This window comes from Ceratotherium simum, chromosome 2 (genome assembly GCF_057802395.1).
Source record: "Ceratotherium simum simum isolate JZ-2026a chromosome 2, ASM5780239v1, whole genome shotgun sequence".
NCBI classification, from domain to species: domain Eukaryota; kingdom Metazoa; phylum Chordata; class Mammalia; order Perissodactyla; family Rhinocerotidae; genus Ceratotherium; species Ceratotherium simum.
In genome coordinates this window covers 6,334,992-6,406,113 of record NC_141901.1, presented here as the reverse complement: position 1 = coordinate 6,406,113, position 71,122 = coordinate 6,334,992, and the positions used below count along the sequence as shown (strand labels likewise).

General features: G+C 40.6%; 2 protein-coding genes across 2 annotated transcripts; both read left to right on the top strand.

The window, feature by feature from the left end:
• The first annotated feature begins 11,588 nt into the window (after window positions 1-11,588).
• Window positions 11,589-20,417, top strand: SELE (selectin E). Its single transcript, XM_004425058.3, has 14 exons — window positions 11,589-11,647; window positions 11,988-12,071; window positions 12,659-13,042; window positions 13,697-13,804; window positions 14,181-14,366; window positions 15,166-15,351; window positions 15,450-15,638; window positions 16,597-16,785; window positions 16,912-17,100; window positions 17,311-17,487; window positions 18,027-18,134; window positions 18,904-18,925; window positions 19,031-19,103; window positions 20,016-20,417. The coding sequence occupies exons 2-13, from the start codon at window positions 12,014-12,016 to the stop codon at window positions 19,086-19,088; spliced, it is 1,854 nt and encodes a 617-aa protein (XP_004425115.1). The 5' UTR covers window positions 11,589-11,647; window positions 11,988-12,013; the 3' UTR covers window positions 19,089-19,103; window positions 20,016-20,417.
• Window positions 20,418-29,195: 8,778 nt separating this feature from the next.
• SELL (selectin L) lies at window positions 29,196-60,140 on the top strand. Its single transcript, XM_087437811.1, has 9 exons — window positions 29,196-29,372; window positions 30,253-30,334; window positions 31,725-32,111; window positions 33,100-33,207; window positions 36,431-36,616; window positions 41,587-41,772; window positions 43,341-43,469; window positions 48,246-48,264; window positions 59,821-60,140. The coding sequence occupies exons 1-9, from the start codon at window positions 29,370-29,372 to the stop codon at window positions 59,837-59,839; spliced, it is 1,119 nt and encodes a 372-aa protein (XP_087293937.1). The 5' UTR covers window positions 29,196-29,369; the 3' UTR covers window positions 59,840-60,140.
• The last annotated feature ends 10,982 nt before the right edge of the window (window positions 60,141-71,122 follow it).

Genomic DNA, 71,122 nt, shown 5'->3' with positions numbered 1-71,122 from the left:
AAGGAGAATGAGGGTCCAAGCCAGCACCAAAGGTTGTAAGATAGATGGAAAAAATAACAGAAAAACATCTTACATTCCTGCATATGTAGGTAGGAGGCTGAGAGAATCTTACTCTTGTACAAAATGTTTTCCGTACTTTTATCAACAGGACCATTTTGTTAGAGCAGAACCAATGCTTATAGAAACACTTGTCTATACAGTGGGCTCTTGGCTTGCAAATATGATATTTGCAGGCTTGCGTATTGAATGGACACGACATTTGGTAACTTGTCATTTTGCTGGGACTAGAATTTGAATGGTGTACACAGTCCACAGAAAGGCAAGTGTATGTTGGTTAGAATGTCCCCCAGCTGGTAAATGAGTCATTTTCTCTAAGGCTCTGTAAGTCTTGGTTACATATGCATAATTTATGGAGAAAAGGTAAATGCTGTGCATTTAAATTTAGATTGTTCCCAATATTTTGCTATTAAAAATTATGCCATAATGAATAACCTTGTGCATATCTTTTTTTCATACTGTTAGAAGTATATCAGAGAATGGTGTTGTAGGAAAAAAGTATCCACATCAAGCAGATTGCGAAAATATCGGGTCAGACAGATGTGAAACACATTTCTACTTTGAAGGATTTCTCAGAGCCTTCAACCTGCTAATGTGCATTAAAACTCTTCAGGAAGGGAGCTATATTGTGCAGTGTTTCCGAACTTACTTGGCTATCATATTCTTTTCACACCTCTGGAAAGTAGGGTTTCATGGAACATATTTTGTAAACCATTGCTGTGGTGGCATTTATACAACTGGGGACTCTGAAAGGTCTTGGTACCCATTTCACAAGAAGGTCAACTGTCTTCTCTACTTTACCTTCCCAAATTCAATCCATCCTCTCAAGAGCCTCTAGAGGGCCTTATTGCCTTCCCATAGTAGCATTTCCTATTTCTTTTCCTTCACTCAATCCAGTATCTGATTCTCAAGGAATGGGCTTCACAGCAGTAGCCTGGAAATTTCCCACCTGCTCAGCTGATAGGATTGAGGCATTGCTAAAAATTGTTTATTCCTATTCTAAAGGCCAGGCAAATTCTCAGCTGCTATCTGGCATAGCCAGCTTTGGCTGATCATCTCTGAACAGCTAAGTCTAAAATTAGCATTTCTAATAGTATTTTACATGGTACAATTTATTGAAAGGCTATATATACCAACTGCTGTATTCATATTATCTCATCACTTCTTACCCTTTTTCTAAAACCACAGCATTACAATGTAGACAGAATTCTCATTTTACAGATACTATACTATTTCACAGATGATGAACCTGAAGTTCGGAGAGATTTAATACCTTCCTCAGGGTCACACAGCCAGTGTGTGGCACTACCCAGAACTTTTTGTTTGTTTTGCTGATTTGCATAACTACAATGACCAGGTTTTTCTTCTATTCCATGCTGCTTCCCGGTAATTTAACAAAGTGGAGACCTTAGTCAATTATCTATTAGACAAAGAAACCCCCCCAAAGTGTACTTTTGCTTCAATTTTCTGAATATTTCAAGGAGGGAAAGTGACTCATTTCTGACCACTCCAGAGGATCATCTTATTTCTCCCAAGTGTTTTGTGAGTGAGGACCATGCCCTGCTCACAACGGAGAAAGGGTTTTGTTTCTCTGAGTCAGACAAGGCTCTCTTGATTAAGGGGAACATTCCTCTTGTTAGAATCATAGATAAAGACGCTCCCATGCTGATTACCTTTAGCCAGACTGACTGGAGGCATCTTTTTAAGAGATAACGCGATAAAGCTGAGCTTCTTATAAAGGCATTGTTCATCTCTTCCTCTCTTCCTATCTCCTGAAAGCAGAGATGAAACCTTACTGGCTTCGTGAAACTGTCCTCTGTATTCCGGTAACATTCTCCAGAGAATGACCCGTGGGTTTTTGAACTCTGTTTTCTCTCCAAAATCAACATTGTTGAACAAGGAAAGGAACCCCTAACCATCAAAGGCCAAGGAAGGCAACACCCAGAGAGCAAGGAAATTCCGTTTTGACAGTCAGCCCAAAATCTTCCACAGTCCTCTTTCTGGACAATGCATGCATGCTCCTCATTGTCAGATTTATCATTTCATTATTCTGGATGCTCTGCTCCACATAAAAATCAACTTGTCAACCTGTAACATGGGCAAACAAGGTGAAAGGGATGTGGCTGACCACCCTGACTCCTACAGCATAGATAGATGGCCATTGTTTGTGGACAAGACACACTGATGCACACACACACAGGCAGTGCCAGTGTGGCTGGCTCGGGTGTGGTTTCCAGACCAGGAGTCTTCTTTCTAGACATCCTCATCATAAAAGAGATTGGTTTCCTACTTTTGTGCTAGCACTGTCCAGTTTTGATATGAAAGTTATAACTTCATAGAATTAGTTGGGAAGATTCAATATATTCTAGTAGAATTTTAAGATATTTTAAGAAGGGTTTGCAAATGTTATAAGTTGGAGTGATTCCTTAGTGAGAAAAATCTTCTACTGCCTTTAAATATAAAAACATTTTAGGGGTTGGCCTGGTGGCATAGTGGTTAAGTTCACATGCTCCACTTTGGCGTCCCAGCGTTCACAGGTTTGGATCCTGGGTGCCGACCTACACAACGCTCATCAAGCCATGCTGTGGCAGTGTCCCACATACAAAATAGAGGAAGATGGGCACAGATGTTAGCTCAGGACAATCTTCCTCACACACACAAATAAACCCACCATTTTAGCTATGTATATAATATTTGAGCCTCACTATTTTCATGGTGGGAATGTGCCCATAGAGGGGTGCTCCCTGCTCTCCTGTGATCTGACTACCCACAGGGCTCTCAGCATGGTGAAGGATGTGGGTAAGGCTCATCAACACTCTCCCTCAGCTTCTCACGGTTGGCACTCAGTTTGGTATTAGGAGATACTGAGGCTGGTAGCTTTTCCCAGATGCTTTTCTGTCTTTATATTGTGAAAAATTAAAATAGAAAGAACAGTGTGCACACTTTATCTTTAGGATGCCAACTGTTCTGAAATCCATGATTAGGACACATGAACAAATATTTTACATCTCAAGTGACTTCATTCACTTATGCACTCAACAAATATTTGTGATCATTTACTAAAAGCCAGGCTGAGTCAGGGGCTGGGGATGCATCAATAAATAAAATACTCTATGAGAAGTCATCATTATAATTTCCAAAATTATCCTCATTTTTCAGTAAAAATTTGGACACCAGCAACTAATGGACAGTAAGTAAAACTGGACTACAGCAAACATGTGTATTAGAAATTGACTCCATATAGTGAATTGGCCCTTCCGTATCTCTTTTTTTAAGAACAACTCAGCAAAATGATATTCCAATTTATTGTTGGACAACATTGTTTCACACACACATCACACAGGCCAAAAACTAAACAGCAACTTCATAGACTAAAAAAAGGAACAAAAAGAAAGCCTTTATCTTTGGCCTATTTAACCATCTTATACAAACCAACTACTTATAGTACAGCTAAGTATAAACATACAAAAAAGTAAATGGAATGCTCAGAATAAGATATGCTGTTTTTGCTGTTTTTTACAAGTTTTTTTTCTCCTTCAAGATTATAATGAATGTGATCATACCATAAGCAAAGTCAGAAGTAGAAGAGGAAACACTCTGAAGGCTGATTTGGTCATCAGAGATCATTAAAAAAATGGCTGACCCTTAACAATATGTGCAAAAATATAAAATGTAAATAGAAATTACAAATTTTCCTTTTTAAAGTACTTTTAAGAAAAAACGCAGGGCCTTGGCAATTTTGGTTCTTTCTCCTCCTCTGTTTCAAATTCATGTTGTGGTTTTGGTTGGGTGGTAGAGAATGCGTGTCATCTGTGGGTGGACAAGCTGGGCTGGCCGGCAGAACTCTCCACTCGGAGTTGACCGTGTTTAGATTCTGAGACGGGTAGTGGATGGTAAATACGTCATGGTGGCCTTTATTTTATTTTATTTCACTTTATCTATTTTATTTTATTTATTATATTTTTAGTTTACTTTTTCCTTTTCTGCTCCTCATCAGTCTTTTGCTTCTTGGTGTCAGCATCGTCATCCTCATCATCTTCAGTTGCCTGTTTGCCCATAGCTGCCTCAGCCTCCTTGTCTTCCTCTCCATCCTCTTCCTCACCATTGCCTTCTTCCTGCTCCTCTTCCTTGTCGCTTTCTTCCTCTTCTTCATCTGCGTTCTCTTCTCCATTTTCCTCATTAGTGTTCCCACTAGCAGGTGTGTCTCCTCCATTCTTTGCCTCCTCCACAACTTCCTTCTTCTCCTTTAAATCCTGGGTAGTGATCACAGAGCTGGCATCCACAGCTGCATGTGACACAATGGGGCAAATCGGTGATCTCATGCAGCGGATTAGAAAGAAAGTGATTGTTCTGTTATTTATAACAGAGGCACTGGGGTAGCCACAGACTTTGAAGTCAGATAGACCTGAGTTTGGGTCCTAGTTCTACCACTTACAGGCTATGAGATCTTAGGCAACTTATTTAAACTCTCTGAGCCTCAGTGTCCTCATCTGTAAAATGGCTATAGTAATACCTATTTCCTAATGATGTTATGATAATCAAATGACATGACATATTTAAAGTTCTTAGTATTGCCTCTGGTATGAAGTGGCCAATCAACGGTAGCTGCTAGATTAGTAATCACAATTATTATTCAAGTAGTAAGACTGACAAAGTGAAGTGTTCATGTATAGGATATCAGTTCAAAGAGTGAAGGAACAAGTGTGATGTAAAAACTAATGGAGTTGGGTTATTCAGGAAAGATGAGTGCCGGGGGGTTCTGGGTGGGAAACTACAACGTCTGCTATACTTTGTATGTTGATTCCCACTTAAAGGCCCGCACCATCCCTGGATTCAGGGAATTAGTCCCACTTCTAAGTAGAGGAAACATAATAAATACCAAGTCAGAAAACACATCACCACAGAATTGGCCTTAGCACACCAGCACTAATTTAGGCTAGCTATTCACCTAGTATGTGGGTTGAATCTCTATGACTAAGTCCCTACTTCCTAGATAACCTTCTCCCACCCCACTAAGATCCCCATCCCCTGGTTTTCCAATCAAACACTAATCTAGGTACTGCAGGGAAGGGATTTTGCAGATGGAATTCAGGTTACTAATCATCTGACCTTAAGATAGGAAGATTATCCTGGATTATCTGGGTGAGCCCAATGTAATCACACGAGCCTTTAATAGTAGAAGAGGAGGTAGCAGTCAGGCAGACAGATGAGGCAGAAGGGGAAGTTGGAGAGATTTGAGGAGAGGGACTCCACCTGCCACTGCTGGTTTGGAAGCTGAAGGGGGCCATCAGCCAGGGAACGCAGGTGGCCCCTAGCAGCTGAGAATGACTCCTGACCAACAGCTAGCAAGAAAACAGGGACCTCATTCCCACAACCACAAGGAACTGGATTCTGCCAACAATCTGAATGACCTTGGAAGAGGATTCTTTCCAAAGTCTCCCAAGAAGAGCCCAACTGGCTGACATCTTGATTTTGGCAATGTGAAACCCAGAGCAGAGAAACCAGTTGACCCAACGTGTACTTCTGACCTGCAGAAGCAATGAAATAATAAATTTGGGTTGTTTTCAGCCATCAAATTTGTAGCGATTTGTTATGGCAGTGATAGAAAACTAACACATCTATCTTGTCCCAACACAGCATACAGATCATCCTTTAAAACCTAAGTTGGGTCATGTCATTTCCAACTGCAAGAATCTGCAACTCTTTGTGGAGGGCTTTCACCGGCCTCAGGAAACCACTTGGAAGTGCAGGGGAATTAACCACACCCTCCCAGGATCAGCCCTCAGCCAATGATTGACTGGAGTTGGTGATGTCAACTTAAAAAGCAAGTATGCCTGTTATTTTGTCTCAAAATGAGTTTATTCAGGAATAGCCAATAGAATTGCAATTCAAGATGTGCATGCTATGGCAAACCATAGGCAAATCTGGAAAAGAAAAGAGAGGCTTCTTTGATAGAGAAAAAGGCAGAGTAGGAAGGGGCTATTCTAAATGGAAGTCCATTGGAGGAAAGTGACAGTTTAGGGTGGCAATGGCTTCTCATTGGCTAACCTATTGCCAGGTGGGGAGAGAAATCTTCCCTCAGTAGTAAAGTAGTTTTACTTCCTGTCAGAGATGCAAGGTCCATCTCTTCCTGGTTGGTGTAATTGACAATGTGTGATAGAGCATGAGAACTCCCTCTACAGGCCTTCCGGACTCCAATTTAGTTAAGGTTTCTTTTATTAAGTGCCACAGTGGATACACCCCCAACTCCCTTGCCCCTCTTTGGGGATGCTTCATGGTGTATCCCAGAGTTCTCTAGTGGGGATGAGTCCTAGTTCCCACAGTGGTAACCTGCTTATTAGCATACCCTTTACTAGATTCCTTCCTTTCCCTGTCTCACTTCCTCACTCCCCTACTAGTGGTTCCTGGGATCACCTCCCAAATAAACGACTTGCGTGCATGTGCTTGTCTCAGGGTCTGCTTCAGAAGAAACTCAACCTAAGACGCTGAGCTTACAGGGCCAGGTGGGGGCACAGAAAATCCGGGAGGACTATAACATTTGCTAAAACATTTTCATGCAAAAACTAAGGTATATTTTAATCTGAGCAGGCCTGGAGTCAACACAAAACACATGAGCTTTAGAATAACACAGACATGGGTTTGAATCCCTGCTCGACCATTTATTAACTGAAAAAACACAGGCAAGTTACTTAACCCCTCTAGGTCTGTATTTCATCCTCTGTAAAATGGAATTAATAACGTCTACCTTTCATTTTGTGAAATTTGTATGAAGTAATGTATGTAAAGTGCTTGGCACACAGTAGGCACTCTATACATGGAATCATTATTAATTATTATCTAAAGACTTCACAGCAAGAAAAAGTAATGAACACTTGGATTTAAATTAACGTCTTTTCCTATATTTATACATATGTCATAATATATTACAGCTAGTAGGGACTGTAGTCAAGCACCTTGGGTTCTTAGATGGGAAATCTGGGACTTAAAGAAGCAAAGAAGCTCTTCCAAGTCTCAGATCTAACTAACGTAAAACAGCAATCTCACCTTATTCAAAAAGTGACCAGGCCAGAATTTTTCTGGTGTGAGGCACTGAGAGCAAAGCTAATAATAGTCCTTTAGGAAACCTCTGACTTACAAAACAAGCAGCATGGTGGCCAAGGAAAACAGGCAGGGGGCTTTTCTAAAATCCAGGGGCATTTTCGCCCTCTGTTAACAACTGTCGGCAAACAGTCTGGCTACAGTCAGGAAAAGCTCTGTCAATTCCCAAGCCCACCCGCACTTGTTTCTTCCGCTGTGGGAATTCACCAGAGTTGGCTCATTTTGGAGATATTCCCATTAGCTAGTTCTTAGAGCCCAAAACAGAAAAACGGAAGCTTCAAGATAAGGAGCTGCCAAAAAGGAAGCAAGGAAACACATTAAAATTATAAATCTTAGAATCATCTAGGAAGTTTAAAAAGGGGAATTGGTGGAATTATAGAGTCCTTTTGAATCAGAGGAAAAAAGAGATTAACTTAAAATACATAGTTATGTTACTTCTTTAGAACTATTCTCTTTCTTTGCTTAAAAACCATTTACTTTCCATGTATGAGAATTCAAAACACCGAAGCATCCTGAATATTCCTTGTATTTGCCCAGCACTCTTACATATGGGGCCTCTAGTCTTCCAGTAGAGAGGGTATCAGGATTAACTGCAGTGACATTTTGGTCAAAATTCTACCCATAGCTGAGCACCAGCCATGGGGCCTCTTGATATTATCTCCCATATCAGGTGGCCCTGGGTCAGTATATCTCAAAATGTGGTAGGATTTGGGCATCTGTATCAGAATCACCTGAGATATTCATTTAAAGTACAGATTCCTGGGCCCCACCCCAGATCTATCAAGTCAGAGTCTCTGAATGTTGGATCTGAAGATATGCATTTTAAACGAGCTGCCCTGTCTTCGTATGACAGAAGTCTGAGAACCCCATTCTTCCCCCCGGGTGTGGGAGTGCAGACTGAGAGAAAGCCCAGGGCTCCCACCAGATCTTCTAAGATGTCTACAAATCCCAAATGAGTCAACATGCCTTCCTGGGGAATGTATTTAGAGGTAACCAGACCCATTTTCCATCAAATATGCTTATGTCTTGATCAAACAAGAAATGCCATTCTATACCGTGGTGGTACATTTGTATTAATTTTATTTCACAATTTTGGGTGTGCAAGAAATATTCATTTGTGTTCTGCAAATAGGACTGAATGTTTATTGGGATTTCCTCTCCCTACCTTAGACTCTGCAGAAGTCCTTTAGATGTTAGCAGAGTAGAGTTTGGGGGGAAGTTACCAAGGCTTTAGAAAGTAATCACACAGCAATGCCGCCCAGAGATAAGGGAACTGAGAACCTGGGGAAGGCCACTGCCCGTGCTTTGCAGCTCCCTTCAGCAGTGAAGAATCAAAGCTAAATTCATACCTTGACAGATGGTCTTGCCACATGTGGTTATGGCCAGTGCTACTTTCCATTAAACCTAATAATCTCCTGTCTGTAGCTTTTATTTGTCCCTAGCTATTGACCGTGTAGAGGATGGCCTTGGATAAAATTCTAACATTTGTCTTGGGAACCCCCAAATTGCTTTTCTGGCTTTCTCTCACTCCCGCAGGGATGCCCCTTCACCATAGAAGTGAGAATGAGTTGGCCTGGGCACAGAAATGAAAGTGTTTAAAGCCCTCGATGCCTCATTAACGGCTGTGGAGGAGAGGGCAAGGAACTTCCAGGAAAAGGGATGATGAAGCCAGGAAGTGTGGCGCCTCAGGGATGAAATAGCCCTCGTGCTGGAGCCTGGGGTGTGCCCATGTTTGCACCAGCTTCTTTCCTTTTCTCTTTGCCTCCCCTAGGATGGAGATTGTAAAGGGGGTTCACAGGAAGCTAGAGCTGAAAACTGAGTGGTCCAGGGCCAGCAGTGGTGTAGAGCGGGGTCAGCAGCTCTACATGTTCGGAGCTTGGGAGAGTTAATGGGGCCTTGAGGCACCTCTAGTCAGCCTGCTACTTGGGGAAATTAGGTTTATTTGGGGAGTTAGAGATAATATTCAACATCCCCTGCTATTCAAGTCTCACTTAATTTCCTCTTCAACTTATTCCTCCATCTCCAACAAGTGGGTGTCCCTTGTCAGATCCTGACAGGAAAGAGCAGGAGAAGAAGAGACAATCCAGCTGTTACCCCACTCCTGCCCCTCACTGTGCTGGGGTCTCTCCATGAGACGCAAACTGGGCCTGTCTATTGCTTCTTCATCAAGCTTGGAGCATGAAGAAAGCCCCTCAGCTCCCAGTACCCTGGTACCTAATTTGCAGTCCCAACCTGAGGGGTGGGGACATAGAGAATATTCTGGGAGAATGCAGGATAACTGTAAGAGTGAGTGGGTTTGGAATATCATACCTCTGGTAATAACGATAATAAATTACCTTTACTCACAAATCTCTTCCACTCCTTATCCCGCCTCCTGGTATTGGGTTCTCTCTCTGAAGTTCTGTCAATGTAAATTTAAAATAATCATTTTGCTCTTTTTTTAGAAAGAATTTGCTTTTGAATCAGGATCTCCTGGAATTGTGGTGTAGGGGTCAACAACTTGTCCTAGGTATAGCTCAGCCTGCCTTGCTTGTTTCTTTGTCCACTTTCTCCCCAGATGCTGAAGACCCAGGGTCCATTCGCACTGCATCCTCTGTCTACTGTTCACTGCCCCAGGGCTCCCTTCCTGCTTTCACATCTTAGAATCCTGCAGAGAGCTGGGATGATCAAGTTGCTCTTGGGAAGAAGAGGGCAAGGGGAGGGCTGGAGACTTGGGTGGAACAGAGAGGCTCATGGTGGGCATAACAACAAGAGAAACCATGGCTCAGGGTGGCAGCTAAGAGAGTCAGCTTTGGAGACTGGCTGCCTGGGTTTCAACCCCTCAGCTCTGTGCTCTTAGATGAGTCAGATAAAATCCTGGATTCTTAATTTCCTCATCTGTAAAAGGGGGATAATAAGAGTGTCCATTTCATAGGCTGTTATGAGGATTAAATAATCGTATAGATGAACATGCAAAATACCCAATGGGTATTTAATGGGGCATGGAGGACTTGAACCACTTTCGCTGGCTTAGGTCTTGACTACTTTTGTGTACGTAGAAAGAGCCAGGGCTAATAAGTAATGACAACAAGAAGCCTGTTACTCACCCCACTATCCCTTCACATCAGCTGAGAGACATTTTCAGACCTCCCACTTTACAAAACTGTAATTACGGGATATTGGCTTCACTTGATCTCTGAAATCCTACAGAATATGGACATTAAAATGACTGCCATTTACTGTCTCTATTATTTAAAGTAGACAAGATGCAGAGATGGGGGAATAGACACATGATTGCCCAAAAGAAAGTCAACGTGAAGAGCCAGAATAAATGATATTTTATATATGTATAATAGGATAAAATATATATAATATACTAATTATATATATTCATATATATTATATATTATATATATATTATAAAATATATGTAATAGGATATATAAAAGGATATATATATATATATATATATATCCTTCAGTTGCATTTGGACACAGGATTCTTTAAATTGTGTTATTTTTACGATAAAAGTCATAGAGGGCCATTGCAAAATTGGAAAATGCTGAAAATAATCTTGAAGGATATAAAAATTACCCCAAATCCTGTCTTCCAGAGATAGCCACTGTTAACATTTTGGTACAGTTTTTATTCTTTGCACATTCATATTTTAAAACTTTTAAACAAAATTTGGGTCAATTAAATACGAGTACATATAGCTTTCATCTTTATTTTTTCACTGAACAAATCATGAATGTTTTCCAGACATAAACACCTAAATCTGTCTCCCATTTTTCTTATTTTTAAGAAACGAGGCATTATTTCAAACATTTAACTGAGAGATATTATTTCTAGTAATTTAGCCATAACTATGCACAGAATCTGAGAATTAACCTTGTGATTCATTCCTCTGTGAGACAGTGTCCTTAAAATGGGTTGAACTGGTAGGTGAGAGAGAGAGAAAAAAAGTAAGCGGTAACCCATTATTGACAGCTACGGATAAGAAAATTGAGGAGAGTAACTCACAGATGACAAAACTATTCTTAGTTCACTTATGTGTATGAAATTCTGATTACTGTCACAATTACAGGAGAGATACTGCTAATAAGCAATTTTTAAAAACTTTTTAAAGACATAGATTTTATGTTATTCGAATTAAAAACCATGCGTTTGTGTCATAGTAATAGAATTCATGTAAAATAAAAAGGCATGAACAAAGGAGATTTAGTTCTAAGGTTTAGAGTTTCTGACATCATCGTAATTATTTAGTGTTATGGATATTCCCGGGAAACTTTTTGGATGCAGCTGGGGAATTCCTCTTTACTGGATTTGGACATATCCTCCTATTATTCACAGGAGGCGAGTCTTCCTATAAAAGGGCTCCAGCAGGGGCAGTGCTCTGCTGTTCTTGGCTGACTTCACATCAGAACCGTTAGAGCAGAACGAGACAGAAGCAGCAGCGACACACACGAGGAATCCGAGGAATCCGACTCCAAAACAACCGCTTCACAAAACAGTAAGTGCAAGAAGTCTTTCCAAGAACATCCCTGGGCCATGAAACATAGACTATCACTATGAATAGATATGCAAAAAGCCTTCTGATAAAAGACCTGGGCAAGCTCTTATCATATTCAGACTAGTTAAAACCTGGCTTTTCTCTGTGACCTAAGTGATGAAAATCTTAAATTTTGTATTTATTTACTCAAGTCAACTTGTTTGAAATAACAAAGACTGTGGCACTGGAATCCTTTACCTAGAATCTTATGACACTAACGTAAACATCACTGTAGAATGATGTGAGTAACTGGCTACCTAGGATTTCTTTCTATAATTAATTTTGTACTTTTTCCCCCCAGAAAAGCATTTCAAGTCTAATCTTTTGATGAGAAGAACTCTTGAAGTAATGATTGCTTCACAGTTTCTCTCTGCTCTCACTCTTGGTAAGTCAATGTCATTGGTTACCTCAGGGTCCTCAGCACTATTGACATTTCGGACTGGATAATTCTTCCTCTTGGGGGGCCTTTGTGTTTTGGATGTGTAGCAGCATCCCTGGCCTCTCCCCACAATGTGTTATGCCTTGAGCTGGGGGCAATTTACTTTACCTGTTTGCGTCTCAGCTTCCTTACGTGTAAAGTGTTGCTCAGAAATGATCTATTTCCCAGAGGCGTTGTGAGGATTCAGTATCATGGTTCATGTAAAGTGCTCATATAGTGCTTGGTGGTGTATATTCAGTGCTCAACAAAGCTTAGTTATCCTGATTATTATTCTACTGTAAAGTGGGTATTCTGGTAGGTTATGGTGGGTGAATACAGGTAAAGCATCAAGTGGAGGGTTAATCACAAAAGAGACACATGATAAATGGTAGTCTCTCCATCCATACCCCTTCTTACTTTGGAAAAGGTGAAAAAAGGTTGAGTCATCCCAAAGGCCACTGTATGCCAGAAATAAGACAGTAAAAACCCTAGTTAACAGAGTCAAACCATAGCAGGAGTAAACTTTCCCATTCCTCCCACGTTTTCTCCCTTAGCTCTTCTGTTTAAAGAGAGCGGAGCCTGGTCTTACAGTGCCTCCACGAGAAACATGACTTTTGACGAGGCCAGTGCTTATTGTCAGCAAAGGTACACACATCTGGTTGCAATTCAAAACCAGGAAGAGATTAAATACCTCAACTCCATATTCAGCCATTCACCAAGTTACTACTGGATTGGAATCAGAAAGGTCAACAATAAGTGGGTCTGGATAGGGACCCAGAAGCCTCTGACTGAAGAAGCCAAGAACTGGGCTCCAGGTGAACCGAACAATAAGCAAAACAATGAGGACTGTGTGGAGATCTACATCAAAAGAGACAAGGATGCGGGCAAGTGGAATGACGAGAAATGCAGTAAAAAGAAGCTTGCCTTGTGCTACACAGGTAGGGAGCGTGACACAGCAGTGGGAGGTCGCTTCAGTGTGTGGGCATTGTGACAGATTGTTGACAGTATGCAAAAATTGGTCTCTCTTGTGGTAATTTTATGTCCTAAAAGATGTGGTTTTAAAACGTTCTGTTTGATGGAGTGTCTCTTTTTGCTTCTTTGTGTGAATGTAGGCAAGAATGTATTTATATGTGTATATACATACATGCATACATATAGGTTTGTACAAAGTGTGTATACACACATATAATACATATTTTAGTTACTTGTTGTTTATTTGTGGTAGGGAGATATCTTTAGAGTTTGTGATAAAGTGAATTTTCTATTCTTGGTGCCAGTTACAGCTATACCTCTGACATCTGTACATCAGACCTATATGTATGTGTGTGTGTATATATATATATATACGTATATATATACATGCATTCTTGCCTACATTCACCCAAAGAAGCAAAAAGAGATACTTTAACAGTCAAAGTTTAAAATAGTTGAGCCTAAAACTCAGCTTTTGCCTTTGTAAATCACTTCAGTTAAAATCTCTGGCACTCGTATCATTGGTGACATCTCCGTTGCACACAGTTGATCCTAAATTCAAACGAACTCATTATAAGCACAATAACAATCTTCCTCATCATGGATTGTGTTTTCCGCAGCTGCCTGTACCCGTACATCCTGCAGCGGCCACGGTGAATGTGTGGAGACCATCAACAACTACACTTGCCAGTGCCACCCCGGCTTCAGTGGACTCGAGTGTGAGCAAGGTAAGTCTTGGTCTCACCTTTTCCTTCACTTGAGATGGTGGCACCATATGCCATATGGTTGGGAGTTAAGAGCTGAGGCTATGAAGTCAGACCCTCCTGGGTTCAAATCCCAGATTTACCACTTATTAGTTATGGCACCTGGACAAGGTGGTTATTAAACTCTCCGAGTCCCAGGTTTCTCATTGCAAAATGAGGATAATCATAGCACCAACTTCACAGGCTTCTGGTTAAGATGATGCGAACAAATGCAGACGTAAAGTTTTCAGAGTGCTTGGCACATAGAAAGCATTCAGTAGACAGTAGTTACAGTTCTCAGTATTCTTCCCACCTATATAAGGTGAGAGAGGAGCAGAACTGATTTGGTTTCCCTTTTCAGTTGTGACCTGTCAAGCACAAGAAGCCCCCGAGCACGGACACCTGGTTTGCACCCACCCTTTTGGGAACTTCAGTTACAATTCTTCCTGCTCCGTCAGCTGTGAAAAGGGCTACCTCCCGAGCAGTACGGAAGTCATGCAGTGTACTTCCTCCGGAGAGTGGAGTGCTCCTCTTCCAGCCTGCAAGGGTAAATCTCTCTCAGAATGCACAGAACATTCTCTAACTCATCCCTCACTGTCTTAGTTTTTTTTTTTTTATCCCACTTAACATTTTCAAAACCCCAGGGAAAGTTCTTTTTGTTGTTGTTTTTAATTAAACTTGTTCTCTCAGCCAATATATATAGCCAATGTGGTGCCTGCTTGGTTTGAGAGAAGTTTTTATGCTATGTTTGGAATCAGTGTTTCTGAGGCTCTGGTGATTTGTAAGGGAACGCATAAAACAGTGGCACCACACTCTAGAAATCTTATTGACTTTCTCATCTTCTTTCCTTCTTTAACTTCTCTCATACAATGGACTAATTTAAGACCACGATAAGCAAGCAGTCTCAATATCTCGTTTTCTCTCCCAGTCTTCTTTCTAGGCCAGAGACAAAAAAGTTCTTTCCTCCAGGTCCTCCTGGGCTAAAATAAATGAATGTCCTGCATATGTCACTATTGTTTTATCACAATTAGTTATAAATCCTGGTCTAGAATGTTGCTTTGTTTTGCTTTATGTAAAATAGGTCAGAGACCCAATGAAAGATATGATAAAATAGTTGAGAGATCACTCAGGATAGTCAAAGTAAAAATCAATCAGAGAAGGTGAAAACATCAATTAAAAAAAGCATACAAGCTTTATTGTAGGTGTATATGTCCCCAAGAATTAACAAAGGACTTTGGGATCCACCCTTTGAAGGCAGCTTCCTCACTCTGTCATAAACTCCAGTTCAATAGGAAGTGAACATATCATTCTTCTGTGAGTCTCAAGATGCTCTTTCAAATCCCCAGTGGTTGAGTGTGATGCTTTGACAAATCCTGCCAATGGAGTCATGGAATGTTCCCAAGGCCCTGGAGGATTCCCATGGAACACAACCTGTGCCTTTGACTGTGAGGAAGGATTTGAGCTAGTGGGACCCCAGCACCTCCAGTGTACCTCATCTGGGAATTGGGACAACGAGAAGCCGACGTGTAAAGGTAGAGTTGCTCCATGTCAAGATTTACTGCAAACATTCTTTTTCTCAACCTATACTTGAAACGAGCAAGCCTAACGTAAATGGGTACATATGTTACAGCTGTGACATGTGGCGCCATCGGCCATCCTCAGAATGGCTCTGTGAGCTGTAGCCACTCCCCTGCTGGAGAATTCACCTTCAACTCATCCTGTAGCTTCACCTGTGAGGAAGGCTTCATGCTGCAGGGGCCAGCCCAGGTTGAGTGCACTGCACAGGGGCAATGGACACAGCAAATCCCAGTTTGTGAAGGTAAGCCTGGGAGTCTCTCCTTCACACCCTCCCTTTCTTAAAGAGCAGCAATCCTCATTTTTGGGCAGTTAAAATGAAACCAGATACCTACGTTAACTATAGCAATCAGATTTGATGGGCAACGTTTACCTTGTATCTTTGAGTTCATATAAAGGAACCAATGCTTGTCCAGGGAAAGGATTTTTTGTAATAAGAGTGGATGCTTTGCTGGTTTCTCAACTGTGGTGTGCTAATATAACTTTATAGACATTGGCATGGAGTAGGCAGAAATCTTAATCTAAGGGGAAATCACTTGAGAAAATTTAAAAAATAGGATTACGACAACCTAGCAATTCTAAAGCCCTTACCATACCTTTCTTCTGAAATTGCTCATAACTAGCAGTGTTGAGAGTGTTTCAAGTGTGGTGTCAGATATAGAGACACCTTTACGATATAAATAAGCACTAAAATTTAATTCACTTTAAAGCAAGAGCAAGGATATTGAAAACAAGCAGTTTTCACTCTCAGGTACTGGCATTCTAGTAGCTAAATATAGCACAGAACGATTTCCAGTGGCAAAAGCCACACTGCTAAAACAAAATTGCAAAGCAGACAAATTTTATGTGGCTACCTTCTTACCTTCCTTTCTTTTTGGCATCATCCATAAGCATCCAGGACCCATAAGCTGCTCTCTGACTACCTAAAATATTTCTCTTGACTCTAACTTCTTTCACACATCAGAACAGTGCTCAGGAACCACTGGTCCTGTTAAAAGCTGTCCTTTAATTAGTGCCATTGTCAAGGAAGGGATTGAAATTCAAAGAAAACACAGCCATCTTCCCAGTGGTCCAGGGAGTAATGAAGAGTCTTGAGCTCTCTGAGCATCACTCAGTCCAAAATGAACTGGGTTCACTCATCCAATGTCAAGTTCTCTTCAGTTCCACTGCAATATTTTCTGACCGTCATTTTGGTGTCTCAGCTTTACAGTGCAAAGCCCTGTCCAGCCCAGAGAGAGGCTACATGAATTGTCTTCCTAGTGCTTCTGAAAGTTTCCAAAGTGGGTCCAGCTGTGAGTTCTCCTGTGAGCAGGGATTTGTGTTGAAGGGATCCAAAAAGCTCCAATGTGGCCCCACAGGAGAGTGGGACAGTGAGAAGCCCGCATGTGAAGGTACAGTTTTTGTTTTTATCTTAAAATAAGATAAAGAGATTGAAGAGCTAGGGACGTGGTTACCTTGAGAAACCGGTTGCTGCCTGACACCAACATACTTCTAATGTGCTCGCTCTTGTCTTCCAGCTGTGAAGTGCGATGCTGTCCGCCGGCCCCAGGACGGCTTGGTGAGGTGTACCCATTCTCCCACTGGAGAGTTCACCTACAAGTCCTCCTGTGTCTTCAGCTGTGAGAAGGGCTTTGAGTTACGTGGGTCAGCTCAACTGGAGTGCACATCTCAGGGACAGTGGACACAGGAGGTGCCCTCCTGCCAAGGTAGGACTGAATTCAGACTTGAAGGAGTATAGATGAAGTTCCTCAAATGTTGTCGAACCTAGATTGCCCCAAAGGGCTTGATCCTAATTTCCTACGTGGTGAAAACTAAGTAGTGCTTATGAATTACGTTTATGGGTGACTTTTCAGCCAGTTTTAGAAGTTTACCAGCAGATTTTTCTTAACCTCTGCCTGTGTGCCTATCATTTGCAGTGGTACAATGTTCAAGTCTGGCAGTTCCCGGAAAGGTCAACGTGAGCTGCAGTGGGGAGCCTGTGTTTGGCGCCATGTGTACGTTTGTGTGTCCTGAAGGATGGATGCTCAATGGCTCTGCAGCTCTGACGTGTGGTGCCACAGGACACTGGTCTGGGATGCCACCTACCTGTGAAGGTGAAGCATTGACTGATGGTGGTTGTCTCGGGGATTAGAGAGAAGGGGAATTATTTGGCTACAATAACGAACTGTGCATTATGTCCAAACCAGAAAGGTTGCCCAGGTTTAACAAGCTAGTGAATGTTTAATTTTTGGGGAATAGAGAGAAACCAGAATAGATGACATGTTGATGGAATGGGTAGAATTTTGACAATTGGGAAAAGGAGAGCTAGAAGGAAAAGTAGAAGGAAAAGGAAAATGAGTGAGGGAAACTGAGAGAGAGAGCGTGCGGTATTAACCAAGGTGTAGTGTGGTCTGCGAAAGAGCTTGGCGTGTTAGAGTTCTGCCTGGTAGTGGTGGGAGATAAGCTTGCAAAGGTGGTTTGGGGCAGATCACAAAGGCCTGTAATCCCATGTCTCTTCCTCACATATTGAACTGGATGGTTCTTCTGTTTTGTACATTGTAATCAATGTACAGAGAAAAGGGCAAATGGACAGAACAGAAAGACCTTAAGTTCACTTCCTTCTCGTGACCGTCCTTCCCCTCTGTTTCCTTAGCTCCCGCCGAATCCAACGTTCCCTTGGCAGTTGGACTCTCTGCTGCTGGAACCTCCCTCCTGACATTAGCATCATTTCTCTTCTGGCTTCTGAAACGCCTTAGGAAAGGTGAGGGAGTTTATGAATGTACTCCAAAAATGTTTTTGAAAACTACTTTTTTCTCATTGATGAGTCATCTTCTCTCTTGCAGATTTAAATAGTAATTAGAATCTAGTTACTAGATAAACACTAATAAACTGTAATATAATTAAGCAGAAGTCTTAGGGAAAGAGTTTATAGTACAACTCAAAGTGAAAAGAGTTTCAGGAAATAGAGATGTTATTTGTGTGAACACTGACCAACTCCAGGGGATGCCACTCACATTGAATTCTATGGTGCCCCTCGGAGTTGTGGAATGAGGCTGCCGTGATTAGTGCTCCCAGGAAAATGGATAAAATGTTTCCAAAAAATTTATTTGGAATACAGGCTTAAATTTGGGAGGATCTCATAGGGAATATGCAAACACATCTAGCCACACTCATGGTTTGTTTGGCCTACAGAACATTTAAAAATTTTTGAATGAAGTTCTGACGTTTATAAAGTAGGAAATTTCACATAAAATCCAGATTTTGGACTTCTCATGAAAAATTGGAAGATGAATCTGGCAAGCTGAGCCTGTAACTATTTGCTGGCATCAGAAGCTTTTGTGCCTTTGGGATAGGGGTGCACCTTGCCTTTCACCCCAGTTGCTTCTGAGCCCTGTCTGTGCTCTCATTACTACAGGGGCCCTAAAGGCGTTGAGTGTGCAACTCCTATAGAATACAGTCATGTTGTCTCTGAATTTGATATGTCCTTAAAAGTCATTTACTCCAAATTAACGGTTTTCTTTCTCTTGCAGCAAGGAAATTTGTTCCTGCCAGGTAAGTTGCATTCTTGTACAAAGCATGCCATTGAACATTCTATACATTTTTCTCTCTTCATGTTGGAAAATAGTGCTTGACTTAGTGCTCTCATGTATTCCACAGTAGCTGCCAAAGCCTTCAATCAGACGGATCCTACCAAATGCCTTCTGAGTCAATTTAAGCCCAGAGGAATCAGGTAAGACTTGACAATCACATCTGGTTTTGAGAGAAGATAACCTCTCTACATGTACGGTTGCTCCTGAACCCTCCAAGCCTGCCAGTTTCTGGGGGCGGGGAGAATCACTACCTTCTTGGTATTTTATGGAAAATTGTTTTATTTCTTTGTAGGAGAGAAAAGAAACAAAGATCTGGCCTTTACTGAGCCATTTCACATATGAAAGTTAATAATGATAATAGCTAACCCTTATATGGCACTTGCTATGTTCTAGGAACTGTTCTAAGCTAGGAATTCTATGAGATAGAGGCTATTACCATATTTCTTATTATACAGATGAAGAAAATGAGGCACAGAGCAGTTAAGTAACTTGCCTAAAATCTCAAAGCTAGTAAGTGGTACAGCTGGGTTTCACACCCAAGAAGTCTGGTTCTAGAATCTGTGATCTTAACCACTCTGCACTGCTTTGTGAGAATTTGGAAGGGTCAGGTCCCCTCTGAATAGACTTTTTTGAATTAATAGACTTTATTTTTGTTCAGTTTTAAATTTACAGAAAAAGTGAGGAGAAAGTACAGAGTTCCAACATACCCCCACCTCCAATTTCCTCTATTATTAACATCTTGCATTAGTATAGTGTTTTGTTACAATTGATGGGCTAATATTGATACATTAATATTAACTAAAGCCCACCGTTTACATTAGGGTTCACGCTTGGTTTTGTATATTCGGTGGGTTTTGACAAATGTATAATGACAGATCCACCATTATAGTCTTATGCAGAATAGTTTCACTGCCCTAACTGAATGGGATTCTGATGCTCTTATTTGGATTACCCAGCGAGAGTGGGCACAGTGGTCTGCGTTAGAAGATGAATTTTGTTGTTAGAATTAATATGCAGAATCTTAAGTTTCCTGATGGAATGCATTCTAATAGTTGCAGGAACACAGTGCCTTCAGGGAACTCGAGGGATACCCTGAAGATGGCAGAGACAGAGAGCTCTCCTCCAGTCTCTGGCCCTTCTCTCCTACTGAACCCGCCACCTTTACAGCTGGGAACGCGACACCTACGAGGACTTCAATGGACCGAAATCCAGTGGGCAAGGCCAGTCTGCCACCAAAAAGACTCAGTTTTCTCTTTCCTAGTCTCAGGATCCGGAAAGTGCTGGCCACTGGAGGGAAAGGCTACTCTCTTCCAGGCAGAAGTGAAGAGGCCAAGCCTCTGGAATCTCAGAACTCCTTTTCTAACTCTCCCTCGCTTACTGTGAAATCTCCGTGGAGAAACACAAGATTCTGTGGCATTGTTTCTTTCTTTTGTCCCTCACAGCGTTTCAACTGCTGATTACGTAGTTGCTGTTGTGGGGATGAATAATAACTGTCAAGAGTTGAAAGGAAACAAATTGGCCAAAGATATTCTACTACTGACTTGGAAAAAAAAGACAAATTTTTAATGCCCATAGGTGACTGCATGAGAAAGGTTGTTAATGGTGCGAATCCTGCTGAATACTCTGTGGGAGGATCACTAAGCACAGTCTTAATCACTGTTATCCCTGTGGGATTCAGTGCTTTTTGAAGTGTTCTTAGAGATTGTGTTCTTTTTACTTGCACTGAATATAGTTTAAATTATATAATTCTTGATTCAGTACAAGTGTGGTAGGGACTTTAAAATATAGGGGGCCGGCCCAGTGGCATAGCAGTTAAGTTCACGCATTCTGCTTCTGCAGCCCCGGGTTTGCCGGTTCGGATCTTGGGCATGGACATACGCACCGCTCATCAAGCCATGCTTGAGGCGTCCCACATAGAGCAACTAGAAGGATGTACAACTATGACATACAACTATCTACTGGGGCTTTGGGGAGAAAAAAGAAAAAAAAAAGGAGGAAGATTGGCAACAAATGTTAGCTCAGGGCCAATCTTCCTGAAAAAAAAAATATGTGAATGTTAGGACTATGCTAGGGTAAAAGTTACTTATTCTAGATCTTTGTTTACTAACAAATTCTAAAGTTACATCTGTAGTAAATTTATTTCAAAAAAGGGCAAATGCTGTCCCCTAGCAAAGATAATGTTAACCAGTGTAAAGTTGTAAATGGTTTACCACGGTCACTTTTAAAAACATGAGTACTATCAGAAGAGTAAACCTGAATGGCACACACGTGCACACTGTCAGGGACTTTTTCAGAAATAAGTGGTTTCCATGATGAAAAACTTCCATGAGGCAAGATGTTCTAATTTGATAAAAGCATAAGTGCAAACGAAAGAAGGTACAATTTTATGAATGTCTTTGTTGGAAAAACATGTAGAAATATGGATGTGCTTTGCATTCCTACAAAGATGTTTGTCAGACGTGATGTGTCTGACATATAATTCTCATATACTACACAAGATTTAAGTCCATGATAGAAACTCACTGTGTAAAGGATTTGTCCAGTGGATTTTTAAAAACTGAAGATGTCTAATAATTATTCCCTAGTGATTTTCTTCTGTTTGTTAGTGTGTTCTTGAAGAGATCAAAGCTTGTATGAGCTAGTATTCATATTTATTTATAAGGGATTTTAAAATTCCTAAGGAATCTCTCATTATCAGTTGATCACTGGCAATGAGAAATTCCTGGTCAGTAATTGCCAAAGCTGCTCCAGCCTTGTAGGATGACACGAGAATCAAATCTCTCCCACACTTCCATTAACTTAGCACGTGTGGAAAAAGCAAAGTTTCAGAGAAGTGCTGGCTGCGTATTGGCAAAGGCAAAGCCAAAAATAAACAGGTATGATAAGGATCAGAACAGCAGAGGTTTTTAAGGGGCCAAAGAAATTTGCGAAATAAGGGAGAGGGGAAGAAAACAACTATTGTGATCAGGCTCCATATGGAATGAATTATTATTTTCTCTGAAATTATTCAAATGTAAATATTTATATATACTGTATTGGAAATAGCTGTGGGAAATGTAAACGTGCTCTGGGTTTGGGTTTTATAAAGTATTTTAAATTATGATTTAAAATATTTTGTAATTTTCTAAGTATGTATTTATTTAAGCTTATGTCATACCTATTGTATTTGACATGGCACTATAAGTTTGATAATAAACTTGTTTATATTTAGCTCCATGTACGGGCTTTTTCATAAAATTCTATTTTATTTAGATATAACTCACACACCATAAAATTCAGCCTTTTTATGTGTACAATCCAATAGTTTTTGGTATATTCACAAGATCATGCAACCATCACCACTATCTAACTCCAGAACATTTCTATCACCCATAAAAGAAACCCAGTACCCATCAGCAGTCACTCCCCATCTTCCCTCTGCCATCCCCTGGTAACCACTAATCTACTTTTTGCCTTTATGGATTTGCCTATTCTGGACATTTCATATAAACAGAATCATACAATATTAGCATAATGTTTTCAAGATTCATCAATTTTGTAGCATGTATCAGTAGTTCATTCCTTTTTATGGCTGAATAATGCTCTGTTTATGGATATGCCACATTTTCTTTTTCCAATCATAAATTGATGGACATTCAGGTTGCTTCTGCTTTGTGGCTATTGTGAACAATGCTGCTGTGAACATTCATGTACAACTTTTTGAGTAGACTTATGTTTTCAATTCTCTTGGGCATACACCTAGAAGTGCAATTATTGGGTCATGTGGTAAATCCATGTTTCATTTTTTGAGGAACAGCCAAACTGTTTTCCAAAAGGGCTGCACCATTTTACAATCCCACGAGCAACGCATAAGGGTTCCACATTCTGTCCAATACTTGTTATTGTCTGTCCTTTTGATTATCACCATCCTAGTGGGTGTGAAGTGGTATACATATAGGCTCTTGCATCAATAATGTAGTTATCTGAAAAAAAATTAATAATCTAAAAACATTCATCAACATCAGTGAAACAAAGTCCTTATCCTGGAGTCTTTGCCTCATGCCAGTCTCAATTCTAGGTTGCTCAAGTTAACCAACTCACCTTCATCTACTCTCCAGACTCAGTTATTCTTCAGGATTACAGCCAGAGCAGTTTTCCCCCACCCAAAATAGGTGTCTTCTCTCTTTGGGAATAGTGTCAATCCACAAAGCCTGGTGTAAACCAAGCTAACAATAGGAGAATCCTATTGTTATCAAAGAATCTGAATATCTGAAATTTCTAAGAAAACATGGTTTAATTTTTAACCAAAAAATAAAAATTAAAAAATTTTGGTTACCCAAGCTAAAAAAATTGCGGGTCTAACACTGTCATAATCAAAACTCTGTTGTGGTTTTATTCTTTTTTTTTTGACAAAGATGGAGGTCTGTCTTACTGCTACATGCCCCTTTGCAGTAAAATGATTTTATAAACCAGCAGCATGACTATATACATGCAGATATGAATAGAGAAATATCTTAATTTCTCTTGGCTTAGAATCTCAGGAGACACTGTTGTAAGCTAAAGTTGGTTTTACTTTGATTTTATACTTAATCTTAGCTCCAAAGTATTAATTAAAGAAAAATTAAAGAAAAATGGAAAATAAAGATAGATCCTATTACTTAGGGCTGTTTTCATGTAGGACTGAAATGGACACACACTTGAGACATCAGCTCGAAGTGCAAAGAGAATATGCACAGAGTTGGCTTTCCCAGGTCTAAAAGGAGAGAATAAATTGAACAAATTAAATTTATTCAGAAGGAATACAGGTGCCCAAGTCACATGGACATTGGTAAGTGGTACAAACAGAAGTGAGAAGTGGAACCATTCTCAATGTTAGCACCATAGGATTAGAAGAGAGCTTTTTATGGAAGAAGACAAAAATCTCTCTAAACAGAAAGAGCTTCTGGTCCTTTTTCAGTTAGAAATAATAAGTATCACTTCTACCTCAAAATTTTAGCCACCCTCTCCCAAGATTCTAAGCCAAGAGAAAATAAAATATTTTCCTCCTCATATATACATATACATGGTCATGCTGCTGGTTTATAAGATCGTTTTACTGCAAAGGGGCATGTAGCAGTAAGACAGGCTTCCTGTTTGTCAAAAAAAAAAGAGAATAAAACCAAAACAGAGTTTTGGCTATAATCAAGGAGATCTCCGGCGGGCCCCATGGCTTAGCAGTTAAGTGCGCGCGCTCCGCTGCTGGCGGCCAGGGTTCGGATCCCGGGCACGCACCGACGCACCACTTCTCCGGCCATGCTGAGGCCGTGTCCCACATACAGCAACTAGAAGGATGTGCAGCTATGACATACAACTATCCGCTGGGGCTTTGGAGGGAAAAAAATAAATAAATAAAAATTAAAAAAAAAAAAAAGGAGATCTTTTCTTCTCCCTGATCTGCCAAAGGTGCGAAACTGTTCCTATCAACTGTTCTTTTAATAAGTCTCATCAACTGTGTTCCATTCCCACTGACAGCCCTCAGAATGGACCCCTATCATCGCCCCTGGGTTACATGATAAAAATCCCCATAAACTCGTTAGTCTCCAGGTTCTCAGTGTGCTGTTGAGATGTACTGTGGCTCCAAGTCATTGGCACGGCCAACGAGCCATATAAAACCTAGTCCTTGCTACGTCTCTCCACCTCATTTCACACTACACCCCTTCAGGCATTGCACTCCATCCACCATGGAGAGCTGTTTCTGCCCACTTTGGTGCTTTTGAACACGCTGGCTTCTTCTACCTGGAGTTACCTGCTCTCCATCAAGGAGTCCCCCACTCTTTGCTTGTTTGACTTCTACTCATCTTTCAGGTTCTCTGCTTAAATACCCCTTCATGACAATTGACTCATTAGACTAAGTCACCTCTTTAACGCTCTCACAGCCCATATTTTTCTCTCTTCCTTTAATTGTAATGAAATAATTATTTATGTAATTGTTCGTTTAGTATTTATCTTCCCTACTAGTCTCTAAGTTCCTCAGGGGTAAGGACAAATTACTTCGTTCATTGCTGTGTTCCTAGAACACAGCATATTCCTGACATGCAATAGATGCTCAACAAGTATTTATTGAAAGAATAAATAAATTAGTGGATGAACAAATGCAGATTTGGGCTCATCACAAGGAGCAGGACCACCTTTCACAAATGGAACGAATTGTCTCAGAAGGCAAAAGTTTAAAATCCAGTTATAGAGACAAGACACATTTGGAAACAGTGCAGAATAGAATGGAAATGAAGAAGAAAGCTGGTGGTTAGAAATAAAGGAACAGTTATGGCCTGAAGGTTCGATAAGGTAGGATTAAGAAGTGTTGCAGTGAGGTGCTTAAGCAATAAACCTACAAGAATAGGAGACTGTGATTAAAGAGTGGGATGCTTAATTATGTGATTTTAGAGTTGATACAGTTTTGGGTGATAATGTTGAGGCCATGTCTAGGTTAGAAGGTAGCTTGGGCTGAGTGGAGGAGAATGCTATTGGAGAACTGAGAATCCAGGCTGTGGGATAGGTCGTGTACCTGGATGGTGGAGTCACATGGGATTACAGGGGGTGCTTAAAGGTAGAGGAAGACCAGGAGCTTGGTGCCAAAGTCATCAGTGCCTGAGGGGCTGGTAGGTCACTGCAATGAAGACAGTGAGACGATGGTACATCTCAGCATCATGAGCTTCAAAGAAGTAGGGTTATTTTATTTCTTTTTTTCACTTTTTTTACAAGAGGCTGGAAGAACAAAGATCAGTAAGAGGAACTCATGATAAAGGAGGGCATCACTCTGCCTTCCAACCCTGAGGTGTGTGGAGTGTAAGAGAATAAACATCATCATCTTGAGAGACCTGCAGGGGAAGTGATGTTCTCAGGAGGCCAGGTTGCCATTAAAGCAAGGAGGTAGAAGAAAGTTTTGGAGAGGAATTGGAGGTTGGGGGGGTTTGCTGATTGTGAAGTAGGAATTCTAGAGGATGGCAAGGAAGAATTTGGGAAGAAAAGCAAGGTCGAGTCAGGAGACGGCAACTTGTGTAAACTGTCTAGGAGATGAAAGGTGATTGGAGGGCCTACACTTCAGGTGTAAGAAAGACAGGTAGCCACGGTGGATTTGGTCTTGATAGGTCAGGAAGGTGGATAGACCTAGGCCTAACTCTGGCCTGGTTGTTTTGTGGGACTGTACATTCCTTCTACCCGTGATAAACCCTGGATTTGTCTGTAGTTTTTGTTTGTTTGTTTGTTTGTTTTGGATTCATGTTACTTTTATTCCTAGGAAATAGAAACAGTGTGGGCCTGAGGCTCCCAGGTGCATCCTGGAGATTCTATGCATCGTGCACACAGTTTTAGGTATTAACTGATAAACAGTGCCATTGAACATGAAATTAATATGTCCCACTCTGACGAAATGCCAATCAGTGTGATTTAAGACTGAGCTGCATCTGTCAGCTGTTCACTATGGCCTGGATGTCTGTAGTTTTTAAAGAAAAACAGAAATGTCCAGCAAACTAATAGAATAACAAAGACATCTGGCAAAATAATGACTAAAAAAACAAAAACACTAAAGTCTACTCTTAAATAAAAAGGACATTTATAGCTTATGACCAAAGAGAGGTTTGTTTATTCACTTATCCATCCATTTGTTTAACTGACATTTATTGAATGCTGGACCTTCTGCTTCTGGAAATATAGAGAATTAATATTCTGAAAACCTCTACCACTATAATATTTTAAATTGCTAGGGGAATTACAATAGCATGCTGTAAATGAATAGCTGAGCTTACAAAACAGAAAGGAAATCTCAGGACAAAGCTGGTTAGGGAGCAGGGGCCTGCTCAAGGAACACTTTGTAAGCTAATGTAAGGACTTTAGATTTTACTCTGAGTGGGATGAGAAGCCATTGGAGGGTTTTGAGCAGAGGAGTGAGGTGGTCTGACTTGTGTTCTTTTGTGCTTGTTGCCTTCTCCCTTCTCCCACTCTCACCTGCCAGCCCTTCTCACCTTCCGTGCTCAGTGTCCCAGGAGGCTGAACCCTGTAGGCCGCACCATCCAGTCACTGGTGGGCTGGTTTTCAATTAGTTAGGCTAATAAGAGGCTCCTAAAGGAAATCAGATACTGAGAAGAGAGAATCGTCGGGGTATTTCTTGCCCACTCTTTCCCCATATCCCTCCTCTACCACAGCTCCCGGTGGGTGACTTCTCCTCTAGGGTCACAGTTCTCATTGGGTTCTGGTAACACTACTTCCTCCCCTTGAATCCTCAGTCCCAAGGATACAGCAGCTTCCTGCCGTTGCCAGTCTCTGGATGCCTCATTTTCTCCTGTTTTTTCTCTTAACCTTGTTGTTAATCTGTTGTAAGTGGCCCCTCCATTAAAGGCTCTTCAGTGGGCGAAGAATTCACCCATTTGTGGTAAATTCTGTCTCTGGCTGGGCCCCTGAATGACACACATCTTAACAGAATCACTTAAGTTGTTTTGTTGAAAACATGCCTTAAGAGGAAAAGGGTAGAAGTATGGAGTCTTAATGGGATGCCTTTGCAATAATATCAGTGAGAGATGATGGTGGCTGTGATGCCTAATAGAATGGAAATGATTGAATGCTGAAAATATTTTGCTAATATATTGGATATGAGTTGTGAGACGAAGAGAGGAGTCTCAGTTAACTCCAAAGTCTTTGGCTTAAGTAACAGCAAGGATGGAATTATAATTTACTGAGATGGGAAAGGCTGTGGAAGAGTTCTCCAGGTTTGGAGGAGAAATCCAGAAGTTCAGTTTGGTACGTGTAAAATTTGAGAGGCTTGTTAAACAACTAAATGGAGATATTGGGTAGAAATTTGGTCGGGAACTGGGAACATTCCCAGGGCTGGGGAATGGTCCTGGCTGAAAATATAAATTTGGGAGTCATCAGCATTTTAGTGGTAATCAGAGTTAAGAGACTGGATTGGATCATCAGATCAGTGAGGGTAGATAAGAAGAGAAAAGCAGTGAACACTGAAGCACTCCATAGGTTTGGTGGTTGGAGAGATGAAGGAGAATCAACAATTGAAACAGAGAAGGAATAGTCAGTGAAGTAGGAGGAAAACCAGGAGCTGATTGGTCAAACAAGATGAGATGGAGGATTGGTTGTTGGCTTTAGTGAAGTGGAGGACCTTGGCGAGAGTAGTCTCAGGGAATCAGTGTGGTTGAAAGCCTGACTGGACAAGAGTCAAGAGAGAATTGAAGGTGAGGACTTAGAAATACAAATCTAGACATTTCTTTTGGGCATAGTAGGAACATTGGAACTTCATGGATCTCCTTGGCTCCAGGTTTGTTCCCACTTCAACACGTCTTCCAAGCTCCTTCCAGAAAAAGTGCAGCTTAATAATCAAGAGCCCAGGCTTCAGAACTGACTGACCTAGGTTCAAAATCCCAAATAAGTCTCTTACTAGCTATGTGGCTAACACAGCGTTCTTAACCTCTCTGAGACTTTTTAAACAGGGATATTAATAGTACTTATTGGGGAGTAGTACTATTTAATCTTTATAAAGATTAAATGAGGTAATAGATATGGAATGTTGAGCTCTATAGCTATTATTGTTGTTATTGTTATCTTTTAAAAAACGCAAATCTGATTATGTCAGGGCCTCTTCCGTTCCATTGCCCTCCATCGTACAGGTCCTAATTTCATATGCAGTCTATCTCCTTCATATTTCACACTCCAGAAATATAAAGATATTTGTAGTTCCCACAAACTCTCTAGCACAAAAAGGTAGAGTGCTTTGCTCTCTTCAGGGCTTAACTTTAGGAGATTCCATTAACAAGGACCTCCACTAGGGGGTGAGCAAGGAAAGAGGGAGGAGAGGAACTGAAATCAATCAACTCTGTCTAGCTCCCCTGAAGTTTAACAGATGTCATAAATTTGTCTGAAATACTGTTTTGATTGCCTGGTGTTTGCAATTATCAGGGGCCCTCTACCATGGCTAGCCAAGGGTTGGCCTAGTATTTATAAAACAAGAAAGGAGAGAGACAGAGAGAGAGAGAGAGAGAGAGAGAGAGGAGGAGAAGGAGAGGGAGGAGGAGGAGCAAAGGAGGATAGCAGAATGGAAGGAAGGACAGAAAGAGGACTAGAGGCAAGGGGGGAAGGAAGGGAGATTCAAGCAACAATACTCTTGGACAGTGCTCTTTTTTTCTCAGAGGAGGTGACAGAGGTCAGATTAGGAGAGGGTGCGGAAAGACGAGCAAGGAGAGGTGGGGGAAGAAAGGGGAGGGAGAGAGGGAGGAGGAGGATGTGAGTATGAGTTTGAGAAATGAAAGAAGCAAGCCTTTCTGGCGACACCCAGTGCGGTGTCCCTGCAGCACAGCAGTGCAGTCTTGGACAAGGACCTGGAGAACCCCGGGGCTGAGCTGAGAGGCCGAAGCTACAGAAGAGCTAGAGAAGGACTGAGCAAAGCCATGGTGAGCTTTTCAGCCCAAAAGATTTCCTGATGCTCGGATAGAACCTCTTCTTGGGATTGCAGAGGCAGGTGGCACAGGACAAGAAGCAACGCATTTTATTTCTGGTTTTAAAAAAGGCAAGAACTAAAAATGCTGAATCTAAAAAAGTGCTCTTAGAATCTCTCCTCTCAGATGTGCTGATTTCTTCTCCTTGACTTGTCTCTGGTGAGATTCTTGAAGAAGAATTAGTGCTTGTTGAAATTAGTGCTTTTGCAACTAAATCCTGGGGCTACCTGAGAAGTGATATCACTTCAGAAAATATGGCTTTAAAGGTGTGCAGAAAACTGTGGTCTTGTCATTTGAGTTGCTCAAAATGTATTTCTTTTTAGTTGGAAAAAAAAATGAACTGCTTTTCTTTACTGGTGTCTGTTTGGCTATCTAATTCTTTTAGCTATTGGAAGCATTGACTGGTCATAATCAAGTGTGAGACATCAATAATAATTAATGTCTAGACATCAATAGCTTATTGAGTCTAGACATTAAGTCTAGACATCAATAGTTTATTGAGCACCAAAGAACACTTTAAAGTAATATATACTAGATATCAAATAGTTTCATCTAAAGACTCAACAGAAAAGTAGGTACAAAAAAATTACTGAAATTAGAACAAGACCAATAGCAACTTGAGGCTAAGACATGAAAAAAAACAACAACTATGCATCAATTTTGAGGCAAATTTAATCCTACTCTTTCACCCATGTCTGAGAAATCTATTAGCTTGGACAGGGTTAATAAGCACATGTATTTTGTTTTGAACTTTAAGAAAGGTGTCTTCTCAAGGTGCTGTAAACTTGTGATTTAAGAGTATGAAGCTAAGCAAAATTTTGTATTTTATTTGCAGGTATTTCCACTGAAATGTCAGAGCACTCAGATGGGCTTATGGAATGTCTTCAAGTTGTGGGTCTGGACAGTGCTCTGTTGTGGTACGTTATGATATTTGTACATTGCTACGACTTTTTTTATTTACGTTCCTTTTTCTTACATATCCACTGGGTGCACATAGTTGCAGGGAAAACGATTAAGTAAATAGCTGTTAATTCCACCCTTTCTGAGAACATCTCTCTTCTTCCTCTCACCGTTAGTTCTTCCCCAGAAACCTCCTAAACCTGCCACACCCTTTGCCTCAGTGTCCAAATCCTGATGATCCCACAAAGATCTTACTTATGAAGAAATAAAGTCAATTAAGAAATATCTAATAGGAAATTTACAGTCTGTACCACATATTTAGCACTGCACTTTCTACTTTTTATCAATAGTTTAGTGCACATCAACGTCATTGCTATGATTAAAGTGTGAGCTCTCTAAGGGCAGGCCCTTTGTATATTTTTTGATCCTTGTCCCACTGACTTGACAGGTTTTATGTCTGATTCTTGAACACTTTGTAAATTGTTCTTTTTTTAATCCAGAGTTAAATATATAAGGCTTGGTGTATTGAGGCTTTCCTGGAAGCAGCTCTTCTTATGGTAAAATGTTATCTTTTTGATATGAAAGAGATTACTTAAAAAGTATGTCATTATTCCTGTCCTTATTTTGCTTCTCCCTTAGAAACATAAATGTTAGCCTTCAGGAAATTACCCCGGGATAAAAAAGTGGACAGTAAATTTTAGAATTATATGAAATTGTACTTAAATTAGTTTTTTTTTTTTTTTTTTTGGTGAGGAAGGTCAGGCCTGAGCTAACATCTGTGCTAATCCTCCTCTTTTTGCTGAGGAAGACCGGCTCTGAGCTAACATCTATTGCCAATCCTCCTCCTTTTTGTTTTTCCCCAAAACCCCAGTAGATAGTTGTATGTCATAGTTGCACATCCTTCTCGTTGCTGTATGTGGGACACGGCCTCAGCATGGCCAGAGAAGCGGTGCGTCGGTGCGCGCCCGGGATCCGAACCCAGGCCGCCAGTAGCGGAGCGCACGCGCTTAACCGCTAAGCCACGGGGCCGGCCCTTAAATTAGTTTTAAATGATTGACAGCCACTAAGAAAAAGAAATATGAATTTCTAAAATATGTTGGTTAAATTTCACTTGAAAGAATTTTGATAAAAAATTATTTTATGAAAATAAATCTAGAAAGCCACCAAATTTGTCTAAAATAGAGCTATGAGCAAAAGTAGTCTGTATTATGGCAAAAAGTGATTAGGACCAGAAGGTCTAGGTTCTACTTCAATCTGCAAATGACTCATTCTGTGACCCCAAGAAGGTAAGTCACACTCGTGCTCTCAGCTTCCTCATCTCTAAGTGGCAGGTTCAGCCCGGATTAGTTCTAGGTTCTTTTCAGCTCTTAACTGTGAGTCTACGTAATTCATGCTGATGTCTTTCAGATTTCTTCACGCATCATGGAACCAACTGCTGGACTTACCATTATTCTGAAAACACCATGAACTGGTTAAACGCTAGAAAGTTCTGCCAAAATAATTATACAGATTTAGTTGCCATACAAAACAAGGCGGAAATTGAGTACCTGAACAAGACGCTTCCCTTCAGTCGTACTTATTACTGGATAGGAATCCGGAAGGTAGGAGGGATATGGACTTGGGTGGGAACCAACAAGTCTCTCACTGAAGAAGCGGAGAACTGGGGAGATGGGGAGCCCAACAACAGGAAGACTAAAGAGGACTGCGTGGAGATCTACATCAAGAGAATCAAAGATGCAGGGAAATGGAATGATGACGCCTGCCACAAAAGAAAGACAGCCCTCTGTTACACAGGTGGGGAGTGACCACATGGCCACACTGCTCAGGAAGGGTTAGAGTGAAGACAGTAATTGGACGAATCCCATGGAAATGCTGGGGGAAGAGAGCAGTTGCTAGTACATTCTAAAATAAGTCCAATCTTTTACATAAGCTTGAATCATGTCACTTCCGAGCATTTTTAGTGTGTGTGGCTGGTCCTCACACCCAAAAACTATACGCCTAAATCAATTTACATCAAGATGATAAGCACATGTGGGAGGTAAGGAGGAGGAACTACACAATCAGTCTCCCTGATAATAAGGCGGGGAAGTGGAAGCAGAGAGATGGGCCCGGCCAAGAGCTTGGGCTCCATCACCTCAGTTTCCTCATTGTAACTAGGGGGCTTGGTGCTACATGTTTCCTTCTTGTCCTCATCTTATATAATTCTATATAATGAAACATTATGGTGTTTCATTATCTGTGGTGTATAAAAATTTCTGTAAAAACTATTAGAACAGTTCCAAAACACTCAATATTTTTCCAAGTCATATTTTAACAGAAAAACATAGTTAATTTGATGTCTGGTAAATTGGACTCTACTAATTTAGCAAGTTTGGACTTTTTTAATCTTTCCGTAGTATTTCCTATAAAGGAAGAGATTGCCAAGCATACTGCAGAAATGATTGGGGTCAGGTCAGGTCATCATTTAACATACTTATTACATTAAGAACAAAGTAATTTCAAGAGTTTCCAATGTATGTCACTAGGCTTCCCCAAAATATTGTAGAGTATTAGCATTAGTAAATTCATTCTAAAAACAAATGTCTATGGCTATATGGCCAGTTTATTACATAAATAAAAATTTTAGCATATGGTTTTTATGCAAAAAAGTCTATGAGGTACAAATAAACCTTTCCTGTTTATTAAAATAGTCTCAGCTAAAAATTTATCTATGTCTAAGGAAATGACTATGAGTAATAAAAAGTAATCACAACAAAATAATTTATTTCTGACCCTCGTAAAGCTTCTTGTAAGCCCTGGTCATGCAGCGGCCATGGAGAATGTGTGGAGACCATCAACAATAACACCTGCAACTGTGATGCAGGGTACTATGGGCCCCAGTGTCAGTTCGGTAAGCTCCTTTCCTTTCCCTGTTTCTTCCTATGTAAAGTATAGGGTTTATTGTAGATTATGGAAGTTGGTTGGGACAAAATGATATTAGCTGTTCTGAGAAATGAGAAGTTTATGAGAAGCATAATGAGAAGCATAGCAGAGGGCTATGCTTGCACAATGTTGTTACCCTTTCGTAAAGATTTCATAAGTCAGCATGAAGTTTCAATTCACTTCTCAACAAGTCTTCTTGAGTGCCACAAAGAATAACGCACTGTAATAAAAGCTGTAAGGATTACAAAAATGAATCAGGCATGGTAGATGCCCCCTCTTAAGAAACTCATAATCTGGTGAGCTTGTTGGATTCATTAGAACTCTAAAGTCTGGAAGAAACTATACCATTTATTGTTAGGGGGGTGAGTTATGCAGAAGGTAATCTTGCTTTTTATGTGATCTTCAAAGTCATGACAGGGCAAGGCCAAAAACAAAAGTTCACATAATACTACACAGTATATGTCAGAGACATATGGTAGTAAATACAACACATTTATTTGGGCTGGATATTTCAGGAGATACAAAGATAAATCTAGCATAGATTCTGCCCTTGAAGGATTTACAACGAACTAGCGGAAATTATATGTGCTTATAAATTAATCTGATAGAAAGCAAGATAAGCTGGGGTGAGCCTGTGGAGACTGGAAACTGCCTAATGAAGGAATCTGGCCTTTTTTTTTTGACAATGGGAGGCCACATAATATCTTAACACTTGCATTTAGGGCAATTATCCTGGAAGCAGTGCATAAGATGGATTGGAGAGCAAAAAGAGAAGAAGAATCATTAGGAATCTCTTGAAATCACTCAGAGCCATGGTGGTAGGAACAGAAAGGAAAGAATACATAGATTCAAAGACAAGGAGTCTTTGACTCAGTCAAGTCACTACTGAAGGAAACATCAAATCCTTTGATTAATAGTGTCTGAGTTTCAAAATTATGTTTTCAGTATCTGCTGCATAAAATAGAATATTATGAAAAGAAAAAAAAAGCAAAGTTTGTAATGAACAGATAAAGAATTAAAGCCAAAATAAATTTAAATGTCAACCAACTGGAAGAGACCTAACTCATTTCATTCGATTCCTGAGCCATGTCTCCTCCCCAAAACTTTACCCTCGCTCCATTCCTAAACCTTATTTTTTAAATTCTGTTAATTTGGCATGCTCATTTCACTCCATTGTGAACATTGGACTCTTTTTGTCTTGGCTTCCATCATATCACTCTTCCCTGGTTTTCTTTTTACCTGTGATTCTTTCTTTTCTACCTGTGGTCACTTCTCCTTGGGTTTCTTCATGGGCACTTACCCAGGCCCATACATTATTGTTATTTCTCATCTTCTATCTGCTGTCCATTGCTCTTTTGATCTTACATGCCCCCTCTGGTCAAACGTACCAATTTTCGTGGATTCACAAATCCATGTGAGCTTTGGACCGACAAATCTGTTTCCAGCCCTGAACTCCAAATATGCTAAGCATCTCCTTTGGGATGCCCAAAAGACTGTAAAATCAATTGTCTCCAGCCAACATTCCTTTTTTCATTCCTCATCCCAGTATGTGGTATCACCACTTATATGGGTACTCTGGTATGAAACTCGCTCACTTCCCCCTACATTTATGCAAAGTAACAGACTATTCATTTTTGTAACTTACTATTTCTCCAATTTGTCTCCTACTTGTCAACTCTACTACTATTGCCCTCATTATCTTCCTCCCAGATTATTGTACTGGTGTCTTAGCTGAGCTCCACCACTTTAAACTAGCTCCCCTCAAGTATATTATTCATACTACAGGCAGGCTGATCAATTAAAAACTGTCAAACAAACATCACACCCCTTTATTTCTACCTATCATTTGTCCTCCAGGATGAAATTTAAACTCTTCAAGACCTAGAGTAATGCTTGACATAGAGTAGGTACTCATTGAATCAATGAAAAAAAGATAAGAGCTTTTTGTCTTAGCTCCTATCTTTCTCCCTAATGTCATCTCACATCATCTCCTGCTTCCTCTTCCCTTCTAGTAACAGTTAATGCTTGTAGTTCTCCACTTACCATCTGTGCTTTGTATCTCATTGACTTGCTCATGGCTTTCTCTCTTAGTTTGCACATGGCTATCACACCCATTCATTTTTAAGACAAAGTTCAGGGACTATTTCTTTCAGGAAGCTTTTTTTGGACCCTAAGACATGCTAAGTTTCCCTATTCTAGTTCCAATAGCTCCACATATTTCTTTCTTATTTATCCCACGTTCACTGAAGTCATCTATTTACTTGTCTGTATCTTCTGGTAGACTGACAGCAACTTGAGATCAGGAAGTATCTTATTTATTATTGCATCTGTAAGATTGGGACTGTGCCTGGAATATATTAGGCAATTGCCTGTGGGTATGAATTGAATTAGACAACATAATTTACTGTAATTTGAACTTGTATATGGAAAATATGAAAACTTCTTTAATTCCTTGAGTCCATTCTTCACTGAAATCCCAAGAGCAAGGTCACAATGATGGCTCAAATTTGGTAAGGAATAAGGAACAGCAGTTACAATATTTGCCCAAATGGCATGGCAGGGCCTAAAATGTGAAGACTGATTTCCAAGTTTTAATTTTATCTACTACACCACCAATTAGAACAGGGAAATAGATACAGATTTTGGAGAGGGTTGCCAAAATCGGAAGAACTAAAGTTCTGGAACTGGGCCAGACAGAGTAAAGACAGAATTGAGGCCAAGATGCTTCCCAAAGCTTTTATGTTCTCCCCTGGTAAAGAAGACTAATTATGGACACACACTGTCTCTCAGACCTCCTACTCACAACACCCTAGTATACTCAGTGGTACCGATGTAACAGTTATTTCTAAACTGAGCCGGTCATTCCCACTTAAACCTACCCAGATTTAAAAATTCTCTCCCCAGATAACACCAAAGATCATAAGAAGACTAGCTAATGTTTAATTAGGACTTCCTATAAGCTAGGCTCTGTTCTAAGTCCTTGACTTGCATTTAATCATTTAATTCCACACTAACTCTACAAAGTGAATAGAATTATCATTTTTCATCTTTTAGAGATGAAAAAACTGAAGCTGGAGGGGTTAAGTCACCTTGCTTAAAGGCACTTGCTTATCAAGCGGCAGAGCTAGGATTCTACCCAAGTCAGCAGATCCTCTTAACACTACCCAATGCTGTTTCTTTTCTTCTTGAAGTGATTCAGTGTGAGCCATTGGAGGCCCCAGAGCTGGGTACCATGGATTGTATTCATCCTTTGGGAGACTTCAGCTTCAGCACACAGTGTGTCTTCAATTGCTCTGAGGGAACAGACATAATTGGGATTAAAGAAACCACTTGTGGACCATCCGGAAAATGGTCATCTTTAGAACCAACCTGTCAAGGTGAGTAACTGTTCCAACTAGAGGCTTTGTCATGGCAGTCCTAGGTTTACAAAGGGAAAATGCAGCAGTGTCTCGCTAAGAAGTCTGTATCCTCTTTTGGAGCATAATTTAACCTAACTTAGATTATACTGTGATGCTTTTCAAAGGGGTTATTGTTACTAAAATTAAAAAGAAAAACCACAAACAAAAAATAACAACCAAATACCTCTGAAGCCATCTTACAGTATATACATATTTTTAGCAAAAGAGTGTGGTTATACAGTATTTTGTATTTTATTTTATTTTTATTAATGCCATGGCATAAATAATCAATCCTGCTGAACCTCAGGTAAATTTTGGCTGTTCTCTTCTCTCAATAACACCTATTTTATGTGGTATCCTACTTAACACCAACCAATTCCCTTCGTGGGGGGTAGAGGTCTTTTTTGATTATTTGGTTTATTTGTTTATTTGGTTTGGCTTTGTTTTATTTGTTTTCGTACCCCATGAAATATCCAGCCAAAATAAATGTGTTGTATTTACAACTGTATATCTCTGACATATACTGTGTAGTATTATGTGAACTTTTGTTTTTGGCCTTGCCCTGTCATGACTTGGAAGATTACATAAAAAGCAAGATTACCTTCTGTGTAACACCCTCCTAACAATATATGGTACAGTTTCTTCCAGACTTTAGAGTTCTAATGAATCCAACAAGCTCACCAGATTATGAGTTTCTTAAGAGGGGAGATCTACCATGCCTGATTCATTTTTGTAATCCTTACCGCTTTTATCACAGTGCTGTATTCTTTGTGGCACTCAAGAAGACATGTTGAGAAGTGAATTAATTAATTATTCTTGAAACATTTTTTATTTTTCCTCTCTAAGAACTCTCAGAAGAGTAACAACTGCTGTGAAAAAGTAAAACACAATCTCTTGACCTTTCTTTTCATTTGAAATATGGTGGTTTTTTTTCTTTTTAACTGTCAAGAGATTATCTCTATGCAAAAGAAAACTGGTGGCATCTGAACTTGTGAAGTTTTGGTACTATGGGCCCCATGTCAGTTTGGTAAAGCCCTTTTCCTTTCCTTGTTTCTTCCTATGTAAAGTATAATTGTAGATTATGGAAGTTGGTTGGGACAAAATGATACTAGCTATTCTGAGAAATGAGAAGTTTTGATCAGAAGGCTATGCTTGCACAATGTTGTTACCTTTCTGTAAAGATTTCATAAGTCAGCATGAAGTTTCAATTCACTTCTCAACAAGTCTTCTTGAGTGCCACAAAGAATACAGCACTGTGATAAAAGCTGTAAGGATTACAAAAATGAATCAGGCATGGTAGATGCCCCCTCTTAAGAAACTCATAATCTGGTGAGCTTGTTGGATTCATTAGAACTCTAAAGTCTGGAAGAAACTATACCATATATTGTTAGGAGGGTGTTACACACAAGGTAATCTTGCTTTTTATGTGATCTTCAAAGTCATGACAGGGCAAGGCCAAAAACAAAAGTTGACATAATACTACACAGTATATGTCAGAGACATATAGTAGTAAATACAACACATTTATTTGGGCTGGATATTTCAGGGGATACAAAGACAAATCTAGTATAGATTCTGCCCTTGAAGGATTTACAATTAACTAGTGGAAATTATATATTCTTATAAATTAATCTGATAGAAAGCAAGATAAGCTGGGGTGAGCCTGTGGAGACTGGAAACTGCCTAATGAAGGAATCTGGCCTTTTTTTTTTGACAATGGGAGGCCACATAATATCTTAACACTTGCATTTAGGGCAATTATCCTGGAAGCAGTGCATAAGATGGATTGGAGAGCAAAAAGAGAAGAAGAATCATTAGGAATCTCTTGAAATCACTCAGAGCCATGGTGGTAGGAACAGAAAGGAAAGAATACATAGATTCAAAGACAAGGAGTCTTTGACTCAGTCAAGTCACTACTGAAGGAAACATCAAATCCTTTGATTAATAGTGTCTGAGTTTCAAAATTATGTTTTCAGTATCTGCTGCATAAAATAGAATATTATGAAAAGAAAAAAAAAGCAAAGTTTGTAATGAACAGATAAAGAATTAAAGCCAAAATAAATTTAAATGTCAACCAACTGGAAGAAACCTAACTCATTTCATTCAATTCCTGAGCCATGTCTCCTCCCCAATACTTTACCCTCACTCCATTCCTAAACCTTACTTTTTTTTTTTTTAAAGATTTTATTTATTTATTTATTTTTCCCCCAAAGCCCCAGTAGATAGTTGTATGTCATAGTTGCACATCCTTCTAGTTGCTGTATGTGGGACTCGGCCTCAGCATGGCTGGAGAAGCGGTGCGTCGGTGCGCGCCCGGGATCCGAACCTGGGCCGCCAGCAGCGGAGCACGCGCACTTAACCGCTAAGCCATGGGGCCGGCCCATAAACCTTACTTTTTAAATTCTGTTAATTTGGCATGCTCATTTCACTCCATTGTGAACATTGGACTCTTTTTGTCTTGGCTTCCATCATATCACTCTTCCCTGGTTTTCTTTTTACCTGTGGTTCTTTCTTTTCTACCTGTGGTCACTTCTCCTTGGGTTTCTTCATGGGCACTTACCCAGGCCCATACATTATTGTTATTTCTCATCTTCTATCTGCTGTCCATTGCTCTTCTGATCTTACATGCTCCCTCTGATCAAACGTACCAATTTTTGTGAATTCACAAATCTATGTGAGCTTTGGACCGACAAATCTGTTTCCAGCCCTGAACTCCAAATATGCTAAGCATCTCCTTTGGGATGCCCAAAAGACTGTAAAATCAATTGTCTCCAGCCAACATTCCTTTTTTTATTCCTCATCTCAGTATGTGGTATCACCACTTATATGGGTACTCTGGTATGAAACTCGCTCACTTCCCCCTACATTTATGCAAAGTAACAGACTATTCATTTTTGTAACTTACTATTTCTCCAATTTGTCTCCTACTTGTCAGTTCTACTACCATTGCCCTCATTATCTTCCTCCCAGATTATTGTACTGGTGTCTTAGCTGAGCTCCACCACTTTAAATTAGCTCCCCTCAAGCATATTATTCATGCTACAGGCAGGCTGATCAATTTAAAACTGTCAAACAAACATCACACCCCTTTATTTCTACCTATCATTTGTCCTCCAGGATGAAATTTAAACTCTTCAAGACCTAGAGTAATGCTTGACATAGAGTAGGTACTCATTGAATCAATGAAAAAAAGATAAGAGCTTTTTGTCTTAGCTCCTTTCTTTCTCCCTAATGTCATCTCACATCATCTCCTGCTTCCTCTTCCCTTCTAGTAACAGTTAATGCTTGTAGTTCTCCACTTACCATCTGTGCTTTGTATCTCATTGACTTGCTCATGGCTTTCTCTCTTAGTTTGCACATGGCTATCACACCCATTCATTTTTAAGATGTTATTCAGGGACTATTTCCTTTAGGAAGCTTTTTTTGGACCCCAAGACATGCTAAGTGTCCCTATTCTGTGTTCCAATAGCTCCACATATTTCTTTATTATTTATTCCATGTTCATTGAAGTCATTTATTTACTTGTCTGTATCTTCTGGTAGACTGACAGCAACTTGAGATCAGGAAGTATCTTATTTATTATTGCATCTGTAAGATTGGGACTGTGCCTGGAATATATTAGGCAATTGCCTGTGGGTATGAATTGAATTAGACAACATTAATTTACTGTAATTTGGACTTGTACTGTATATGGAAAATATGAAAATTCCTCTAATTCCTTGTGTCTATTCTTCACTGACATCCCAAGAGCTAGGTCAAAATAATGGCTCATATTTGATAAGGAATAAGACAGGAAAATCACAATATTTGCCCAAATGGCATGGCAGGGCATAATTTAACCTAACTTAGATTATACTGTGATGCTTTTCAAGGGGGTTGTTGTTACTAAAATTAAAAAGAAAACCAGAAACAAAAAATAACAACCATATACCCCTGGAGCCATCTTACAATATATACATAATTTTCAGGAAAACAGTGTGGTTATACTGTATTTTGTAGTTTATTTTATTTTTATCATTGCCATAGCATAAATAATCAGATTTGCTGAATCTCAGGTAAAGTTCGATTGTTCTCTCTTCTCAATAACGCCTATTTTATGTGGTATCCGACTTAACACCAACCAATCCCCTTCTTGGCGCAGAGGTCTTTTTTGATTGTTTTATTAGGTTTATTCTTGAGTCAATTTTTTACTTTGCCTCTTCTAAGTACTCTCAGAAGAATAATGGCTGCTATAAAAAACTAAAATACAATCTCTTCATCTTTTTGTTCATTTGAAATATTTGTTCATTTGAAAAAAATTGTGGATTTTTTCTTTTTAACTGTCAAGAAGATTATAGAAGAGAATATTGGTGGCATCTGAACTTGTGAAGTTTTGGTTACATTTTCTATATTTATGCTTCTGACTCACCAGTTTAAGTGGTTTAATTCTCAAAAGAACTATCAATATCATTTATTGAAATCATAGGGCTAAATTGACCAACTTGTTGAATTTTACAAAAGTTGAGTGACTTTCCTCAGAGGATTGGGATGTTTTTCAAAAGTGCTTAGGTAGACTTTAGAGCAGGTGAAAGGGTGGAAATTCTCTGCATTCACTGAGAATATTCCATAAGAGCTCTTGAGGCAAAGACCATGTAGTACGGCACTTCTAGCAGAGTTGGGGTGTTACCAGGGCTGGGACAGCAGCTTGGAGCAGCCAACCCTCCCCTGCTCTCCCTTCCCACCCACCCCAGGACTCTCAGTACTCTCATGGCTTCACCCCTGACTCACCACTCTCCATCATTCTCAAGAAAATAAAGTCTGCAAGCATTATCAGAAGCAATTTCTAGAAATTAGAAATGTCTAGATTCACATGGATGGTTCCACAGTTGAGTCAGGCCACTTTGGCTAGAAACTTTTCATCAAGGGAGGGTCTCTGCTGAGAAATACTCTTTTTTTCTTTTTCTTTGAAGTGATTCAGTGTGAGCCTCTAATAGCACCTGATTTGGGGACCATGGACTGTAGTCACCCCCTGGCCAACTTCAGCTTTACCTCCACATGCACCTTCAGCTGCTCAGAAGGGACTGAGTTAATTGGAGAGAGTAAAGCTATTTGTGGATCATCTGGAATCTGGTCCAGCCCTCGTCCAGTGTGTCAAAGTGAGTAAGTTTGCCCGAATATACTGAAGATTTAAAGATGGAGCTGATGGATGAGCAGATGGTAGGGAAAGATATATTGAACTTTTAAATTTCATTTGGCTAAATGTATGTGGCTTAAAAATAAATTTGTAAACATTAATTTACTATAAAATCCTTGGCTGTTCTTGCCTCTTCTTTCAATGATAGCTATTTCTTTTTTTCAGCCAATTCTCAACTCCTCCCTTAACATCTAAACTCACTCCTCCCTTAACTCATTCTTCCCTTAATATCTAGTCTCTTAACATCTAAACTCACTGTCTCTACTGACTTATTTTTTACCCATTTTCTATTCCATTACAATCTCACTTATCTCTTAGTGCATTAAAATGTCTCTACAAAGGTCACCAATGACCATCTAATTCCCAAAGTAGTGGATACTTCTCAATTATCACTAAGCTGATACCTCCAAAATATGTCTGTGCATGAGAAGGACTATGCCTTCCTCATCTCTTTATACCCTCCACCCAACACAGAGCCTGGCAATAGGTGCTAAATAAATGCACCTTAAATTAGCATGCGAGAGAATAGCTACCCATGTCTGCCCCAGAGACCATCTGCACCAATGACAAAAATCTTTAAATGGTAGGATCTGTAAATGCTCTCAGAGAAGCTGATCTTTGTGTGGCCCAGAACAGGCAGTGGGGTAGGGGACCAGGGAGGAGGTATGGGGTCTTTAGGGGAGGATTGTATTTCAGGCTTATGGGACTTCCTTTCAAGGCTGGGCTATGTCCATTTCCTCATCCTCATGCAGCCAATAGGTGCCCTCTGTTTAGATACTCTGGGAACTTAAGCCTCCTCTCCATTATATATTTGAGTGTGGAGATGGATGCACTTTGAAACAGTTCATCAAACAATGTGAAGAATAAGGGACACAGTCAGACCCTGTGGCAATATGCAAAAATAAGTTTCTTCAATTGATGGTATCAGAAGATAACATTTTTTCATATCAGTATTTTTTCAATAAAGGTCCCCAGATGAACTTAGTTCACACTTACCAGAGGATATATAGATGTCTCCTTTTACTTATTTGTGAAGGAACTGGAGGGAAGTGGTAGGACTACATCATTTGAGAGACAGATTAGTGCAGGTCCTTGGCGTGTAAACAACAAGTGCACATGTTTGCACAGCTGCTTCAAAGTAAAAGCATTAATAGTTTCCTTTGATTGATAGGTTACCTGGTTCAGATCACTGGCTTTTATTTTTCCTGAAGTCATAATAGACTTTTTAGCTCTTCTCTGTATTTCAGAGTCCCAACTATTGAACAAGGCCGTGGAGCTAAACACAATGATGACCACTTCTTGCCAAGATTTTTAGGTTCTATAGGCATTGGGCTAGAAAAGCTGGTCCAGTCTTTGCCTCTACCATAGACCCATCATGGGCTTTCCCATGCTCTTTCCTCATCTGTCAAATAGCATCAAATGGGCTACTGCTGGGAGACATAGGAGGAAGAAAGTCTAATATCATGAGATGGCACTTAGTAAATAATGCTTGTGGCCTCATTCTATGTGCTTTGATGACTTCTCTTTCAGAATCTGACTGGAATTTCACAGGGATCAAGGAGGGTGACTATAACCCCCTCTTCATTCCCGTGGCAGTCATGGTTACAGCATTCTGTGGGTTGGCATTTATCATTTGGCTGGCAAGGAGATTAAAAAAAGGTATGTGAGTTTACCTGCATATGAAAATAGTATAACTTTAAAGTGGAAAAAATATAGAAACCCACAGGAAATTAAGTATGATAGATTCAACTGAAGCAGGATACCAAGCTCTATGTTCTACAGTGTGTGAAGCAGCCCAGTACACACTTTCATTAAAACAAGTTGGCTTATTTTTGCTTTTCATCCAACAAACTTTTTAAAAATGCCTACTATCTTCAAGGTACCTTGCTGGGGTGATAACAGACAAACGAGATATTCTAATGGTTCTTGGCTCTTATTTAACTCTGAAAAAAGGATGTGTAATCTCTGTCTTCTAAAAGCCTACATGCCTTTGATTTCAGTGCCACAGTTCCACTAGGAAGTAAGTCTAATGTCCAATAAGGTTTTCAAGGCACTGCTCTCAAATACCTGACTTCATCAAGAGTCACATACCTGTCTGGCTCCTGACATGTGGGAGTTGCATTGTCCCTACAAGAAATCCCCACGTTTTCTCCCTAATGTCTATGCACCAAGGTCAGAGCTCTAACTAAATGCACCACATACCCATGCTTCCCCTCCACTCTGGACTGGAGAAGAAAAGGGACTAGGGAGGGCTGCCTAGAGAAGCTAACATCTGCAGACTGGAATAGTAGATGGCACACCACCAGAAGAGAACAACAGCATCCCTCCCCTCCCCTCCTCTCCGCTCCCTCTTCAGTGTGTGCAAACCCTAAGGTGGGACCAACCTGCCGGTTACAGGCCCACAGTCTGCAGCAGGCCTTGGGTGTGTGCTGCCACATTTGGCCAAACTCATCTGGCAGAGACATTCCAGACTATGAAATTCACAGACATTAGGCAGCTTTTAAGATATCCCTGTTTCAAGTTCAGGGGCCATCAAAAACCTCAAAACCACTGCTAACCGACCATTCTGTCTTGCCTTTCTATGGGGTCAGTTGATTGCCATTTTAATTTTACTTCCATCAAATTAATTAGTATTCTGTTCACTGAATATGGTAGGTAAAGGCTGCCCCCCACCCATCCTCACCGACAGTTGCAGGAATATTATCTACCTACCAATCCCTAACAGCCTTCCACTAGATCTGATCTTTCATCCCAAATTTAAGAATAAAGAACTAGATTAGTTTTCTAACCAACCCAGAAAGACAATGGAGGGGGGCACTGTCGATGTGCAAGAACTTCCTTAACTGTAACCTAAGAGCACTGAGCAGTTAAAATGTCTCTGCTCCTGCTATTAGAAATTCTGCTAAGATTAGATCCCATCATATTATAGTACTATACTAAGTACTTAAGTGTTGTACTAAGGCAAAAGAAGAATGACATTTTTCTCCCACTGTTGGTTTTCCTTTCCACTAAGACTTCAAAGCGTGACCCTAATCGTCCATTCCTCCCTCCTACCTTGGATAAAGATGGCAGAGCTGAGAGGGTAGAGAATAGAGTAGGTAATTGCACACTGCCCTCTGGGATAAGTGGGTTATTATCTAAATAACCTTTAAGGACTTTGGGACTGTGAGTCACCTTAATAAGGAGGGTATTCCCAAATTCCAATTTTTTTTTTTTTTTTTTTGCTGAGGAAGATCCACCCTGAGCTAACATCTGTGCCAATCTTCTATTTTGTATGTGGGTCGCCACCACCACCAGCATGGCCACTGACCAGTGGTGTAGGTCCATGCCCAGGAACCGAACCCAGGCTGCCGAAGCAGAGTGCGCCAAACTTAACCACTAGGCCAAGGGGCCAGCCCCTCCAAAGTCTTTTTATAAATGTTAGTGGAATCAAAAGAATAGAATTGAAGTCATGTGTATTTTGTTGAGTGGGGGGGTGGTTAGCTGGCTAAGGCTGTCTTATGAGCAGTGGTGAGAAAAGCAGTGGTGTTGTTTTTAAATTTTTTACATTGGAGTCATTTCTGTACAAGATCTCAAACTGATAACTTGAAAATTGCATGCCCCTGCTGTGGGAATCAGTGTGGGGCAAACAGGAAACAGATAACAGGCAGTTAGATGAGTTACAGTTATGCCAACAGAGAGAACAGATGCCCCAAAAGATCACCGGCTCTGTAGGAAAGTCAGGGTGTCTTTAATGAAACATTTAAATAATCTTCATTTGTGAAACATCTTCTGACATTTCCAACTTTCAAGTGACTTTGTCTTCCCGAAATTTTAGCTGTTGGTTCTTTGAAACATGAAGAATATTTTTCCCGTAGAGACAATGTTAGAAACAATGGGTAGGTTCCCAGGCTAAACCCCCAGAGCTTTTGTAACACCATGTAGCTGATGCATATACAAGAATAGAAGTCAAAAACAATAAATCTGCATGTATACAGTATTCACCAATTCTAAGAATTTTATAGGCTTTGGGGTTCAGAAAGCTGCAAAAGGGGACAGGTGAATATTTAGATCATAGAAGCCAATGCAACGACCAGAATCTTGACCCGTGTCCTTGTCTCCTCAGATGGATCTTCTGAACTCGCACTTCAGCTGCTTCCCTAGTTGTCTTTTTTTTTCATAATTTTATTTATTTATTTATTTTTCCCCCCAAAGCCCCAGTAGATAGTTGTATGTCATAGCTGCACATCCTTCTAGTTGCTGTATGTGGGACACGGCCTCAGCATGGCCGGAGAAGCGGTGCGTCGGTGCGCGCCAGGGATCCGAACCTGGGCCGCCAGCAGCGGAGTGTGTGCACTCAACCGCCAAGCCACGGCGCCGGCCCACCCTAGTTGTCTTGATATCCACACTTTAGCTCCTTTCTTCTGAGGAAGTCATAGGGCAGCCTCCAGAAACATGCTCCCTTGTGCATAAGCTTGTCCAGAAACACTTTTCCCCAGCATCGTCGTTCTCTGATCAGTTATTATCGTTGGCCCTGTCTGGTAAAAGAGAAACTGAGGCAATGACGTCTTAGGCCAAATCTCTAAAATCCCACATCAGCAGGGGCGAGAGTCAGAAATCAGACTCGCATTTAGATATGCGCCCTAAAACCAACTACTGCTCTTCAGGTTAGTGGGGCTCTATTTCTTAACTCGATTGGAAGAATTTTCCACCTAAGCCAACTCACCGGGTTAGAACAGGGCACAAAACTGAACCCATGCCCTGTTAGTTCCCTTTTCTTCAAAAAAGAAACTCTCTCAGTAGGAACAGATTCTTTCTCATGTATTGTTACGTATTTCATTGTTCCTAAAAGAAAAATATATTTATATGAAGATAAAGGAATGGAATCTGAAGTGAATTCAGATTTTTTATTTTTTTTTATTTTTTATTTTTTTTTGTAAGGAAGATCAGCCCTGAGCTAACATCCATGCTAATCCTCCTCTTTTTGCTGTGGAAGACCGGCTCTGAGCTAACATCTATTGCCAATCCTCCTCCTTTCTCCTCCCTAAAGCCCCAGTAGATAGTTGTATGTCATAGTTGCACATCCTTCTAGTTGCTGTATGTGGGACGTGGCCTCAGCATGGCCGGAGAAGCGGTGTGTTGGTGCGCGCCCGGGATCCGAACCCGGGTCGCCAGTAGCGGAGCGTGCGCGCTTAACCGCTAAGCCATGGGGCCGGCACGTGAATTCAGATTTAATTCTCCCTGCTCAAGTGTATTTGGTCCATGTGATCAGCAGGCTGAATTTTGGAAGAATATTTGAAATAGTAATTTCAAACATTTTAAAAGTTTAAAACAGTAGCTGAACACTGTCTAACCTCTAGGGCCTGGACTAAATACTTTGATTACATCTTATTTTATCAACTTAACAAGAAAGATGTAATTATTATGCCTCTTTCACAGATGAAGAAATTGTGGCTTCAAGAGGATAAGTAGCTATTCAAAGACACACTGCAGATGGTACAATAGGACTTGCACCCAGATTGGATGATTCTAGAGCCCCAGTTTATAGCCACTGAAATGTATTGCTTCCCAGTGGTTTTTTTTTTCTCCTGAAAAAGCTTTTTTTTGCTTTTATTTCCTCTGGAGCCCAATTGTACAGTTCATTCATTTATCTACTTATTTATACTCTGATTTTTTCAAAAACAATGTAAGGTAGTCTACAAAATGCCGTCAACATAGCAAGTTGAAATTAGTTCAAAAGGAAGTAAGAAAAAGAAGACCAAAATTTAGGGTACAACAAGTTGTACCCTAAGTTGGAGCCAAGGGTGAAGTTAGGACACAAAATTGTGTATCACAAAGTCCTATCCACTTGATAGCAGAGGGTCTCAGATCTGGCTCCGAGTTTCCTTGCAGCCAGTCAAAGAAGGAAGCAGAACCAGTCGTGATGTTTGCTGTATTTGTAAGATAAAAACACATTGGTTACTCAGACGAGGCGTGTAATTCCTACCACTAGACCTGAGTGAAATTTCTCTTGTGGATTCTCACAGAGAAGATGGTGTGAGATGTAGTGACACGTATTCTTACAGTGTTAGCAGGTAAGTTTCTCAGGGGAGAATCTGCAGGTAGGATGAGGTGGCAGGTCAGGAAGGGATAAACACGTGAGTGGGTATATTGGGCCTGACCATCAGGCAGTTCAGGTTAGCCTTCTGTCTTTACGAGCAGCACAGGGGATGGAGTGGAAGTCTGAGAATCATTTGCATCTGTGGGTCTGTTCTGTCTGAGTATCTACCACTGCTTGAATTAGAAGGTTAAGCCAGTACCTCAAATCCCCTTAGACACAGATGGGGCCCACCAAACAAATGCATAATTCACTTCAAAAGACAGTTTTGAGAGTGGGAATCTCTCTTCTCTCTTACTTTAAAATGTTGAAATTGTCTACTTTTGCTGATGCCATTTTTCTATTTCTTTTATTTTTAGGCAAGAAGTCTCAGAGAAGGTAAGTTTTATCGGAGAAGAGTTTCTACATCTGTACCTACCTTAAGATACTTCCTGTTATAGCTACACACATTAACTCCTTAGCAGTTATTTACATGGGGTCTCATTCAAATGAAGTTTCCAGGTAAAATGATTGCTCTTTTAGTCTCCCTTAAAAGCTGTGGGGTTTTTTAGTGCTAGTAGAGCTGAATGAATGCATAAACAAGTAATGCCCTATTAAGAAAGGGCAGTTATGGGGCCAGCCCCATGGTGTAGTGGTTAAGTTCGTGCACTCCGCTTTGGTGGCCTGGGTTCACAGGTTCGGATTCTGGGTGCACACCTACACACTGCTCATCAAGCCATGCTGTGGTGGCATCCCACATACAAAATGAAGGAAGATTGGTGCAGATGTTAGCTCAGGGACAATCTTCCTCAAGCAAAAAGAGGAAGATTGGCAACAGATGTTAGCTCAAGGCCAATCTTCCTCACCAAAGAAAAAAAGAAAAGGGGCAGTTATGTAAAGGGAGATCTTTCTGATTGTCCCTGAATTTTCATTGAGGATTGGAAGCATTATGGTATATTTCCTCTCGTCCTGGATAAACATGAGGGCAATACTAGATACAGTATTCAGGAAACATTCAATTCAACAGGTATTTATTGATAAAACAAATGAATCTCAGGGTCTAAGAAGAAGGTATAATTCCAGACCCCAGGCCCTCAATGCTTAGCACGAGAGGGTAAATGACTACTCTTCTGATAAGCACTGACCTTAGAAATATGGAAAAGGTGGGGAGCAGGAATTCTACCTGCAGCTTCTCCCAAAAGGCAATTTTTTACTTGGGTCTTGAACTTCATATGTCTTCAGTTGGAGAAACACATACTGAGAAGAGATGCAGACATGTGAAAATACATGGTCCATTTGGCAGAAATGAGGATGGCAATACATTTCTCAGTTTCAGTGGTTTAGTGACTTGCTTTGAAATTTTAGGAAGGAGAGTGTAAGTAAAAAGACCATGGAGATGAGACTTTGGTGACATATAAGTACCCAGCTAGACAACTGAGCTCCTTTTAAAATGCTGGGAATGAAGCAGGATGGTCCCTGAGGAGGTTGGTTGCTTGTTCAGACAACCATCCTACAAACCACACACTGTTATTGAGAAGTTCTTAATGGTTCAGTGAGCTGTAGCTTAGAACGCAAAAGAGAAACTGGGGTGTTGTGTCTATAAGGCAATGAGGGCCAGATCATAAAGTAATTTATAAGCCATATTCAAGAGTAGGGACTTTATCTTGAGGTCTTTGGGGCATCACTATGGGGGTTAAAGCAGGTGAATGTCACGTTGAAATTTGCATCTTGAGGATCTTTGCATTTGATCTATGAGGATCACTCTACACAAAAGTATGCAAACATGGGAAGTGGTTGGGCCCGGAGGCAAAGTATTCTGGAGGAATTTGAAGTTATTAGGTTAAAGCTGATGGTGCCTGTCTAGAGAAATAGCAGTAAGGATGAGTTCATGAGATAAGGGGAGGTAGAATCAACTGAATATGGTTACTAATTGGCTAACAGAGAGAGAAGAATCAAATAAGTTGCCATGGTTCTGATCTGGGAAGTGATGGATGGTTACTGTCTATACTGCACTGTTTACTGAGAAGGGAACACAAAAGAAGGAGAAGTTTTGGAGGTGAAGATCATGGGTTCAGTTTTGCACATGTTGAGTTTTAGGTCCTTTTAGCCCGGGGGCTACCTTAGGGCAGAAGTGGATTTGGGGGTTCTCACATGACAAGAGGTAACTGCTATCTCAGGAGCAGGCACGAACATCCAGGGAGACTGTGCAGTGTGAGATTGGAAGAGGATGTGGGAGAGATGGCGGGAACTGGAGGAACATCAATAGCAAACAAGTCAGCTAAGGAAAAGGAGAATGGGAAAAGGTTTCCAGAGAGGCAGAAGGAAAACGAGGAGAGTTTGGGTCAAGAATGCTAAGGAAAGAAATTTATACAATGTTATAAACCAATGTTACTGCAATAAACAAAAATTAAAAAAAAAGAATGCTAAGGAAAGAAGGAAATGGAAATTGTTTGAAATGCTGCCAGGAGAACCAGTAAGTTTCCACTGGATATAACGGGTATCGGTGGGGAGACTGTTTTCTGTGTTGAGGTCAGGACAGAAGTCTGATAGCCAGGGGTGGAGGAATCAGCGCGGATGAGAAACTAGAGGCAGAACATGTCAGTCATCTCTTTTAAACAGCTTGGCTAGAAGCAAACAAGCGAGTTGGGGGCTGGGCGGGGCGGGGAACTGGATGGGTACATAGGGTCAGTGGAGGTTCTTCTATTCTATTTTGTTTTATTGCCCTATCTTCCATTTGATAGTGTAGATGGGGTCCTAGATCCTTCTCTAGGCTGGGCTCCCTGTCTCTGTGGGCAGGAAATCCACAAGATATAAAGCTTTCTTTCATGCTCACAACCACTGAGTGAAAGTCTTTTCTGGCACAATCTACCCGGAGTTATTTTCTAGTCATAGGAACCACCTGTTTTTTAATTTCCACTAGATGGAAGCAGATCAGTTCCCTTGGGGGACAGGAAGAGATGCTGTCAGGAAGAGTATTAGCATTAAGTTAATTATCATATAAAGCTAATTGCTATGTGAAGTTGAACGGTTGACTGATTTTTACAATGAATCAATCAATAGTTGTTTTTTTTTTCTTTTTTTTTTACATTGAAATAATATATATTTTATTTTATTTTATTTATTTATTTTTTTTTTATAATTCTTTCCTTGTTTATTGCAGAAACATTGGTTTATAACATTGCAAAAATTTCAGGTGTACATCATTGTACTTCTATTTCTGCATGGACTACATCATGTTCACCACCAAAATACTAATTACAACCCATCACCACACACATGTGCTGAATTATCCCTTTCACCCTCCTCCCTCCCCCCTTCCCCTCTGGTAACCACCAATCCAATCTCTGTCCCTATGTGTTTGTTTATTGTTGTTATTATCTACTACTTAATGAAGGAAATCATACGGTATTTGGCCTTCTCCCTCTGACTTATTTCACTTTGCATTATACCCTCAATGTCCATCCATGTTGTCACAAATGGCTAGATTTCGTCGTTTCTTATGGCTGAGTAGTATTCCATTGTGTATATATACCACAGCTTCTTTATCCATTCGTCCCTTGATGGGCACTTAGGTTGCTTCCAAGTCTTAGCTATCGTGAATAAGGCTGCAATGAACACAAGGGTGCATGTACCTTTGCAAATTGGTGTTTTCAAGTTCTTTGGATAAATACCCAACAGTGGAATAGCTGGATCATATGGTAGTTCTATCCTTGATTTTTTGAGGAACCTCCATACTGTTTTCCATAGTGGCTGCACCAGTTTGCACTCCCACCAGCAGTGTATGAGAGTTCCCTTCTCTCCACATCCTCTCCAACACATGTTGTTTCCTGTCTTGTTAATTATAGCCATTCTGACGGGCGTGAGGTGATATCTCATTGTAGTTTTGATTTGCATTTCCCTGATAGTTAGTGATTTTGAACATCTTTTCATGTGTCTGTTGGCCATCTGTATATCTTCTTTGGAGAAATGTCTGTTCAGGTCTTTTGCCCATTTTTTAATTGGGTTGGTAGTTTTTTTGTTGTTGAGATGCATGAGTTCTTTATATATTTTGGAGATTAAGCCCTTATCAGATGTATGGTTTGCAAATATCTTCTCCCAATGGTTAGGTTGTCTTTTCGTTTTGTTGATGGTTTCCTTTGCTGTGCAGAAGCCTTTTAGTTTGATGTAGTCCCATTTGTTTATTTTTTCTATTGTTTCTCTTGCCCGGTCAGATGTGGTGTTTGAAAAGATGTTGCTAAGACCGATGTGGAAGAGTGTACTGCCTATGTTTTCTTCTAGAACTTTCACAGTTTCAGGTCTTACATTCAAGTCTTTAATCCATTTGGAGTTAATTTTTGTGTATGGTGTAAGGTAAGGATCTAATTTCATTTTTTGCATATGGCTATCCAGTTTTCCCAACACCATTTGTTGAAGAGACTTTCTTTTCCCCATTGTATGTTCTTGGCTCCTTTGTCAAAGATTAGCTGTCCATAGATGTGTGGGTTTATTTCTGGGCTTTCAATTCTATTCCATTGATCTGTGTGTCTGTTTTTGTGCCAGTACCATGCTGTTTTGGTTACTATAGCTTTGTAGTATATTTTGAAATCAGGGAGTGTGATACCTCCAGCTTTGTTCTTTTTTCTCAGGATTCCTTTAGCTATTCGGGGTCTTTTGTTGTTCCATATGAATTTTAGGATTCTTTGTTCTATTTCTGTGAAAAATGTTGTTGGAACTTTGATAGGGATTGCATTGAATCTATAGATGGCTTTAGGAAGTATGGACATCTTAACTATGTTAATTCTTCCAATCCAAGAGCACGGAATATCTTTCCATTTCTTTGTGTCTTCTTCAATTTCTTTCAGCAATGTTTTATAGTTTTCGGTGTAGAGATCTTTCACCTCTTTGGTTAAGTTTATTCCTAGGTATTTTATTCTTTTTGTTGCAATTGTAAATGGGATGGTATACTTAATTTCTCTTTCTGCTACTTCGTTGTTAGTGTACAGAAATGCAACTGATTTTTGTATGTTGATTTTGTATCCTGCAACTTGACCATATTCGTTTATTACTTCTAAAAGTTTTCTGGTGGATTCTTTAGGGTTTTCTATATATAAAATCATGTCATCTGCAAATAGTGACAGTTTCACTTCTTCCTTTCCAATTTGGATCACTTTTATTTCTTTCTCTTGCCTGATTGCTCTGGCTAGGACTTCCAATACTATGTTAAATAGGAGTGGTGACAGTGGGCATCCTTGTCTGGTTCCTGTTCTTAGAGGGATAGCCTTCAGTTTTTCACCATTGAGGATGATATTAGCTGTGGGTTTCTCATATATGGTCCTTATTATGTTGAGGTACTTTCCTTCTATACCCATTTTATTCAGAGTTTTTATCATAAATGGATGCTGGATCTTGTCAAATGCTTTCTCTGCATCTATTGAGATGATCATGTGATTTTTGCTCTTCATTTTATTAATGAGGTGTATTACGTTGATTGATTTGCGAATGTTAAACCATCACTGCATCCCTGGAATAAATCCCACTTGATCATGGTGTATAATCTTTTTAACGTATTGTTGTATGCGATTTGCTAGTATTTTGTTGAGGATTTTCGCATCAATATTCATCAGTGATATTGGCCTGTAATTTTCTTTTTTTGTGTTGTCCTTGTCTGGTTTTGGTATCAGGGTAATGTGAGGTTCGTAGAATGAGTTAGGAGCTTTTCCCCTCCTCAATGTTTTGGAAGAGTTTGAGAAGGATAGGTATTAAGTCTTCTTTGAATGTTTGGTAGAATTCACCAGGGAAGCTGTCTGGTCCTGGACTTTTATTTTTGGGGAGGTTTGTGATTACTGTTTCGATCTCCTTACTGGTGATTGGTCTATTCAAATTCTCTACTTCTTCTTGATCCAGTTTTGGAAGGTTGTATGATTCTAAGAATTTATCCATTTCTTCCAGATTGTCGAATTTGTTGGCATATAGTTTTTCATAGTATTCTCTTATAATCTTTTGTATTTCTGAGGTGTCTGTTGTAACCACTCCTTTTTCATTTCTGATTTTACTTATTTGTGCCTTCTCTCTTTTTTTCTTGGTGAGTCTAGCTAAAGGTTTGTCTATTTTGTTGATCTTTTCAAAGAACCACCTCTTGGTTTTATTAATTTTTTCTATTATTTTTTGGTCTCTATTTCATTTATTTCTGCTCTGATTTTTATTATTTCCCTTCTTCTACTGATTTTGGGCTTTGTTTGTTCTTCTTTTTCCAGTTCCTTTAGGTGCATTTTTAGATTGTTTATTTGAGATTTTTCTTGTTTGTTGAGATAGGCCTGTATCGCTATAAACTTCCCTCTTAGAACCGCTTTTGCTGTATCCCATAAATTCTGGCATGTCGTATTTTCATTTTCATTTGTCTCCACGTATTTTTTGATTTCTTCTTTGATTTCTTCGTTAACCCAGTCGTTGTTCAGTAGCATTTTGTTTAATCTCCATGTATTTGTGGCTTTTCTGATTTTCTTCCTATAGTTGATTTCTAGTTTCATACCGTTGTGGTCAGAAAAGATGCTTGGTATTATTTCAATCTTCTTAAATTTATGGAGACTTGTTTTGTGGCCTAATATGTGATCAATCCTGGAGAATGTTCCATGTGCATTTGAAAAGAACGTGTATTCTTCGGTTTTTGGATGGAATGCTCTGTATATATCTACTAGGTCCATCTGTTCTAGTGTGTCGTTTAAGGCCAATGTTTCCTTATTGATCTTCTGTTTGGATGATCTATCCGTTGGTGTAAGTGGAGTGTTCAAGTCCCCTACTATTATTGTGTTACTGTCTATTTCTGTTTTTATGTGTGTTAATAACTGCTTTATATATTTAGGTGCACCTACATTGGGTGCGTAGATATTTACAAGTGTTATATCCTCTTGTTGGATTGTTCCCTTGATCATTATGTAATGCCCTTCTTTGTCTCTTTTTACAGTTTTTGTTTTAAAGTCTATTTTGTCTGATATGAGTACTGCTACCCCAGCTTTCTTTTCATTGCCATTTGTGTGGAGTATCTTTTTCCATCCCTTCACTTTCAGTTTGTGAGTGTCTTTAGGTCTGAAGTGTGTCTCTTGTATGCAGCATATATATGGGTCTTGTTTTTTTATCCAGTCAGCCACCCTATGCCTTTTAATTGGGGCATTTAGTCCATTGACGTTTAAAGTAGCTATTGATAAGTATGTACTTACTGCCATTTTTTAACTTCTTTTTTTTTTTCCCTCAGTGTTTTAGTAGTCCTCCTCTGTTCCTTACTTCTTCTATACAGAATTGATGGTCACTTTACTTTGACCTCTGTCTGAAAGCTGTAGTCTTTAACTACCCTCCTCCCTCCTTTTATGTTTTTGATATCATATCTAACCTCTTTTTTGTGCATTTGTATCCATTACGTTCTAATCGTGGAAATAGATAATTTTTCCTATTTCTGGTCTTCTCTTTTCCCCTTAAATCAGTCCCTTTAACATTTCTTGTAACACTGGTTTCTTGGTGACAAACTCCTTTAATTTTTGCTTATCTGGGAAAATTTTTATCTCTCCTTCCATTTTGAACGATAACCTTGCTGGGTAGAGTATTCTTGGCTGTAAGTTTTTTCCTTTTAGCACTTTAAATATATCGTGCCATTCTCTTCTAGCCTGTAAGGTTTCTGCTGAGAAGTCAGCTGATAGCCTTATGGGGTTTCCTTTGTATGTAACTTGACATTCTCTTGCGGCTTTTAGGATTCTCTCTTTATCTTTAATTCTGGACATTTTGATTATGATGTGTCTTGGTGTGGGCCTCTTTGGGTTTATCTTGTTTGGGGCTCTCCGTGCCTCCTGTACCTGGATGTCTGTTTCCTTCCTTAGGTTAGGGAAGTTTTCATCTATTATTTCTTGAAATAGATTCTCTGCCCCCTTGTCTCGCTCTTCTCCTTCCGGGACACCTATAACACGGATGTTAGTGCGCTTGATGTTGTCCCAGAGGTCCCTTAGACTGTCCTCACTCTTTTTAATTCTTTTCTCTTTTACCTGTTCACCTTGGGTAATTTCTTCTAGTCTTTCTTCCAGCTCACTGATCCGTTCTTCTGTAAACTCTACTCTGCTTTTGAGTCCCTCTAATGAGTTTTTCATTTCCAGTATTGTATTCTTCATTTCTGATTGGTTCTTTTTTATATCTTCCATTTCTTTGTTGACATTCTCACTGAGTTCATCTATTCTTCTCCCCAGATCAGTGAGCATCCTTAACACTCTTAGTTTGAACTCTCTGTCAGGTAGGTTGCTCATTTCTGTTTCACTTAGTTCCTTTTCTGGGGTTTTGTCCTGTTCCCTTACTTGGAATGTATTCTTTTGCCTCCTCATTTTGCCTCTTTCCCTGTGCTTGTGTCTACGTATTAGGTAGGTCAGCTACGTCTCCTGCTCTTGGATAGGTGACCTTATGTAAGTGATGCCTTAGGAGGCTTCCAGTGTGCTTCCCTCAGTTCTCAATGTTCCAGGGGTGGCCCCTATGTGGGCTACGTGTGTCCTTCTATTGTGGCCTGTTAGCTCTCCCTATAGGTGCCCAGAGAGGCTGCGTTATGCTCCTGGCCAGCTGTTGTAATGCTCAGCTGCTTGTAGTTGTTGTGGGCCCTTCAGTCTCTTTATCAGGTGTGGGGAGCCCCAGCACAGTTGGCTGTAAATTCTAATACCACATTTGTGTTGCAGTATTTCTTTTAAGTGAGTAGGCCCCCAGTGTGGCAGGTTGTTAGGCTCAGGGCCTTACAATTGCTGTAAACCTCTAGCCTATTAGGTCTCTTGTCAGCTCTCTGAGGATTACAGCTGGGTGGGGCTGGCCTCAGGCACAGGAGCACCCAATTGTTTCAGGCTTTGGAAGGTGGGGCAAACCTCCTATGTGGGTCTCTGAGAAGCACAAGTCTTCTGCAGCTGACAAGGCCTGTTGCCCACAGGTCCACACACACAGTCAACACAGTCCTGCCCCATGTGAGCGCCCCGACCTCCCCAAGCGGACCCAGTCTCTCCACGGCGGGAGCCCCACACACTCCGCCACTACCCCACACTCTCCACCCGCTCCTTATGCACACCCTGCCCCGCTCAAGTCAGCTCAGTTGCCAGGCTGCAGAGAATCCAGTCACCAATCTATGCAGGCCCACACGTTGCCTGAGGGCTTGTTGTTGGGTGGGGCCAGTCTCTAGGGTGGGCTGCCTGCCCTGGCTGAGCTGGATTAAATCGGTGCTCTAGCTGGTGGAGCAGACCCTGGGCTAGCAGGTCTCAGGGAAAACTCCAATGGCGTCTGTGTCAGCACGCTCACACCCGGCCACAACAATGGCCGCCGCCAATGTCCCAGTCCCTGGAGAGGTCTCACCCCTCACCGAGATGCACTCAGGGCCTATTAGGTGAGTCTCTTGTCACCGAAGCACTGTGCACCTTTCTTTCTGGTGATTTTAGGATGCTTTCTGGAAGGGGTGAGTTTGTGCGTGGGCCCTTTAAGAGCCAGTTTTAGTTTCTTTGTGAACCGGGTTTTCTGGGGGTGCTCCCCAATGCTTTAGTAGCAGCAAAGTCAGATATTATGCCGCTGGTGTCGATTGTGCTGGGTCCACAAAATGCCCACAGCGGGGGCGCTCCCCGGCTCAGGGCCCCTCGTCTCCAGGGAGGCTGCGTACCTGTGAGCTGCTCCCGGCGGCCGTGAAGCTGGCGGCTTGTGAACGTGGCGTTTTTCCTCTCCAGAAGGGAGTCTCTGCCTCTTCTACCCCAGTTAGGATTGTCCGTTGTTGCAGGAGTTCCTCTTATCCAGTTTTCAGTTCTGTCTCAGGGGTAATTTTTCCACGAGTAGTTGTAAATTGGCTGTGTCCACGGGAGGAGGTGAGTTCAGAGTCTGCCTACGCCGCCATCTTGACTCCGCCGAAATCAATAGTTGTTTATTAAACACCTTTGTGTTGGAACAATGCTAAGCTTGACTGAGACACCAAGATGAGTATGTCCTTGACCCTGACTATTATTATAGTAATATAATAGTCTAGTTGAGGAGTTAAGACAGAAACATAGAAAAAAAATTTCAGAAAAAATACAAGGCAGAGAATGGTAATGGTGGATGAATTCTGTATTAAAGAAAAGACTTCAATGTGGAAGAAGGTCAATGATCACAAAAACATTTTATAAAGGTGGAACCTGGCTGGTCTTTGAAGAATGGGTAGGACTTAGGTATGTGCAGAGAAGCGGGGAAGGCAGCCTAGAGGACGGAGATGGTGTAAGCAATGGTGTGGTACTGGGACTGTGATAGCACATGCAGCAGTCAGGGGGGAAATGGCCTGGAGCCCATGGTTTATTGAGGAGTTGTGAACGCAAGTTGGAAGGGAAGGCGGGCACCGTCAATATAGATCTTGAATACTTCACCAGATTGCTAGAAGGACCTAGCAAAGAAGAATCCTCTGCCCAGCTGCCTTAGGACACCTCTCGTTTATTGACCAAAGTGACTTGAATTCACAGAATCAGAGAATTTTAGGTCTGGAAAGGATCCTGGTGGACATTGTGTTCAAATTGTCTTATAACCGAGCTGATTAAATAACTTTCCCATAGGCCCTGAGCCAGTGACAGAGTTGGCTACAATAACAGTAAACATTATCAAACATTAACTCCGTGCTGTGCACAGTTCTGAGTGTTTTACATGTCTTAAATCATTAAATATTGCCTACTAGCCTGTGGGGGCAAGCACCATTAACATCCTCGTCTTACAGGTAAAGGAACAGAGGCACAGAGAAATAAAATAGGTAGCCAGAGGTCCCTGAATAAATGGCAAAGCTGAGATTTGTACCCATCTGGATCCAAAGGTCATGCTTTTAACCATTATGCTTCTAGAGCTTGGGACTCTTGATTCCCAGGTTGGAGTTTTACTCTCGGACACCCTCCCCCTCCAATAACGTGATTTTTTTTTCACACTGAAACCATTGTGTGATGGCACTGAGGAAGGGTGGGGTGGAAGAGGTAGGGTGTGTTTCTAGAACCAGCCAAAGGTAAAATGAACACCATCACACTAAACACTGTGTATCAATTTTTTTTTTAAAGCCCTTGAGCTCATTCTTATTAACTTTGGGTTGGTGAATGACCAACAGGGCATTTGTGGTTTCAATTCTTTCTGGGTTATTTTGACTCTTCTGCAAACTGGTTCTGTTTATCACCTCATTTGGTTTCTACTGTCTAAATTCTGCCTGGGTAAAAGCTACACCCAAGATACACAGGAAGATACGATGCCAACCTCAGAAGAGGGTATACGTGAACTTTTGTTTTCAGAAACATTTTTATCTCAGTATTGGGCAGCATGTTTGCAGCTGCTGAGCTGTGGTTAACCTGGCAGTTCACCATGAGAACAGATCTCGGAATCTGGTTCTCCCTTTGAAAGGTGCTATTAAGATATACCATATTTGGTTCTCCCCCACCTTTTCCAAGAATGAGACAACTGTGTCACACACAGAAATGTGTGACCATCTTCTCAAATCATTATCTCACCAGAAGGAGCCATTTAGAACCATCACCAGGCCTTTTATGAGTCTTGATTTTCTCTGATTTTTCTCTCCGTTTGAGCACGCCTTCTTCTATTTTCTACTGCTCGAAATCTATCTCAACTGTTCCTCATACTCATTAGATCTAAAGCCAAAGCCTGTAGCACAGGAATTTCTCTAGGAGTGGACCAGCAGCGTGAGCAGCAGGTGCAGAATCTCAGGCCCACCCAGACCGGCTGATTCCAAGTCCGCATTTAAACACCATCTCTGGGTAGGAAGCAGCTGAGGGTGTGAGAAGCGCCACTTTGGAGTTCTCTTCTCCTTCCTTTGCCCTAGTGAATGCCTTGCATCTTGCCCAATCATCTGCAAGATATTTCCTTTACGCCTCATCTTACCTTTAGTGAATATTTACCTTTAGTACTAACATTTTAATTTTTGCAATTTTTAAGCTCCTTAGTTTAATTTATATTCTCTTGTTTTTCATTCAGGATGGAAGGTGCGTATTAAACACCCTCTGTGAAAGAAAATTCTTGAGATACTAAAGTGTCACTGGATCCTTCAAATCCCTCCATGACAAGTTTTGCATGGCGTCTCCCACATTGGAGATGAAGCACGCTTCTTTCAGTGCGTGTGAAGAGATTTCCGTCACCGGCAGCTCCTTCTGCTCCCGTTTTGCTCCTCTTCTGCCCCCACCCCCAGCCTGCAGTTATGGTTTATATAGCTCAGTCTTTTGTTCTCTTTCCCATGGAAAACAAGACCATGGGGAAAAGGATTACTGTGGAATATAAAGATGTCAGAATTTGCTCTCCTTCTTGACTCGTTTGCAGTTTCAATTCAATGCTGAACCTGATGACTTTAAAGACAGTGACAATTTGAGACATGCAATTACAGGCTCAGTTTTGTTGCAGATCACACTTCACCTCCAGTATACTGTGGGGGCACATTCTTATAGAAAGTTCATAAAATTGATGTTATTCGGGCTTTCCAGTTCCAGCAAAGTAATGGGATTCTGCCCCAAATAGGAAAAGTCCTATTTGCCCTGTAGCCCCACCTTCTATAAATGGAGGCCATCCTATTTAACTGCCTCCAGCCTCCTTACCCTCTTCAGCCATCTCCCCGTCTCAGTTGACTGACTTCCACACATGGCATCTAATGAGCACCAAACAAAAGGAGAGAAGAGAGAGATAGCCTGCTCAGTATCTCTGGATTTTGCTGTCGCTTTTTATTAGGCCCACCCAGGTTTCTTGAATTCAATGTTTCTTTTACGGCCACTACATTGTTAATAAAGAAACACCATCACCAGAATGCTGGCTGCAGGCAACATTGGCTCATGCTGAAATGCTCCTCCTTTCCCACCCCTAATCCTCTTATCCATCTACCTAGATTCTAGCTATTCTTTAAGACTCATTCAGGCATCCCCCACCCTCACCACTTCTTTCATAACTAGTCCTTAACTAGTCCAGCCCATGACAATCTCCCCTTCCTGGGCTCCTACTGCAAGGCTAGTCTGTAACCTGCAACTTTGTACTTCAATACAGTTTGGTTTTTTTAAATGTTACCTAGTATACTATTTTAAAAATTATTACATATATGTTTTATCCCCAATTGAAATCTACCCTCCTTAATGGCAGAGATTGTGCCACATCACTGGAGTATCTAGTCGTTACTGGACACTCAATAAATGTTTTTCAAATAAATCAGAAAGAGCGTACAGTGTGCTATTGATGTAAGTTGCAGCAAACCCTCTCTCTCCATGGCATGTGATGACCTGAAAAGATACTCATCTCACGTCAAGGGCTGAATTCTTATAAGAGAATAGGGTCCTGTGTAAAAACTGGTTGGAAATACCTCCTTGCCCCATGGCCAACACAGCTTTCACACAAATTCACACATTTATGAGAATGACTTTTTGGTAACAATTACATTCTCCTTTCACAAAGCCATCTCAGATTCTGCATTACAAGAAGGGCTGTTGCAAAATATTCTCCATGTTGTACATTATAACTCTAGGATGTGCTATTCACACTCATGTAGCTCAGGATACATACCTCAGAGTTGTACAGTGCACAACCTGCACAGACTCACATGGCAGCCCTGATTGCAAGGGCTTATTCAACTAAGACATCAGGATCAAAGAACCCAAGTAGAGGCTACATCTTGGGAGTGAGATGCGTATAGATTTAAAAACACAGTTCTGTGTTTAAGTCCTAAGGCTACCATGTGATCTTAGGAATTATGTCATGCTACACCCCTTAAATAAAGATTCATAAGATTCATAAAGAAATAAAGATTCATAAGACAAATTTCATAAGACCTTGGATTTAACCTCCTCGAGACTTGGTTTCCTGTTTCCTTGCATGTAACATAAGAATGAAATATGCCTTGTTTGTGTCACAGGGATATTGCAATGACTGAGTCAGGTATGAAATTGCTTTGTGAACTGAACCTTAAATGTAGATTCCCGCTCTGCCCCCGCCCCAAATCTTGCCTTTCATGCTTTTTGGTGTAGGACTCTGGATCCTATGCAAGGGCTGGAGTAGATGCAGGTTTGAGGCCTTCTCCTGAGATCAGAAACCTAATCTAAAAGGGTCCTTCACTTATATTCAGACAGGAACCCAGCACTGAGATTTCACCACAGGAGCTCAGCTCTGCTCCCAGCACCCTGGCTGGGGAAAGATGGAAGGGCGTGGGTTGGGGAGTCACCCCCACCCAGCTAGAATCCTGCCTCCACCTCTATGGTGTGACCCTGCAAGTCATTTGCCTCTCAGAATTTCAGACTTATTTATGAAATGGGGACACCATTATCTTCCTCACACAGTTGTGCTCCAGATTAAATCAAATAACCCCTTTCTCCCATAACCCAGAATACCAGCCTTCATGAAATCGACAGTCCCAGGGACACAGAATTATCCATTGTTCTGGATTTGTTCATGAGAGCACAGTGGGCCTGGGCTGTATTATTTTAGTTTCCTGCAGAAATATTTCATTAAATTAAGATTTAACTTTATGACCTTAACTCTGATAAGAAAAATCTGTCACCTGAGTGTCACACACTTCCCACGCGTGGCCTTGGTTTTCACCCCTTCTCCTCCCTAGGACCATGTTCTGTTCTTTGACACGTGTCTGAAACAGACCTGGCTCCATAATGATTTAATGAGAAATAGATGAGGCAAGAAAGAGGCTTAATATCCAAATCATTCTGTGGAAAATTAATAGTTATCCTTTAGATATCTATGCTCTTCCCCTCAAAATTCCTATTCTGTGCCAGCTAACTCGTCTCTTGATCTCCCTTTTCTCCAAAGTTCTTCTAAAATTTCCCTCTCTGGACTCCAGCAATTTGCTTCTTCCTTCTGTTCACATGTCCCATTCAGGAAAGAAAAGCTGCCCCCACCAAAGCAGCCCATAACCCATGACAAGGGACAGGGAAATTATTAGGAGAAATAATGAGATTTTCACTTCCCCTTGGCCTTGGCAGTCTTGTCTGATCTATGTCTGATCTAGTGGGCTCTCGGCATTTCATGAGATACAGCCTTCCCTGCATGACTCTGAAAGATTTTATTGGAACTAAGCTTTCCTCAGCATCTTGGTATGAAGCGTGGTCCAAGGAACAGATCCAGTAGGAGTGTTTCCCATTCTAGTATTTCTAATAGCAGTAGTAGCGATGATGACGATCCTAGTAGGGTAACAAATTTTTTTTTAAAGTTTGTTATCTTAAACTTATTTTGGCATCCAATGATCTTATTTGGCATCCAAATCCAAATTGGGAGAAAACTGTCTTTTCTTGACAAGACTCTAGGGCAAAAGGTGAGACCCTACAGACTCAGTGATGGCAGGAACTTACGCAGCAGTAATATATAACTAGGGTGCTCTGTGTATGAAAATGCAGGAAAGTGAGTTTTCTTTGCTCCTGTGAAGACATGAGAAGGAAAAAGAGGGAAGGAAGGAGATAGAGAAGAACTGGAAAAGGTGTGGGAAGCAAGAACTCCGTGGAGGCAGTCTGCCCTCTGCGAACTAAGATGGTGTGATTCCCTCGGGACTGCAAACCTTCCGTAAACATTCTACTAGAAACACAGACCTGGTGCAGGTTGCTTTGAAGGAGGAGTTTAAGGTGAGGGGCTGCTTCCTTAGTTTGGGAAAATGTAGATATGTAGGAATAGCCACAAAAGGCAAAATTGGAACAAAATATTTTGGTAGAAACAAATATTTGGAAGAAAAATCAGTACCAAGGTGAGCATGAAAATTAAGCTCTCTGGGAATTTTGAGAACTCTTAGAGAAGGTTTTGGGCTACCACATTATCAGCATTTTCAATCCATTGTATCTGCATTTTAAGGGACAGAGAGACCCTTGCTGACATCTAGGTTACATGCCTCAGAGAATTTAATCCTTGGCCACAGGTATTATTATTCTCATTTCAAATTTTAGCAAACTGAGGCTCAGAGATATTAAATAATTTATTAAAATCCACATGGCTAGTAAACGTCTGTTTAATAGGTAAGGAAAGGTGGTATTAAAAAGATCTATGTATCTAACGCTGAAGACAAAAGGGAATAAGAAATTACTCAAAATTGATTTGATTTCAAATACAAATGCTGGACTCCTTGGGTAGGCCAAAAGAATGTGGCCTTTCCAATTCACACCAAAATCACCCTTGAAAGTGACCTTCAGAGAACAGGCTGTGTCTCTTGATCTCAGCATCTATCACCCCTCTATCTGGAGGACAGTAGATGCTCAAGAGGGTTATTGAGTGATAAATTACATGGCACTTTTAGTGTGAAGAGAGACCTAAGGCACGAGATTGTGGTTTTCAATTAACTAACTAAACATCTACTAAAAATTTACTGTTGCAAGAAATGTTACCAGAGGCTGTGGACATACAGGAGCAGAGTCCTGCCCTGAAGGACCCAGCATCTGGAGGTGGAAGGAAAAAAGGCATCTCTAACTACCAGCTCAGAGATGCTGCAGTTCAGGGGAGGGAGGGGCCCCTTGGCAAAGGGCAGCAGAACTTATAGGTGAAAATAGATCCTGAGTGAGGTCTATCTAATTAGGAACCAGAAGGTGGGTTAAGTAGCTGAGAGAAAGATGTTAAAATCAGAAATGTCAGACAGGTTTTATTGGCTTAGCAGAGCACCAGCAGTGAAAAAGGCATAGAATAGCTTTAAACCTCAGACTAAAGCTTGTGAAATTTATTCTGTAGTTTCTGGGAAAACTTGAGCAAGAGAGGGACAGGATCACAATGATATTCTGGGAAGAGGAATACGTCTGAGGGTTTAGGAGTGGAGAAAAACGGAAGCAGGGAGACTAGTCAGTAACAGTAATTATTCAGGCATGACGATTAGGGTGGGGCCAGGAAGATTCCAAGGTGAAACATCCTCAAGGCTTTGGTCTTTGACTAGCTGGGGTCGAGGGACAGGGAGGGGGACTGCAAAGGAGTGTAGCAAAGCACTCAAAAAGGAAAAGCATAAAACAAAGGTTCTGGTTAAATATGGTGTATGCAAATATTCTTTTATTCAAACATCTTGTAGGAAAGTCCCTCCTTTGTTATATTTCCTCTGCATGAACATATCTCCTTTATTCTTAACATAGGATTGAGTCAAGGATATGGTCAAAATGGCTTTGGATTCACGAAGACAAGTGGTAGAGATTGAGAATGGGAAAAGTCCCAAAACTAAGGGATCTTAAATATGTGGATTTGAATCAATTCTGACCGCTTAAATGAAAGCCATTTGAGTTTCGTTTCAGAAAGCAGTGTTGACAGAGATCCTGATGCAGACTGGCCAACCCTGTCTCAATGTGCTGAGAAGCCTCCAAAAATGCCTGTCCGTTGGGCTCACCTTTGCCTGTGTGGTCAGCTTCATGTGGATCTAGAGTTGACAGGCAGAAGGCACGTTTGATGGCGCACATGACTTGCACAATTGTGCTAATGACTTCTGGAGCACTCTACGAATGTTCTAGGGAAATTAGTATCTCTTTAGAAAGCATACACCCACAAGAGTAGTTTGCAAACTTTTCTATTATGAGGCACACTCATTAAAGTTAAAAAATTGCAGGATAGTAGTTATTTTTACTATCCACTAATTGAGAAAATAGACATATATATGGATAATAATAATAAAAGAAAAAGACTTCTTGCTCAGAGGGAAGACCCAGAGATTAGAAACCACTGCTTGCCCCTACACTCTGCAATATCTTTAAAGAGCCCAGCTTCACAAATATCAGGCTTTTCTTCTTCATCATACTGTATATTCACCTGCAATCCTCTTGAAAAAAACACCTATGCTTGATTTCATAGTCATATATAGAACACTTGACTTAACAATTAGCCAATTCTGCCACACATGGAACGTGTACAGAAATAGGTCATATACGAGGCTATAGAGCAAGTGTCAACAAATTTCACAGAACCGGAATCATGCAAAGTCTCTTCTATTCGTTTTAAGCTAATAACAAAACATGAACTTTAAAAAATCCCAGTATGCTTAATAATTTTAAAATATTTACATAACTCATAAGTCAAAAAAATCGCAAAGAAAATTTTGAATTATTATAATTGAACGATATTAAAAACACTTCATATAAGCAATTGTGGAGTGCAGCAAAAGAAATGTCACGGAGGATTTATCATTTTAATGCTTGTATTATTAAAGAAGCAAAGAAGCCTAAAAATTAAACAGCCGACTTGAGAAGTTAGAGAAAAAAAAGATAGAATAAAACATAAGAAAGTAAAAAGAGGGAAATAAACTTAAGAGAAGAAATTAATATATAGAAACAAAGAACAAGACGATCAAAAAGTAGACAAAGTGATCAAGGAAAAAAGAAAAATGGTATAAATATACAAAATTAGGAGTAGAAAAAATACATAAAGATATTGCAGAAGATTTTTTTAAATTAAGGAAACATTAAGAACAATGTAATGAAAATATATTTTGTAATAATCAAAATAAACAAATTTGCTGAAAAAAAATTTACTTACAAATTTACTCCTGAAGAAATAGAAAGCCTAAATGGTCTCGTATAATCATTAAAGAATTTGAATCTAGAACTAAAACTTTTTCCACAAAGAAAATATTAGGTTTAGATAGTTTTACAGGGAAGTTCTACCAATTTTCAAAAAAAAAAAAAACCCAAACAGATTTTTCCAAATATATTTAACATTTTCTAGAGATATTAAATGAAGGCCTATTCCCCAATTATTCTATGATGTTCAAGTATCCTTGATTCAAAAACCAAAGACTTTGCAAGAAAGAAAAATTATAGTCTAATTTCACTCATGAATATATGTCAAAAATTCTTAAACATAGCAAGTCAAATAGAACAGAAAATAAAAAACAGAACCTCATTCTCAATTTGGGTTTATTCCTGAAATATAAGGGTAGAATTTACGTTAGAAAATCTCTAACCATAAATCACCATATTAGGGCCGGCCCCATGGCTTAGCGGTTAAGTGTGCGCACTCCGCTACTGGGAGCCTGGGTTCGGATTCCGGGCGTGCACTGACACACCGCTTCTCTGGCCATGCTGAGGCCGCGTCCCACATACAGCAACTAGAAGGATGTGCAGCTATGACATACAACTATCTCCTGGGGCTTTGGGGAAAAAAAGGAGGAGGATTGGCAATAGATGTTAGCTCAGAGCCACTCTTCTCGGCAAAAAGAGGAGGATTAGCATGGATGTTACCTCAGGGCTGATCTTCCTCACAAAAAAATAAAAAATAAATCACCATATTACTAGATTAGAGGAGAAAAACCATATAATCATGTCAATATTGCAAAAAAAAAAGAATTCATAATTTTTAAAAAGGAAAAGAAAAACTTTCAGCAAGCCAGAAGAGGGAATTTCTTTAACCAAAAAAAGATACCTACCAAACACTGCAACAAACATCATCCTTAATGGTGAATTATTAGAAGCTGTGTCTCTTTCATCAGGCGTTGTTCGATGATGCTGACCAACTGTGGTAGCCGTTTGGGGAGCAGAGCTACCAACAATCCCAGCTGCTGCTGTTCTGGATGCACCACCACTTTCAGGCCGAGGTTGCACATCCCCCAGGCTGCTCCCAGCCAACCACTGACAGCATCTGTGTTGGAGCGCGAGTCCATTGCAGGGGTGGGAGACTCCTCTAACCGATGACCTTGCCTCCAGGATCCCCGACGGCCTGGCTGACACACTCCCAGGGCTGTGCCACAGTCTGAAATACTGCCTCCCTTTCCTCCTTCCTTTTCCTTTTACAGATGCCATGCTTGCTCCCCATTCTGAAGGCTCTCCCTCCCTACCTCTGCTTTGTGCCTTTATCCTCCACAGGTGTTTCTCCCAACACAGCTCTTGAACGTCCACGTATCTGGGAGCCTGTTTCTTGGAGGCCCTGACCCGACACACTAGCTATCGCTACTTTTATTTCCCACTGCTCTGTGTGCTGGACGTCTGGCCAAGGGGTCTCTGATCCTTGACTTAGGCTCTCGACACACTAGAGTGGTTGCCTTTCCTTGAACTAACTCTGTGCTTTTCTGTTTCCCACTCTCTCCTGGAGCCCCCACTTTCCCCAATCTCCATTTAGTTCAGTCTATCCCATCCGACAAGACCCAGCTCATGAGAGGGGATTTCTCCTAAATCCCCAAATTGGAGTCATCTCTTCCCCTATTAAACTCAGCGGCACTCTGTGGGAGCTTGGTGCTGGTCACCAGCTGTCACACACATCTCATTTATGTGTGTGAGTCTTCTCCCTGATGAGTAACTCCCGAAATATTGCCCAGGGCCAGATAATTAACCCTTGAAAACTGCTCGCAGCTGTGCTCAGTAGAATTAAATCAAGATCAAAGCCTAATCCATCCATTTACACTTTGTAAATGAGAATAAGAACAGAGTAACACAAAACGTTTTCACTTATTCCACCACACCTCATTACAGGGATACGGGGAATAACTGTCAGCGTGGATCCAAACCCTGCAGAGTTCTGGTTAGCTGCAAGATCATTTTAGCTTTCCTTCTTCAGGAAGGGCTCTGCACAGTTCTTCTCTGAAACAATATGTCCAACCTGTAATTACGTAAACTAGTATTCGGGGAAGTTCTTCTTTACATCTAGCTTAAATTCCTCTTGCTGCAACCTGAGTATAGTTTCTCTTCTTTGGGGGAACTAGTGCAGACAGATGTGATTGGCTGACTCTTCCACCAAGGGAAAGCCAATGTTCTAGCTTCAGTTAACACGAGATCATTTATTTTTGCCAACACTTGAGTGCTTTTAAAAATTTTAACAGAATCTGGTGCTGGTCCTGAACTATTACCACTAGGAAGAATCTGCTTCTCCCGGTTAAGGTTTGCATTTCTCCCATGTGTACTGCTTCTAGGCTGGGCCACTTCCTCAGAGCAGGAGAGAGATTGGGGTGGGCCATCTGGAAAAATTCCCTGAGGTTATAGGCCACCACATCCCCTTCCTGCTCTATTGAAATATGCCTGGGCTCTGCCAGCACCTCCCTGGCCAAGACCTAGCCAGCTCCCAGGTTGGCCCTTTTGTGTGCCAACCTCTGACTACTCATCAAACACTTTCCAATGATACTCATAAGCAAGTCCTGGGGAAAGCTGTGGGCTGGGGTCCTGATTCGTGCACCAGCAGCAACAATAGCAGATGCAAACAAATGAGATATTTGGGCAACAAGGTGTGCTGGTGTAAGTGAAGATAAATTTAGCTTTCAGCATGTAATGCTGACAAGGAACACGCCAAGAAACTCACTTTTCCTCAGAAGCAACTCATTATTGCCAAATATCCTGTTCACCTGATTGGAGAGGAGGTTCTGTTTGTGTTCTGTAACTCCATCCCGACTGTGGATATCAGCTGAACTGAATCCATCCCGGGATGCAGGAGAGAGGGGGGGTGTGCAAAGGAGTGGATATTCCTCAGCTCCGGAGCTCTGGCGATGCTGAATGAGTGATAAACGAGCATATAGCACAAATGCTGACACTATCTCATTCACTCAGAGTTTACTTTACCCTTTCCCTCTTTCACTGTATTCATCGGTTTTATTTTTTTCAAGTTTTTTTCTTTATTGTGAAATCTTTGTTGTACATTATTGTTTGTCAGTAACCATATAAATGCATCCCTTCACCCCTTGTGCCCACCCTCCACCCTCCTTGCCCCTGGTAACCACCAAACAGTTCTCTCTGTCCGTGTGTTGGTTTATCTTCCACTTATGAATGAAATCATGTGGTGTTTGTCTGTCTCTCTATGGATTGTTTCACTTAACAGAATACCCTCCAGGTCCATCCATGTTGTTGCAAATGGGACAATTTTGTCTTTTTTCATGGCTGAGTAGTATTCCATTGTGTATATATATACCACATCTTCTTTATCCACTCCTCAGTCAGGGGATACTTGGGTTGCTTCCAGGTCTTGGATATAGTGAATAATGCTGCGATGAACATAGGGGTGCAGAAGCCTCTTTGGATTGTTGATTTCAGGTTCGTTTGGTAGATTCCCAGCAGTGGGATAGCTGGATCATAATGTATTTCTATTTTTAATTTTCTGAGGAATCTCCATACTGTTTTCCATAGAGGCTGCACCAGTTTGCATTCCCACCAGCAGTGGATTAGGGTTCCCGTTTATCCACAGCCTCTGCAGCATTTGTTGTTTTTTGTCTTGGTGATTACAGCCCTTCCAACAGGTGTAAGATGGTATCTTAGTGTGGTTTTGATTTGCATTTCTCTGATGATTAGCGATGTTGAACATCTTTTCATGTGCCTATTGGCCATCTGTATATCTTCTTTGGAGAAGTGTCTGTTCATTTCCTCTGCCCATTTTTTGCTTTGGTTGTTTGCTTTTTTGTTGTTCAGTTGTGTGAGTTCTTTATATATTATGGAGATTAATCCCTTGTCGGATATATAGTTTGCAAATATTTTTTCCCAACTGGTGGGTTGCCCATTCATTTTGATCTTGGTTTTTTTTGCCTTGTAGAAGCTCTTTAATCTGATGAAGTCCCACTTGTTTATGTTTTCTTTTGTTTCCCTTGTCCAAATAGACATGGAATTCAAGAAGATCTCTTTATGATCAATGACGAATAGTGTACTGCCTATATTTTCCTCTAGGAGTTTTATAGTTTCAGGTCTCACCTTCAGGTCTTTGATCCATTTTGAGTTAATTTTTGTGTATGGCGAAAGAAGGTGGTCTACTTTCATTCTTTTGCAAGTGGCTGTCCAGTTTTCCCAGCACCATTTATTGAAGAGACTTTAATTTCTCCACTGTATGTTCTTTGCTCCTTTGTTAAAGATTAGCTGCCTATAGATGTGAGGTTTTATTTCTGGGCTTTCAATTCTGTTCCATTGATCTGTGTGTCTGTTTTTGTATCAGTACCATGCTGTTTTGATTACAATTGCTTTGTAGTATGTTTTGAAGTCAGGGATTGTGACGTCTCCAGATTTGTTCTTTTTTCTCAGCATTTCTTTAGCTATTCTGGGTCTTTTCTTGTGCCATATGAATTTTAGTATTCTTTGTTCTATTTCTGTGAAGAATGTCCTTGGGATTCTGATTGGGATTGCATTGAACTCATGGATTGCTTTAGGTAGTATGGACATTTTAACATGTTTATTCTTGCGATCCAAGTGCGTGGAATATTTTTCCATTTCTTTATGTCATCGTTGATTTCACTCAATAATGTCTTATAGTTTCACTGTATAGGTCTTTCACTTCCTTGGTTAAATTTATTCCTAGATATTTTATTCTTTTTGTTGCAATTGTAAATGTGACTGTCTTCTTGAGTTCTCTTTCTGTCAGTTCATTGTTGGCATATAGAAATGCAATTGATTTCTCT

Bases quoted from the DNA above. Each gene is read 5' to 3' on its own strand.
- SELL (XM_087437811.1), top strand. The intron at 30,335-31,724 runs GTACGTTATGAT...GATGTCTTTCAG, and splicing joins CTGGACAGTGCTCTGTTGTG to ATTTCTTCACGCATCATGGA. The intron at 41,773-43,340 runs GTGAGTAAGTTT...CTTCTCTTTCAG, and splicing joins CCCTCGTCCAGTGTGTCAAA to AATCTGACTGGAATTTCACA.
- SELE (XM_004425058.3), top strand. From the start codon at position 12,014: ATGAGAAGAACTCTTGAAGTAATGATTGCTTCACAGTTTCTCTCTGCT. The intron at 15,352-15,449 runs GTAGAGTTGCTC...CATATGTTACAG, and splicing joins CGAGAAGCCGACGTGTAAAG to CTGTGACATGTGGCGCCATC. The intron at 17,488-18,026 runs GTGAAGCATTGA...CTGTTTCCTTAG, and splicing joins GATGCCACCTACCTGTGAAG to CTCCCGCCGAATCCAACGTT.